This window comes from Vanacampus margaritifer, chromosome 12 (genome assembly GCF_051991255.1).
Source record: "Vanacampus margaritifer isolate UIUO_Vmar chromosome 12, RoL_Vmar_1.0, whole genome shotgun sequence".
NCBI classification, from domain to species: Eukaryota; Metazoa; Chordata; class Actinopteri; order Syngnathiformes; family Syngnathidae; genus Vanacampus; species Vanacampus margaritifer.
Window position 1 is genome coordinate 12,006,521 of NC_135443.1, and position 69,214 is coordinate 12,075,734.

At 37.9% G+C, this 69,214-nt stretch overlaps 1 protein-coding gene and 1 long non-coding RNA gene across 3 annotated transcripts; one reads left to right on the forward strand and one right to left on the reverse strand.

Annotated features, from left to right (window-relative positions):
- Positions 1–1,304: 1,304 nt before the first annotated feature.
- Positions 1,305–44,990, forward strand: plpp4 (phospholipid phosphatase 4). 2 transcript variants are annotated; one of them, XM_077582820.1, is made up of 7 exons: positions 1,305–1,712; positions 18,399–18,507; positions 25,434–25,524; positions 27,896–27,959; positions 29,240–29,364; positions 38,930–39,100; positions 41,428–44,990. In XM_077582820.1, the coding sequence occupies exons 1-7, from the start codon at positions 1,624–1,626 to the stop codon at positions 41,634–41,636; spliced, it is 858 nt and encodes a 285-aa protein (XP_077438946.1). In that variant the 5' UTR covers positions 1,305–1,623; the 3' UTR covers positions 41,637–44,990. The 2 variants fall into 2 exon arrangements, with proteins under 2 accessions (XP_077438946.1, XP_077438947.1); XM_077582821.1 differs by having other exon boundaries at positions 27,899–27,959.
- Positions 28,474–51,966, reverse strand: LOC144061903 (uncharacterized). The gene is made up of 3 exons (XR_013296314.1): positions 51,840–51,966; positions 48,771–48,929; positions 28,474–29,390 (listed from the first exon to the last, which is right to left on the reverse strand). It is a non-coding gene; the product is annotated as an uncharacterized LOC144061903 (long non-coding RNA).
- Between the last annotated feature and the right edge of the window lie 17,248 nt (positions 51,967–69,214).

The following is a 69,214-nucleotide window of genomic DNA, read 5'->3' on the forward strand; positions in this document are numbered from 1 at the left end:
CTAAGTTAGGCCTTATAGAAATGTGTTTTTTCACAACAAGTCTGCAAACGCGAATGGTAATACACACCAGTGTTGGCAGGGGTGGCAGGAAAACAAGTTTTATGGAGCATCAAATATTCATGTGTGTCCACAAAGTGCTGGCCAGGGCTCATGGCCTGCAGGTAAACTGGCAGTGTACCTTCAACAAGGTCTGCCTTTGCAGACCCTGAGGTAATAAAAAGTCTGCATACTGGGCTGGGCAGACCCAACAGGCAACATGACACTTTTGAAAATAATAATGTAACATCATGTTTCATACTGTGTACTGTATAGGAATAGTGGAATGTTTAAATTCGATGACACGTTCATCAGTCCTAAATCTGTAAAAAATGAAAATAGAACTAATCTTCATCATACCTTAAATAACTATTTCTAGTAAAGTAGTATTAGTAGCAGTAAAAGTAGTAGTAGTAATAGTAGTAGTAGTAATAGTAGTAGTAATAGTAGTAGTAGTAGTAGTAGTAGTAGTAGTGGTAGTAGTAGTATTAGTAGTAGTCGTCGTAGTAGTAATTGTAGTAGTAGTACAGGTCAACAATAGTCCAGTAATAAAAGCAAATGTTGGCTTGGATCACCATTTCCTAGCGCAGCACCGCTCCCTCAGGTGATGGAACAAATTTCACAATCAATGATACTTTGCTTGACTCATTGATCCATTTTCAACAGTAAGAAGATAATATTTTAGTGTGATAACTTCGCAATTTTTTATGAACAATTAATACCTTTAAAAACATTTTTTTCCACTTGCTGTCGACTGGAGATGACATCACCTGTGCTGAGGAAATAGATAGCGACCAATCATGGCACAGTTTGCTGAACAAGCCCAGAAAAAAGGTGAGCCGTGATTGGTTGTTACCTATTTCCTCAGATCAGGTGATATCATCTTCAGTCAACAGCAAGTAGAAAATGTGTTTTTAAATGTATTAATTGTACATGAAAAATAATGAAATTAATTTTGGTCAAAGTATTAACTTTTTACTGCTAAAAATGGGTCAATGAGTCAAGTATCCCTTTTAACCTTTAAAGATATTTTCTCGATACAGCTCATGAATTAATACAGTAAAGGAAAATGAGTTTCCTGTATTGACACAATGCATCATTGGATACACAGTTTTTGAGTGAGCATGCATATGAATAATATAGGGGAGAATTAAATAGAAAATTGAGCGAGATAGAGAGAGAGAGAGAGAGAGAGAGAGAGAGAGAGAGAGAGAGATGCTGACTTTCAGTTTGCACGGTCTCCTCACTTTCACTCCTCCTCCCCAACTCCGTGTGAGTCAGCTTCATATCGAGTGGAGGAAGAAGAGTTGAACTTGACAAAGTGGGAGCTGTCACTATCACAGTTTGAATTAAAAGAATCCCTCGAGATGATATAAAGTGACCAGTCGGCGGCGGTTAAGAGGACGAAGAAAGGCGAAGACAAGCAAAGAAGGCACCAGGTGTCGCGATGGAAGCGCGCAGCGTGTGATTGGGAGAGCTGCTCTTTTTTTCTTTTCTTCAACCCCAGGTGGATTGTAAAAGTAAACAGTGAAACGTGGACCTAGAACTACCTTTTGTTCGTCACACTTGACGGGTTGAGGCAGCACCATGAACGTGTCATCGCCAGACAGAAGGAAAACCGTGCGCGACCTGGCTTTGGAGATTGGTATCCGAGTTTTGCTCTTCGGAGTTTTTGTGTGAGTAAAGTCGACATACTCTTCACATTGTTTGATCATGACAACGGATGTATATGATTTATGGTTGTACTCAAGTAGTTGAAGGCGTCAACTGCATGTTTTAAGACTCCCCTTTGCTGTAGGGATATCATTTTGCCACCAGGGGGCGCTTTATATCACTTCAGGACCTTGGACAGAAAACATAAACCAACAGGTTGCAACAACAATTCCGGATTTGTACTGGATATAATTTACATCCAAATACGCACAATTCTCTTGAAATATATCTAATATTCTCCTAAAGTAAATCATACTCTTATGGAAACTAGCAGGATGGAGAAGCTTTCAAATGAAGCTGAATACTTTTTGAGAAATCTGACCTCATGTTATAAACATATTCAAGAAATGGAAGAGGTGACCCAAACATGACATATGATGGGAGGGGGTCCCAAATGAAATTCTGCTTAGGGCCTGCTTTGGTCTGGCACTGGTGGGAAGGCTAGCTTGGAATATGACATATTATATGTGGCGTTAATTTATTTTCTTTATCTTTTCTTCTTAGCACATCTTTGTGCGGTTCTCAGCTCAGGCCTACCTGTGTGGCATTTGCATGTTCTTCCTGTGCTTGTGTAGGATTTCTCTAGGTTCTCCCACTTCTTGCCAAATTCAAAAAATAATTGAAAAGTAAAAACTGCCCCGCTGTTTCTATCCAGTACGTGTCCTGTGATTGTCTGGCGACCTGACCAAGGTGTAATCTGCCTCTAGTGTGGAATGTGGATTCTATGGAATGATTAAAGGCACAAAAAAAAGGCTCTCGCTGAAAGTCAAGCATAACCCTAAGTCAAAAATAATAATAATAGAAAGACCTCAGGTCATGATAATGTAAAACAGTCCAAAATAAGCTCCTCTGATATTGAATTTGTGGCTGCACTGCCTAAATGACTTGTGTATATTGTCATTAAAACATGTCCTTGGGCTAGGTGATCTGTCTCTCTACTAAAAGGATTACACAGCCAAGAGCCTTATGCGGCACACTCATAGTGTCTTGAGTAATGGAACATGTCAGAGGGAATTCATTCTGCTATTACACTCAAGTGTCGCAATGAGCCTGTTATATGTTCCCTCTGCGTGATTCACATTGGTGTCTGATGTGCTGCTGTGTAATCGTGCTTTCAAGCCATATGAAGTCAGCATGATCATAATCATCAAGAAGAGCTACCTGAAATCTGTCTCAAGGGCGCAGCTAAGAAGTTCTTGATTGCTGTAATGAATTGAGGTTTGTGCCACGTTTTCTCTCCTCAGTGCCAAGTAGGAAAAGTGTGTCAAGGAATGCTGCCAGATAACTTGTTCTCTATTGTTAAAGTTAAACTGACTGTGACACCTTGTATTTATTTTTCATTTTAAACAAAGCAGCCCAGTTTCTTTCCAATATACTCTTCCTTCTTTGTATTGTCAGTCTGGGTGCCTTTTGGCACCATGCTGTCTCACAAATCAATCTTGGCTCTACTCCATACATCATTATACCAGTAAGTACACGCATGGAAAATGTTTCCTTGTCATGTGTCTGGCCCCTCACATTTATTGCATGGAAAAGGTCATCATCCCCAAATTTAATCCTGGTTAGTTTACTGCAGTGCACAGTATGCTGGCATCAGCCAAAAAAACATACAATATGGAATGGTCTTTCTTTGACTTATACAATACATCCGATACCCTAAGTATGCAAGTGTGAATGGTTGTTCATCTACCATATTTTTCGGACTAAAAGTCACACTTTTTGTCATTGGTTGGCTGTTCCTGCGACTTTTACTCCAGTGTGACTTATACATGAAAAAATATACCTAATATAATTTCACAGACAGCCACAAGAAGGCACTCTAGACTTATACAATATTATACCGTATTTTTTCGCACTATAAGGCACTTCGGATTATAAGGCGCACCTTCAATGAATGGCCTATTTAAAAACTTTTTCCATATGTAAGGTGCACCGCATTATAATGCGCATAGAATAGAAGCTACTGTAGTGGCTGGGGTTGCGTTAAGCATCCACTAGATGGCGCTTACTTAACCAATATTGATCCATGTATAAGGCGCATCGGATTATAAGGCGCACTGTCGGTTTTTGAGAAAATTAAAGGCTTTTAGGTGCACCTTATAGTGCGGAAAATGCGGTACTTAGTATGATTTATACCATGTTTTATTTCTACCTAATTATGCATTTTTGGTTAGTGGGACTTATGCTCCGGAGCGACTTATAGTCTGGAAAATACGGTATGTGTACCCTGCCTACTGCTTGAAGACAGATGGGATAGGCTGCACTCCAGCACGTCCGCGACCCTTGTGCGGATAAGCGGTGTGGATAATGGATTGACGGATGATGAAATTGCATGTTCCTTTCTTGTTTTTGACATATTTATATTATGTGTCTATCGTCTATGGCTAGTTTTAGCATTGACTTTGTAAATTCCTGCTTCAATTCAATGTTTAATTCTGGAGGGTAACATTATGGTGTATTTTCCTATGTGCATTTACAGTATACAAATTATTTGTGAAATGACAGAGGCAAGGAATTCCGGGTTATTTTGAGGCAGGTTCACCAAGACATTTTGTCATTTGCTCGAAACTTGCAACTTGCCAGAGCGGGTCACATACGACCCTGACGGCTGCCTGAGATTTTCATTTGGGGCTTACTTTTGGCCCCTAAATCCGTTCTGAACTCTGCGTCTTTAGAACTCTTTGGCTTCAAATAGATTACACTGTTGTTGTCTTCTTTTAAAAGTCTTCTAAAAGTTCACTTGTATCGAATGGCTTTTACTTAGCTGCGGCTATTACCGCTTTGTTTAGCTGCTCATTTTATCTATTGACAATTCTGCTTATGTCACAATTTAAGTCAAAATGACGATTAACTCGGCGAAAAGAAGCTCTTCGCTCATTAAAAAGCACTGGATTTTGGATTATTGTATTATTATTGTATTATTTGTCTACTTTACAGGTGTAGATTTTTTTTTGTTCATATTTTAGTGCTGATTGTATAGTACTTTAACTTTGTATTATTATGATTGTGATTATTATTACTAGTACTACTGTCATTGCATATTTAAACTTGAATAGCAGTCATCGGAGCCAAGGTTAAGAGTGACAAATGAAGCAATGTAGTATTCTAAAGTTCCTTAATTATGAAACAACTTCCTGGATCATGAAGGATTATGTGCCCTGTCATTAAAATTCTCTGGTTATATTGACAGCTTAGTTGCTCGTGCAGTGCATATTAATTTCACTATCCCATGCCCTACCACTGGAGACGGCTTATGTATTTTTTTTGCTCCCTCTATAATATTGTTTTACTCACCACCCAGAACCTTTAGTACACAGTTTACTTTTTTAAAGCTCTATAATAATAAAAAATATTGATCTTAATATTATTGGATGTATTAATAAAGGCAGAATTTCCATGCATTGTTTGCCACTGGTTAGCATAGTTGTAAATAAATAGTCTAAAATACTGTAAACAACAACAAAAGCAGGTCAGGCCTTCGTAGGTCAGAGTGCAGCCGTTTTATTGCTTTTGTTGGCAAAGGAGAACTCTGCTAATTGAGGTCAGGACACTCAAGGCTTTAATTCAGTACAGAAAAAATAAACTCCTTGCCAATTTTTGTTGGGGCTTCTGTTTGCTGTATGATAATTTCCTAGATGCGCCATTAAATAACCTTTACCCACCGGACCAAGATTTTACTGTAAATCTAATAAGTGGCTGAAGACTTTGTATGTACAAGCTTAATTTGAGTTCCAGCCATTGATCAAAATAGTCCAACTGATAGCTCGGCTTGTGAAGTTGTGATATACTCCCATTACTTCCTTGCTGACCCTGTGCACCAGTCTTAACAATATATTCCTCCTGCTCCATCTTGGTTGACCTCAGAGACAACCAGGTTTCTTCTACGTGGTTATTTTAGACCACATGGTCGGTGGGTCACACCAATCAAGACCCGTCTGCCCTGTTTGGACTCTGCCCACTTCTTCCTGGTGCTGCAACCTACTCACTGCCTTCTGCACTTTGACTTCGGCCCTCCATTTCCTTCAAGTTGTCACTGTGTATTACTCATTGAACTGTCGGGGGAGTCCACTTAACCCCATCACCACCCTGGCCTTCTCCTGCTTGAAGTCAAGGGTAATGGATTTCAGGGGCAGACGGAGCAAATTCCACCCAAATGGGCCATTTGTCGAGAAGCAAAGTGTGAGATGTTGCCATTTTGTGGATGATGGCTTTTTTGAATCCATCTTGTGAACCACTGATGAGATAACTTCAGACAGCTTAGATAGGAGGTGAAGTTAAAGACACTTTGCAGTTTCCGAATAGCGTTCTCTCTCTTCCTCTTTTTTATTTTACCATTTCCTTGTCAGAAGAGTCTGGATTTGTGTAGCCTTCCCACACTGGTGGAGATAGATTGTTGTACAATGCGGGGGAATGTCCTCTCCTCCAATGGTAAAGATCACATGCTCATTCCATTCACCTTTTTGCAGCTGGACTTCCGGTTTGTAATTGCCGATAGATACCACAAGATGGCAACAAAGCACACTGTTATTGCCTTGCCGTGCACACAAAAAGAAAATCCCTCGCAAATAGGTGAGTTTTTCAGCAAATTAAAGATGATAGGCAAAAAAAAAACCTGTGAATAGAATAGGCAAATGAGCGAATGCCCCATCTATATGGAGATTCACTGTACTGTGCAAGTTGTCTTAATGTCGTGGCTGGTTCCTGGACACCAACAGTGATATTCTTTTCCAGTTCTTGAAGTTCCAGGGCCATCTGTACCCCAAGAGCAATGACTTCTCACACATTATTCAGATTACAGTTTGGTCAGAAAGGATTTTCCATTTAGGAGAATATCAAATTTTATTTGCCATTGCTTCCTCTTGGCTTCAGGCGATGCACTGACCGTAGTGACAAGCACTATGTTTGTTGCTCATTTGGCCCCGTCTTGCCAAACTGCAAATTCAGTGCAGTTGTCACAACTTGCTAAGCACCCCAGGAGTCAAACACATCTTTAGAGTAATGACAGTAAAATCGTTCCATCCAAATGGAAATCAATCTCCTATCTGAAATGTGTCCATAATTATCTAATATAAAAAGTTGAGATTTACATTCCTTGCAATCTGCAGGGGGAAAAAACAAGAGTTTAAAAAGATCCAAACAAGCAATATCTTGTCCGTGTTTAAAGTTCCACATCTTTCAGTTCATGATTGATGGTCCAATAAAAACTTAAATATGCAGTCACAGATGCGGCTTCTAATAAACACCAACATTTTGAGGACACAGGAGTACACATTGAGAAAAGAAATGGGGCAGATAAAATAGAAGATGCTTGTAGTTCGGGTGATCTAATGGATTTTATATCATATAGATTAAGACTTGGGGAATGACAGCAGCAAATAAAGGTTGCACCAACCCTTCTGAGAGCTTATATCAGGGCAATCTCAAAGCTCCTACATGGAGTAATTGTCTGGTGAAGAGAGCTGCTGTTTTGAGGGCCGATGTTCACATTAAAATCGAATCGATCCATCTTTGCTAAAGCTAACAGCAAGGCTGACAGAAGCAGAATTTATTGCTTCTTATTGCACAGATTAGAAAGATGGAGCCAGACCTTTGCCACATACATTATTATTGCTCATGTAATGTTAATGTAAATGTGATTTCAGCAATGCCAGAACAAAATGTATGTCTTATGAACTACAACTTTATAAGACAAGCTACAAGCCAAAGACAAGACACTTGCATACTAACAACTATCTTCCGTTCTCTAAGAATTTACAGCACAGAAGAAAAATGCCTCAATTTTCATGTTGCTCTCAGGTACACATTATACTGCCCCTAAAATTATTTCAGTGTTATGTAATTCTGACATCTGGCATCTGAGACCCTAAATTGGAGGTCATCCAATCTGTTGGCCTCATTAGTTTAGTAGGAAGAAAACTCGAGATGGCTGCATACATAAATTTACGACAGAAAACAATCATCTTGCAGATGAGACCTTCCCCAGGAGGGTTTACTTATTGATCCTTGAGTGAAACACCTATTGAATTTATGATAATGTTACATAACTTTAATTAGTTCAACCAGAAGATTACCATCGGGAAGGAATACAGCATAAGATTGCAAGGGCAAGAATTACAGTTTTAATTAAATTGCATTTGTTAGCAATCTCAATGGTGTTTGTTGGATGAAAATACACGGAAAATTGCAGTGCATTAGTGTCTCTTTAATGTGTGTGTTTTGGGGTTTTGGTTATTCCCATTCAAATTTCTCTTCTGAAACTTGACTGTGGTACTGTGATAGTTAGTAAAAAAATAAAAATAAATAAAAAATTGACATTTCATAGGACAGAGACGATTGTATGGGTTCTTCCTGTGCATATGCCAAAAATAAAAGTATCCAGTCACCCATCATTCATATTCGTAGCATATTGTTAAATTAATACCTCTCTGATTGTGTCAATCAAAAGTTAGCAAGAATTCTTGATACAGCTCTTGTATAGGATATTATTAGATGGCCCATGCCTATTGAGTGTGTATCCAATAATGTTGTTGTATTATTTATGAAGATCTCCCTGGTATTCTCATTCTAAATTATTCAGTCTCCATCTTTATGAGAGCTGTTAAAAGAAGAATCAAACCGTTAATAGAAAGTACATTTACACAACTAATATGATTTTATGAGACTTCACTTACAGTTAGATCACTCAGAAGACATTTTGAAAGCATGATATTCTCCCAAATTGCTTTAAATATATATTTAATGCATTTACTTTTACCTCAGTAAAATTCATGACAGTAAAAACGGATATCTTTTGAAGTATTCATGGCTACCGGTATGTGAAAAAATACATTAGCATGGAGACTTTAATCTTGTTCCAATTTATGATGAATCCAGTTGCACTTACAGGACATTCAGCCCTATAATTAGATTTGTCCTCTTCCCGTCCAAACTGTTAAGACGTTCATGTTCATAGCTCTTTTATTCTCAGCGTACTTGAAAGATGCTTGCTGGTTTTGTAATCCTTCTTAAAGAAGTCCTTGACTGAGCGCCTTTCGACGAGTTCCTCTGCAATGTACCCTCTGCATAAATTAGGTGAATTTGAGGGGAAGTCACTGAATACGATAACAATGGTTGTGTGTGTCAAAAGTAGAAATCTATATTTACCAAGTGCTGTAGTTTGGACACTTACACAACCTAAGGTAATGAGTTTTGATACAAGAGTGTCATAAAAAGTGGGCTTTAATGATAATAATGCTATAATGCTAAGGTATTAAACATTAATGTTCTCTATGTTGATTATTGTTTTCATTGGTATAAAACTGTTTTTAAAAATCACGTGTGTATGCATTGGCTCAGGATTTTTTTTTTTATACCACGCACCGGGGTTCTGCTGTTGATTTATTATGACTTTTGATTATAGTGACTCAAGATTTTGTCGTGGGAAATGGACTGCTCACCAGTTCAAATAATATGTTGGTGTGCATATGGGGTATGTTGGTAGGAGTCAGTTGTTATTTTTAGGGTTGTTTCATTTTAGCAATGATTTCACTTGTTTGGATGGTGCAGGGTAATACTTTGACTTGTCTGAAAAGCAATATGTAAACCAACAACAACGCATTTTCCATGACTACAGGATGTCATCACACATTTTTTTAAGATACAAAAAGGTTTTTGTTCTTGTTAATAACTGAATCTTTACATTTTTTTCCCAACTTCATCAAAAGGAAGGCTATAATTTCCACGTAAGGGTATAATAGCCTATCAGCGGGTTTTACAGATGTGCTAACATTGATATTCACGGTTTGAGACCATTACATTTGACCATGAACAAGATATTTTTATGTAGATTGTGTAATGATTTGCAACTGGTCAAAACCCGAAGCATATATGGAGGGTTGTAGTAGTAATTCAATAAAGATTTTATTTAAAAAAAAAAATGTAAAAACAGTTGTACACATAGCCCCCAAAGAAGAAAAAACACAGCAGCAAAAGGAAAAGACTAAAGTAAAATTGTGGTTTAAATTGAGGAAGAATGGAGGAGGGTTGTCAAAACCTAAGATAATGGAAAGTAGGAACATGATGAAACATGTTCAAGGAGATTAGCAGAAAAACACAAGAGAAACAATATAGTAATCAGCAGCAACAAAAGGGACGATCTTGAGTCTTTCTGGTGTGGGTGCAAACCTTCGGACTGGGGGTCCTATGTGCCCACGCAAGTCTAGCGCAATGCGTAGCCTAACTGTGCGCAGGGGTTGTATTTTCTTTCCTTTGGTATTTTTCTTGACTAGCGCAAATAGAATTGGACGTTTTGCGCCTTTGCGGGATGGAAGGCAGCCAACTCCCGGCCAATTGACGAAGCTCCACTGATTGTCTTTAAAATCAGGTTGGGGTGAGGCACACACAGTGGTTGACATTGTGGAAGTACTCCAATTTTTTTATTTTTTTTTAGTGAAAACCAACTACAGGCCGTTAGATCATGCACTATATTTCCTGTTCTCTCCCCAGTTACATCTGGTCGATATGAGAAGGACATTATCAAGATCTTGGAGGTGACACATTTCCTGGCAGGGTAGTTGTCATCCTCACATCAGAAATATCATTCTTATTTTCTCCTTCTTCCGTTCTCTGCTAGACACACACGTACCTTTTTTTTTTCTCATTAGATCGCTGTCATTTTTGTCTTACTCTCTTATCCATCACCTTGCTTGATGCTCTTATCTGTACAAATTGAGATGTGGAGTTGATGAAAAAGGCACCCTCCAATTACATATTACCTTGGCTCACAACTTCCTCTATATATAACAAGCAAGTTCATATTCCCCTTTTTTTTTTTTTTTTTTTTTACCTCTGAACCTTTATACAGTGTGTGTTTGACCAGACTCCTTAAGTCATGGAAATGTAAAATTCCTTTGCCCGATTTCAGATCCTAATGATGAACGTATAAACCCTTGACCGTTGAAAACATCAAACTAGAAATTAAGAACTGTAGGAGAGGGCAGGAAAAGAAAGTGTAGGGATTCAAATTATATCACAAATGGTTCACTTTGCAAACAAGCAGACAGCAACAGGACCATCTTTTTAAATAAAGGTGTGGCCGAGTAAGGGAGTGTTGAGTTGTTTTGCTTGTATTACAACATCAGCCTTGCTATGCGGAGATAATGTAATAGACGAAGCTCAAATTTAATAAATTATTATTATTATTATTATTATTACAGTGGTATCTCAGAGTTTGAACATAATTCGTTCCTGCGAAGTGTTCAAAGTCCGAATTGTTCAACCAATTTTTTTCCCATAGGAAATAATGTAAATGCAATTAATCCGTTCCCAAGTTACAAACAGACAATTCCTATTTTAATTTATATTCATGTTTTTTACATTCACAGTACAGTACAGTATTTAAACAATAAAAAATACTTTATTGTGTGATGGCATCAGTGGATGATAAATGCTATGTTAACGCTATCTTTAGTTCAGTGCTGAGTTTGTGCATTTTACATTGGGCATATTTTTAGACTGCTAAGCGGTCCTTGCATCCATTAACGTCAGGCACGTTGTTGAACAGCTAAGGGGGGTTTTTGTGCCAGTATTTACAAAAGTAGTCACGGTAGTTACAACGGCGCGATAATCTCCTTCCTAATTCCACTGTGGTTTGTAGCAGTGTATGTTTCTCTTTGCTGCCACAGGCATTGTCTTTCTTTGGGCCCATGGCGAAGAAAATTGTTGTGGAAAAATGCTTTTGTCTTTGCTTGGGTCTTCAAACTCCGAAAATGAGTGCAAACTCCGAGGCATTTTTGACTCAGATTTTTTGGTTGAATTTACATGTACAATATCTCAAGCTTTTTGTTCTGGCTGCAGAACTCTGGGTATTTCCTAACAGGATTTTTAACCCTTTTGAATATTTTCATCACGTCAACATTTATTGAGGACATCTCTGGAGCAATACTGGGAGAAAAAAAACAGTAATTGTATTACATAAAAGCCTTCGATACATGATATATAAATGCACAAAGTTACCTAGCAAGTCAACCGGCCTATGATAAGATCAGCAGCACGGTTGCAAAACAGATGGTTGCACAGGATGCGCAATTACAAAAAAATTACTCACATTGGGATCATTTATGGCTTTGTATGACTAAAATAAAAGTAATACTCTAACTGTAACAATCTACTGTAAACTATATAGCCCACTAAAATAATCCAGAACTATCATGATTGATATCCTGACATACTGTACTGTTAACATGCAAGGTAAGCACATACCAGAAGAGACTAAAGCTCATTTTAGAGTAAAAAGTAAAACAAATTAAACACAGAGTTTAGCAGAGTGTGTGATGTGCGTGTGAGGGAAAAAGTTATTAGTCTCTGATGCTGCTAATGGCCATTTTAAACACTTGACCTGGGATATGGTCGATGAAATCTTGAGCGAACAAAAAGGACAAATCAAAAATTTCTCTCATGCTGCTGTCAGTGTTGACATTTGCCAGAATGAACAATGAGCAAGAACGCATTGATAAATGTCAGCCGGCTGTGTGTCAGTCACATGTTTGGTGTCACATCAGAGTCAGAAATTGTTGCTCACTGTTGGGAAAATTCCCATGTCCCCTTTTTTTCAAAAATCACATTGATGGAGTGCAATTGGTAAATTAAATACTTTTCAGGGTGCACAATTTAAATAAATCAATACAAAGGCCTAGTAATTACTTCTTAAGCTTGTTAGTAGGGACTAGTAACGATGTCCAAACATCACAATACGATATTATCACGATATGAAGGTTGCAATACGATAATTGTTGGCGATATAAAAAAAGTCACAATATTGTATTAAAAAAAAAAAAATGCTCATACTAAAAGAAGCCACAATACATATATATGTATATATGAATATATATATTTTTAAAAAATTCTATTTTTTTCTAAATGTGTCTTTTACATTAGATATGATGTGCAAGGTTGGTCTGTGCTTATAGCATTGATGCGTTAACAGCATCTATAGGTATGCGAAGGCATGGATGCGTATGTGCGTATTACTTTGATGAAATGACAGAAGTTTCCTCTGTTGTGTGAGTTTCAGTAAAGATTGGTTGCTTAACGCACAGATATAAAGAGATGCTGCTGTGACTTCAAATTAAAATGCCTTAGAATGTCAAGTCAATAGTTATGAAGTCACAAAATTAATACTGAAGATGAGCATATTACATGTCAATATAGCAGCTCTGCGGTGTCAAAAAAGATATTGGATTTGAATGTAATTATGCGTGTGACATTCTATTTAAGTAGTGCCACATTCTGCGTAAAGTAAAAAAAATTGATTTAAGCAAAACCTTGTCTGTACCTTCTTGCAGCAGTGTTGAAGTAGGCTGCGGATTTACCATTAACCTACTGTGACTTTCTTCCATGACTAATTGCAAATCTTTCCTTTGTACTTTTACAATGGGATCGTTTTATCACGCCTGCTTTCTTAGGAGAAAAAAGTGCTATGAACATACATACTGTAGGGTGTTTTAAAATGCCATCAAAAAATGATGAATAATCTCCATTAAAGTAAGTTTGACTTTGTCATTTAATGTTACAATCAGAATGCCAAAAAGTGAGAACAAATTTAGATAAACACCCAAGCAGTAGTAGTGTGCAAACATATATTTACTTTGATATTCATACTTTTCACACATTTTACCCAAGAAGACTGTAGAATGGGAGATGGGGTGGGTGATGTAATAACTGACAGGGCCCCTTGAAAAAAGCATTTTCAATTTATGGCATTGGCCTGGAGGGGGCCCAAGTCAGATTATTTTTGCCCGTCCGTTTATGTGATTGGGATTGTTCAGGCATGAAATTTTACAAAATAACTGATAACCAGGTTCACTTCTGGGTGTGTGTTATCTCTAATTTGATTACCTTGGAAATCTCTGAACAGCGCCGTGCATTACGATGAAATAACTGGGGTTGTAAGCAGAGAGTGACAGGAAGCAGCCAGAAAGCTAATAGAAAGGTGAAAATATTTGCCAAACTCTGTTCCAGCGAGAGAAGCCATTTCCATCTCTGATGAAACAGATGGTCAGATCAGTTAATTTGCTTCCCAAACACAGATTTTCCACCAAGGTGTAATTAAATGTGTTGTGTAATTGTGAACATGGCAACAGAGTGTAACAAAGATTAATTTACAGTACAAAAGGTAAGCATGTTGCAAGACGCTTTCTCGGTTGACTTTTGGGCCATTGTGCATTGCGCCGTTTTCTCATTGCACTTGTTGATTAACACTAGCACAGACAGATTTTTAATAAGAGCTTCCTACCCCTGCTTTCAATATAATTATTTTTTTTTTCAAACAAAAGCGCTCAGCTTCTAATGTGTTGTGAATTATCTTTAATAGATGGTGACATAAGCACAGCCTTATGGATTACAACATTCTCAGACATTAAGACGGAAATAACCCCTTTTACACTTACATCTGTTTTCATCAAACTCAAATCCATTTCCTTAATTTGGTCAGTTGTGGACACTGTAGAATAACTCGTGTGGCCAAAAAAAAAAGTCTGCTGCTCTCAGTATAATGCAGCACAGCTCCACAATTACGCAAACTGTAACCACAATTAACGCTTGTCCGACAGTGTAAATTTAGACTGTGCATGACTATCTTTGTAAAAGGCATTGTTATACCAGTATTAAACAATATTGGATACCAGGGTTCTTAAAGGGGTCTGTAACCTGCAGACCTTAGTCCCTCACTTGTGGATATCTAAAAACAAAAAAGTGGATTTTTTTTTCATATTTATTTTTATCTTTTAGATAAAGTTTCTTCAAATGATTTACTGATTTCGATTAAAGAATATATTTTTAAAAAATGCCAGAGATGAAAATATTTTTTAAATTACATAAAAATGTCCAAAAAGGAAGACGAAAAGCAGAAATGACCATAAAATGTCCATGAAATTGCCAAAAATGTTAGAGAATTGAATTAAAAGGCAGAAAACGTTCAAAAAGTAACCATAAAATGTCCTAAAATCAATAAATAAAAAGTTAGAATTGATTTGCAAGAAAATGCAAAAAGAAAACGTTCAAAATTAACTGTAAAATATCCACACACAAAAAAATGCAAAAATGACCATAAAATGTTCGCTAAATTACCAAAAATGTCAGATCATGGGTAGCAAAAAAAGGCAGATTTTTTTTTCAAAAAAAAACGCCATAACATGCCCAAAAAGGAAGCAACGCAGAAAAGTACCATATGTCTATAAAATTACCAAAAATGGCTGACATTTGACAGAAAGGCACACAAGTCTAAACATGTATGACAAACGAAATATGAAAAGTCCCCCCCTACCCCTCAAATAAATAAAATCCAAAAAGGGAAGATGAAAGGTAGAAGAAAATGAATCTCAACATATTGTAGACTGCATTTTCCTGTTCTGGTGCATCAGCTGTGGGAGGGGATGGAGATCTTGAGAAATAATCCTGCTGTATTGTCAAGTATTGAGCGGATTTGAAAATGAGCTAATGAGGATAAACTGACCCATTTGCAGGGCTGTAATGAAGATGAACAGGAAATGCTGGGCTGTTTTTGGGTGTGAAAAGGTCAGATGAACTGAATCCGCCTGCTATGGAAATCAATTGAAATTCATGCTGAAATATCGTACGAGTTGGCGTAACTGCCGTCCACTATATCAGTTTCTAAATTCCTTTCGTTCAGCTGGCTTGTGATGTGGCGAACGCATTTCTGGTGTTGCCATGGCGATAGCCAACCTCTTTAATGGTATATAGGCCTAATAATGGTCGACCAGGCTGGAAATCATTTGATCTATTAGGATCACAGTTGGTGCACAATGACAGTTTTTCACACTAAAAGGATCGAACTGTTAATTTACCAACAGTTCATATGCCAGTACCGTCTGCTGTGACATTCTTGCAAGCTTAGCGGCAGAAAATGTTTAGTCAATTTCTGAATTGTAAAATTTCAGGGTCACTCGATTTTACTGCTTCCAATGTATCCACAGACAAAAGCCTGCATCTGAAAGCTTTCCAAACAACTTCACAATTTTTCTTTCAAACTTTTAACTACAAGATCTATGATGTTATGGAGCCCGTAGAAGCCATTAGGCTTTCCTCTGTATACAGCGCAAACAAAAGTTGATATAACAGGACAAAGTGCTCCCCAGGTAGCCAGCAGGCAGAGATGAGTTAAGGCCTGTTGGTGTTTATGGCCATCTTGGGGGCCCATCTCTCAACTTTGTGAGGATGTTGGGTATCACTCTAGCACTGATCAGAGACGATCTTTTTTTTCGTTTGTTGCTGGGCCACATTTCAACATTTTTGTCAGTTTCTACAAGGCTGCTACACTTTCTCGTTTCTTGTTATCTCTGTGTATTTACAATTATTTCTCAGCTTGGGCCAGGCTGGTGGCCTATGCTTTATGTCATTACCAATTGAAGCGCCATCATTATCTTTACTAATGCGATCAATGTTAGCCTTCTGCCACATTGCGGGATAAAGCATGTGTTAGCTGTAAATGATGCACACCCTTCTGCTTTCAAGGCAGCCTGTAATTAGAATAAAAGGGTGAATTAATTTCCACTAAGGATGAGCACTATAATAGGACTCGAGGATGAAATGGATGCAAGAAGTCATTAAAGTGTGTGTGAAGTGTATTCAAGTCCTTATTTTAAAGTTTGTAGTAAGGGAAGAGAAAATGAGGCTTGATCTAAAATTGAATCTCCAGCCAAGGGAAATCCTTTGAGGCTATGGATTTGTTGGAGGGTATTGGGTACAAATTCTCAGAAAGAAGGATGAATATTAGAACCTGCCTGAAACGCAATTTAATTTAGCACGAATGAAAATAATAATCTTCACCTAACAGTCCACAGCTGTGAAATATGTGACTTTTATTGCAAACCGCAGACATGTCAAAAGCTGAATGAATGCCATCCTAAATTTTACAACTCACTACAACTATACACTCACTGGCCCCAGCATTACTTAGGCACTAATGAGATTCAACGTAAAAGCTACCTTGTGCTTTTCCAGGGTCTATTAGTTGCTTTGCGTGCTTAATGCCTTCCGTTTCCTCTTTAGAAATTAAAATGTGTACTCTATATGGTTTAAATCCGGAGATTGACACAGCCAGTCTAAAGCCTTCCACCGCTTGCTTACTTCCTGATGAATCTATTTGTTGTTGATGAAGACACACCCAGTTTGGTTCCAACTTTCTTTAAATTGGCAGACAAAATGTTTTTTATCACCAACTTCTGAGTTCATTCTGCCACCCCATTATGTTGTTTTTAATCAATGAAGATTAATGAGCCTGTCCCAGAAGAGGCCATGCTAGCCGAAGTCATGACATTATCAATCATTCAAACTTAATTTATTTATTATCATACCAAAAAATAAAAACCAAAGTGCTTTACAAAGTTAAAAGGGAAGTCATGTCAAAAATGCTCTTTACAGTGTAAAAGTGTATGCGTTCTATGTCCCATATGTCTAAACCCAGCATTCTGGTTAGTATTGCATTTGTGGAATATGATTTCTTTTTCCATCTCAGGGGACGGCCATTTTGCTGTCGCCTGAAAATGACATCACTGTTTTTCAGGGCTCAGATAATGACCGATCATGGACTATCAGTTTTCTGAGTTTGGTTCTCAAGCTGTGACGTGATTGGTTGTGATCGGTCTGTCAATGAGCCGTCTACTTTAAATACAGACAACAGACAGCAGAACCATGGCCACTGCCCACAACTCCCAGTATCGAGGGTTCCCTTTGGGGGAACACTGAAACAAAACCAGTTTTCAGCAAAAATAAGACTAGTTCTAACTGTTCACGTCCTTTTGGAGGGGTGTTTATATCACTTACTTGCAGTTTAAACAATAACAGTGTTTTGCAGGATTTTCCATGTTGGTTACCTTTTTGAGCTATGGGTGCAAAAATAATCTTACTTCTGTTATTTTACAACCGCAATACAAAACATACGGTATCCTTATAATGCCTCTCTTTACGTGTCAATCAAAACTGAGCAACTTTATCTTCTTAATGATTGAATCCAGTCTTTTTGTCTGGATAGACATCAAGATTGGTATTTCCCCTTTGATCTACCTATTTCATCAGTCTTTACAGTTATTTCCTGTGTTCAAACATGAAGCCAGGCAAAGAGGAGTTTTTATCTCTTTAGCTGCCTTTGGGGAGCCGGTCTCAAACTCATTAAGACGCTACCTACTGAATTTAAGATAAGCCTTATAGAATGACAGGTGGGCTGAAGTCGCTATTTAATAACCTGGAGGGTGTATGTGTGTGTGTGTGTGTGTGTGTGTGTGGGAGGGAGAGATACTCTGTGGTCCGTATCTGTGTTTTTAATTCTTGCACTTAAACAGCATTCCCTCCCACTAACGTCTGAACAAAGGTGCTGTAGAGAGCACAATCTTGAAAATGGAGTAATTAATGAAGCATACTGTGTGCCACTAATGGAGTGACAGAACAACATAATTGCTTGACTTGTGTTTGCGAGGATAGCTGCTAACCGACCTTTTTGTACACTTTTTGATATGTCATACTGGATGTTTTTACAGGGTGGGCGTTTTTTCAAGTGAGGTTCCACTTTATATATATATATATATATATATATATATATATATCACATTGTATGCACAATATTAAAATGATTAAAGTATGTTTAATCTTTGCTGCAGATTTACTGAATTCCTGGAGCCTTTTGAACGAGTCATCCAACCTGAGGAGATTTGGCTGTACAAGAATCCGCTGGTTGAGTCCGATCATATTCCCAAAAGGGTCATGTTCGTAAGTACCTACTGTATCATTAAGCATTCCCTTTTATGGCCAACTTGATAGCAGCCATATAACTGATCATTATTTCCATGTAGCTGAACCATTTTCTTCGTTTAATTCTTACTAATTTGTGCAGCAGCAAAATCCTTCATTTAGGATGATTAATACTATGAATTCTCATCTTTGAGAGGTTAAGATGAGGCTGGTTGGAGCTGATTAATATTGGAGGATGTTAGAAAACTGTGCTTATTACCCTTCCATTGTGAATAAGGAGAGCTTTGGCTTAGACGGCCGTAACCAGCACTGTTCATACTCAATGTTGAACAAATGCAATGATATCCATTGGATTTAACACTTTATATACAGGTTCTTGCCAATTTTAGGACCAGCTATTATTTTAATAGTAATACACTACTGTAGTTGAGTTTTGGAAATAAAGATGTGATTTGTCTGTCACAGGTTATTATGCACTTATATTGGCCGAAAAGAAATATGTCACACAAATGGATAAAAAAAAATGTAATCAACTTAAACAGCGGTATAAGCGAACACGCGGCTAGTCAAGCAGTAGCTTCACTTATTGCATTCTTTGTCTTCCTCTTCCTGCGAACTAAACCCACCAAGGCCTTTTTCTTCACTGTCAGAATACAACAGCCCCAGAACTCCTTCGTTACACCCTTTCTCAGCCTGTCTTTCGTTGGCGCGGTCACTTTTGTCACAAGGCAAATTCGCTCAGTGATGAGGGTGTAGTCCGCCGTTTGTCAGTCAGCGGGGACAGACCCTGAACAGAATAAGCGGCACTGACAATGGATATTGTCTCAATTAACCTCAATGGGTCCTTGCTTATAACAAGCTGTACATTCAGAATTTATACTCACTAGTTCAAGAACAGTCATTTTTTTATTATTATTATTTTTTACACATTTCCTCAAATAGTAACCAGTGGTCGATTAAAAGCAGATCATTTTGTTCTGTGTCTCCCAAATGGCGGCGAAAGTTATGAGCTGCTTTGCTGCCTTAAAACACACACACACAAATACTTCCCAACTACAACATAGGGTAGTACACCCAAGAGCTGGGTCAAAAAGTTTTACTTTTCAGTTTGAAAAGTCTGAGTTAATTATATAGTGGTATGTTTATTGTTGTGGTTGTGCTTTGTTGTAGAACTAAGCTGCATCATACTACAGCTGTATTTTGTTATTAGTTTCTGTCTTCTCTCTCCCCCATAACACAAATTATAAGTGTTAAGTTATAATAGTATATTAAATGTATTTTTAATAATATTGTGTAACACAATAACCAAATAATACAAAAGTCTTTTCCACTGAGTTTTTGGGAAATAAGGCTTTTTTTTTTTCAAAATTTGCTGAAATGTTATGGGAGGAACCCTGAACTCACGCACCTTTTGTTGTAATGGAACTTGTATTTGATAACATTCTGTCTTTTCAAAACACCGTTCACAATTTGCACATGTCGACATGTTGCCATGGAAGCCACCATTCTATGACCCAAGCACCCTTGAAATTTCATCCATCCATCCATTTTCTTAACCGCTTAGTCCTCACAAGGGTCGCGGCCTTGAAATTTCAATGCGTAGGAAATCCAATTATAAGGTTTTCATAAGCGTCAACACTTCCAATGAATACAATGAAGACTTGTTTTTAATACATGCTTTGGCCGCCTGATACTGGAGTCTAAAATGGCCCCTGGCCATTATTTAAGGAATGGTATACTGAACTATAGTTTGGAACAGCGAGGGGATGAGAAAGACTGGTCAGGGTACTAGCATGATAGAAACTTGCAGGCCAAGTGGGAATGGAAGGAAATTAGTTTAGGAGAAAAAAGATCATGATTACAGTGCAGCCCCTGGTTAAAAACACACACCTTTATTCTGTGCTTTAATTTTAAGGACAATGCATTAAAATTCACAGCATGACTATCCTGGTAGTTTTTAATTATTAACCATATCAGTGGTCCCCAACCACAGTTAATTGATTTCTCTCTCTCTTTCTCTTTCTCTCTCTCTCTCTCTTTATATATATATCTCTCTAATATATGTAATCATCCATTGCCCCCCCCCCCCCTGGAAATTAGTTTCTGATTGGGAAAATGCGCTAATTAATTAGCCTCTCGCCAATATGCTTATTTGATTTCTTGAGAAATACAAAGAACAGCATGTGCCAGATGGTAGATTGGACTTCAACCACCTCACATGGAAACAGCACAGAGCATATACAGTTGGTGATTCCCAGCCAGTGTGCCATGAGAGAGCGCTTTTGGTGTGCCGCAGGAATTTATCACATTTCTCTTAATTGGCCCAAAAAAATGAAGCTATAACAAATAATGAATTTGTTCATCTATCAATGTCAGCGACTTATATAGCCAGAAAGAGCAAATCATAATCTTCTATAAGATGCTAGGTTTTTCTAACTTAAAATATGTGCATTTGGGCTCAGCAAACTTTGTGAATCACTGCAGCAAACTACATAAAAACATGAGGAGAACTATCTGAGAGGTAAATGAGGGGAGAAACAATTGATCAGCAGGAGATGGCACTTTCGGAGGATTGGAGGGAGCAACAGAGAGCAGTGCTGACACTTCTGCTGTTGTGCAGTCACTGGCAGAATTTAGAATTTGGCACTCAGGAGACACAAAGGGATACTTTTCACACCATTGAATAGGAATTCAAAAAAAGAGGTTGAACTTATGTTCATGTCTGACACTATCAAAAAACCCCATAATAACCGTATTCAAAAAAGAACTGCGGGTTACACCAGCTACCTTGTACAATATGTGCTCACTGATTTGTTGAGCAGCATTTCAACACTATCGAGTGAAATAAAGCAGGAAAGTAGTTTTTCTCCCCATCATTCTAGATTGCGCTCCAGATTGCAGCTGTGTAAAAACTAGCTAACCCCTGTTATTCGTGCTGATGGAAGCCTTGTTTTGCGCTTGTTTTGGGAATTTGGTTCATCTCTCTTCGCCATGCTGGTTGCAGCATACTGAGTGCATCTGACAATTTGGTGGGGATTTGCATAGTAGAAGGGATGAAGACACACCGTGTGAAAAAACATTCCATGGGATGAGCAAGCATTTGGTTTCCTGGAATTTAAATAAATTGGTGGAATTACAAATTCCATATGAGGACTGCAGACGACAAGGGGGTTTAAAATCTTCTCATCCCAGAGCTCTTTTCTTCCCATGTGTGGAAATCGCTTTGACTTTGCTCATTTTTTGATGCTGTAATGAATCCACTGCGATTTGGCATCATTCAAAAGCTTTCTAAGAAATAAAAAAAAAAGTAAATTAAGAACATTATTGTACCTGGTCTGCAGTAGAAGCACTGATGTGATTCCAGCAAAGACAAAGAAATCCAAGGCCCAGCTAGAGGAAGTTGGTTCATATTCTTCAGCATCAGCGCGGTTTGATGCAAAACCCTCCCCACATTTAGCATGTCAGCAAACTCTTGGAGGTTTTCACCATAGCAGTGGATGTTGCGGTCAGTCTTCGGAAAGACAGATTGGCTTTACGTCGGCTCTGGCAGTAGCCAAGGACATGCGCACGCATAGACATAAAAAGCCAATGATAAAGAATGTGAAGCGCTTGGAACCGTCTTTAAGGGGCATTCCCCTCTGGATAGCAAAGCACTTCTGCAAGAGATGAAGAATTTCCTTACCAAGGGACATGCTTGGTCTCCAAACCATCATTCACGAGAAGGGTCGCTCAGAGATCTGCCCCAACCTCTGGACTGGTCTTGGAATTACTCTCAATCTTCCTGTCATTGTGGCTCAAACAGAGATGCCTTTTTCAAAAAGCTCAAGTTAATAGAAACCTACTTGAGGTCAACCATGTCTCAGAAACGTTTAACTTGCTTCAGCATCAGAAGAATCAACCACACAGTTAGGGAACAGATATACAAGGATGCAATTTTGCACCAAGGAAGGCCAGAAGGCAACAATTTCTGGATGATTTAAAAGAAAGAAAGCAAACTGGAAAACAAATCCCCCATGTTTTTTTTTTTTCCATTTGTGTATGTTTGTGGGGGAAAAGAGATGTCTTGCGCAGGGTGACGCCCAGCAACACTCAGCCTGGAACACTTCATACATATCAGTCATCTCCAAATGTGTCCAGACAACTGCAATAGTAAGTGGTGTTGGGCACTGTCAGTCATTTTATGCCCCAAGCAGTAGCGGGTTCAAAAGTGACATGTTAGCAAGGTGCTCTTTCTGTTATACAAGCACTGGGACATTTTCAGTGTAGCTTGTGAGGGGGGGAGACTTAATTCATTTACTATCTTCTCTGTTTCCCATACATTGAGGCTTTCAGTTTGCCCTGTCTGGATTTGGTTGACTTATTTTTCAAACTGGCTTGCTTTCTCATGTCATACATGGTTTGAGACACCCTTACTCCTTTCCTAGCCTTTCCATATACCAAATGTGACACTTTTATTATATTTTCAAGGTTACAGAATGTATTAATATATCATTCACAGAACAGCAGGTTTGCTTGAGTACTATTACAATGATTCCCCCAAAAATTTGTTCTGTATTCTGGAGTAAAATAACGTCAGCTGTAACCGTTGAATTAGTTTGTGTACTCGTGATCATCAAAATGATGTTATCCCCATAAAACACGGTTTACAGTAGTGCATTGGGTTATATAGTGACCAAATCCTTACTGTTAGTTGAAACTTTAAAGTGTTTCCATGACAACATAAATCGAGAGCACACTGCTTTATTTACATTACATCCCTCACTTTGTATCTTGTCTCTTTGGGTGTCCTTGCTTGTTTCTGGCCACTCTTCAAAGTAGAATACTAACACATGAAAGTGTCCATTAAGCCTCCAAATGTAATATGAATGTTGGTACCAGCACCATAACTGTAAGTAGGGGTCAAGATGAAAATATGTTTCTTTACGGTGGTCCTAAATGGACCTGCAATAACTGTGACTCAGTATCATTAATATGTTTTGGGCAACTGTGCTGAATGCACTGCCACATGTCATATTTTCTTTAGTGCTGTCAAGCGATTAAAATGTTTTCTATGGGGTGTCAGGCGATTAACTTTTTTAATCGTAATTAATCTTCAATCGTTAAATCAGGATTAATCACAAATGTTAATGTGTTCTAAAATGATTTTTTTTCCCAAGTTTCCTACTCTTGTTAACATAAAAGTGGAAAAAATGTTAAACTAATAGAAATATGGCTGCATCTTTTATTCATTGATACAATAATTTTATAATAATTCATGAAGTTGAGTTAAAATTAAAAGGATGTACTGTACTGTAAAAAATGTGTGGTATTGATTTGTGTTCATTTTTCTGCCACTAGATCTCATAATTGCATTTGTAAGACGTTAGTTACAGCTCAGTGCGTTTTTTCCTTACATATTAAGAGCCATCTAATCTTTAATATGAAGTAACTTGCACATTTTTAAAATTGTAAAATACAACTTGACCCCAGTCTCCACAAATATATGCATTATTATATAAATATATTAAATGTATTACTGTTAATTTTTTATGTGGACATGTCTGCTGCATTGCGACTGGAATCCCCCAGTACAGTCTTTCCAAGTAAGGGGCGGTCATTAATTACGAGTGAAAAAAATTTGTGGTGTTAAAGGAACTTTAAATTAACTCAAAATGAACGCACTAATTTTGACAACCCTGTAGGCTTAATTAATTAATCACGCAATTTTTGTGTAAATAATCACAATTAATCGTGATTAATCTAATTTTCTACATCTGCTTCAACTTTTTTCTTCAAAGCTTGTAACTGATATTTATATGAGTAAAATTTGGCTTTGTAAAGTGCACATATTACCTGAGATTTCTTCAACAAGAGTCAAGTAAAACAGAACGTAATCCTACCTATAGTCCGTGTTTTTGCATCAGTGTCTAAGATTGACTGCAGGTTAAAGGCTATAACATAAAGTCAATAAAACTAAGTTAACTGAGTTACTTTTTTTTATGCTTTAAAAAATTTAATCTCTAGAGTTAGCGCTATTTTTATTATTAGTTCTTTATTAATTTGAAGAATGACAGACTGTATTTTCTCTGAGCTCCTCAATGTCATTTCCTAGCATTTACATCGTTCCCTTTAAAATTAGCACGTGAAAGGCGCAGGTGTGTGTGTGTGTAGTCACCCTCACGAACAAAATCATGCGAGACGCGTGGGGCGGCGTGACATTTTGTGTTAGGTCTGAACCTAGCATCAGGATCTTGCCGGCGCAACTCAGATAACTCCAAATAAATGGAAAAAGATGGATGGGTCTTGTTTTCTTGTAAAACTTAACACTGCCTTGGTCTTTTAATTATTCAACCACATGAGCCTCACTGCAGATGGAATATTAAAAAAAAAAAGTGGTGTAGAGATACTGGTCTGCTGTGTGAGCACTGTCGATGCGCCCCTGAGCAATAAACCTCACTTCCAAGCTGCTCAGGAATCTGACACTGTTGTGTATCCTTGACACTCGTACATCTCTCTTTTACTGTATGACCGTATGGTGCTTTGTTTTGTCTGGATCTGTTTGCATACAATAGAGGTTTCCCCCTTCCTTATATCTTTCTAGGGTTTACCCTACCACTCACTTCAAGCCAGCTGGAATAGGTAGGCATCAGCACGACCCCACTAATAAGTGGAATAGAAATAATGAATAAGAAACTAAAATAACTAAAATTGTTATAATGAGCAGTCAGTTGCCTGCAACAGTTTTCCAGCTCAAGGATGAAGACAAAGCGTAATGTTAAAACCCTTGTAACAATGAAGCGGATTGTTTTTCTGCTTTGTTTGACATGTTGAAAATTAAATCAGTATTGAATACACTGCAGAAGAAGGTTATTCCCTGAGGCAGATGTAATTTCATATTGGTTATCTTAACAAGAAACACGTGACTGATGCCAATGTAATAACTGTTCATCTTGATTTCCTTGTAGGCAATCTCCTTCCTTACTCCCCTGGCAGTGATATTTGTGGTGAAGATAATTCAGAGGACGGACAAGACAGAAATCAAAGAGGCTTGTTTAGGTAGGTGGAGCTAATTTCATGAAATTAGATTCCCCCCCTGTCTAATCTTAAGTATAATGCTTTTAAGAAAACTGTTTCCAACCAGTTGGGGTCCATTTACTTCAGCCAAGGGTCTTGTGGAGACTTACCACAGGTGCATTATTAGTAATTACGGTAAATATAATGAAAGAAAAATAATGATGATATATAAAACATTACGTGATGGGAGAATGGCCCTGTAACGTACAATTACAACATTTTACTGAATATTCTCTTTCTTTCTTTATCTATCTATCTATCTATCTATCTATCTATCTATCTATCTATCTATCCATACTGTGTATATATATTTCACAAGTTCTGAACGTATCATGAACATATGTGGATGTGATTGGATGGTCAAGATCCTGTATATGATTGGATTGGTTTACCCGGTTGTTTGGAGGAGCATGCAGTGAGTTGACAAGAAAGAAAAAATAAATAAATAAATGAATAACATCATCAATTAGTTTAAGACAGCCTGCCAATCATGAGACTCTACTACCAAAAAAAAAAATGCTTCAGCTGCCCAAACCTAATACAGCTGGGAGGGAATGTACTAATTAAAATAACAATGTTTTTTTTGTTCCCGGTTCCAAACGTGAATAATGCCTCCAAATTCTCCCAGGGTGTTTGGCCAGATATTATATAGATTGCTATGAAAATGACTTAATTGATGCCAAGATGAGGTTATAAAAAGTAGACTTTACTGCCTCAGCCAGCAATGGGATATTGTTTATGCACATTGCGCACACACATTAATATCCCAATGTCAATTAGCAAACCGGGCACTATACGACACAAAGCGGCAGACACATGAGCGGATCTCCATATGGGAGATCTGACATCTTCACATTTGCAGTTTAAGGACCCATCGGACACATCCTGTCTCATTTGTGTAGTTTATCCAGATTAGCAAGTTGTTCAGAAACATTTACACTGTGCCCCTCATCACAGCATAGATAGATTTCATTTTTGTTTCATTGCTGGCAACGTGGGGTGAATTCAATTTGCTCACCAGTCAATGGTGAGATTAATCTGTGAGGGATTGTACACTGGCTAATGATTAGCTCCAAAGGTTGCCTTGATAGCTAATTAAGTGGATGTCAGTACTTACACTAAATATCAGCCAACAGCCTTCTCCCAATTACTCATCACCCAAGTTAAAAAGAAACAGCCTGGTCTTCACAAATAGATTCATTTGAACATGGTGGGTTTATTGAGTTGGTATTAATAAATCGTTGGGCATTTGATGGCTGAACATAACTGACTGCTTCAATCCCCCCCCCCCCCCCCTGGTAATTAGAGAGTCCCTCACCAAAAAGGGTTCAGCCCTTTATATACTGTAAGAATCAATCAAAGTGTTTGAAGTTCTGGTCAACGCCGTCATTCAATATTATTGAGTTTTAGTGAACCTATGTAAATAAATCAAAGTAACAATAAATCAAGACAAATAAGTATCTGTTGAAAATCTTGTAAATTATCTTTTGCTATTTGCGTTCTGTCTCCTCACGGGGTTCGCCATTGTGGACTCGACAGGGGAGTTTTTGTGCATACTTCCTGGTATGAAGTCGGAAAAGTCCCACTTCCCAAATTCCGCGAATGCAGCAAAAGTGCGAGCTCTCCAAGAGAAAACATAATCATTTCACTGTCTTTATGTGGACTCACATACACTTTGCAGTTTGCAATAGATGTTTTGGACTGGGGGCTCGAAAAATAGCTTTGTTCCTAGGAATATTCGACATTTTTCCTGGCAGTAGACAGAGCAGGATGAGGAGTGGTTCATTTGATGCCTCAAAACAATGTACTGTATTTTTTAAAGGCTTGAAAAATAGGTTGAAAAGTGTCCCATAATTCTTCACACTTTTGACAAAAGCATCTCACGGACATGGACACCTAGGTTTTAAATTACGCACACACACAAAAAAATCTCCTTTCAATTAAAAAGGGTACCATTGATCAAAGTGATAAATGTGCTCAATGGATGTTAAATGACTGAGCTTCTAAACCATCAGTACGCCATTCATGAAGTGACATTGTTTGGATTTCCAAATGATCTTGTCTTTTTTGGCAAGATGGCAGAGGTCTGATTTAGATGCTTTCACATCTTGTAAATTGTGAGGCGTTTCATCATGTTGTGTGTGTGGCCTTCAAGAAAGGTGTGTGTGTGCGTTAGGATGGGTTTTCAACAACCTTTTGGTTGTGCATTACCTTAGAAAGTGAGTAAGCCTTCATTCATAAGATGGATCATGTTTGACTGTTTCTTGAGCCATACGTGATTGAAATGCTATAGCAGCGTGTCTCTGACCGTACAATGCATGTGCGACTATATTTGCATTTTTCTCTCCTGCAGCAGTGTCGCTGGCTCTTGCCCTGAATGGAGTTTTCACAAACACTATCAAGTTGATTGTTGGAAGGTAAGAAAAATGATATTATACATTTCAAAACAGGCTCTGACAATGGACTTAAGGGGCACAGAATTCACACGGAACTGTGACAAATGTCGTGTAAGCCAACCTACTTTGATAAAGGAGTTCAGTAAGTACACATCCTTATTGTCAGAATTTGGAATTGCAGCCAAAAAAGAAAGCAGGTACATGACAAAGAATGTTTATTATTACATTAAAAAAGCTTTTTTGGGGGGTCATTGGCACAACACCTGTTACGCACTGTGCGCTCTCGGCTTGCCTTTACCTCCGCGTACGTGAAATAATTGATTTGATTTCACTCAATATGGGCTCCAGGAGTGGACCGCAAATTTACTCGGGGGACGAACCAACGATCCCGACTACGCAGTAGGCGCTCTCGCATGCCCTCCAGGCACTCTCGGCCTTTGCCTTTAGCGCCGCATATGTCCAAGAAATGTATTTATTTTCACTCAATATGGGCAAAAAAGGAGGAACACAAAATGTATGCTTTATAATTTTTTATTTTAAATACTACATACTGATATTATTATAATTGCTATTGTTAATCTTTTTTTCTAGCTTCATTTTTTGGGGTGCCCCCCCCCCCCAGGCAGTTGATGCGTGATAAGCATATACCGAGCGCCGTGTCTGAGTGCCTCTCACCCAAAATCAGCTGGGATGAGTTCACCCACAACCTTACTGAAAACAATCACTATAGAAATATTGGACGATAGGCTGAAATGGTCCCCCCCCCAATTTCTCACTTTTTTACTTTTACCCACCTAAGAATCTAGGGGGCTCTAATTAGCGATCCGCCAGGCTTCCTGTTTTGTCTCCCTCTGTTGGTCATTGGTCTGGTTAATTATCATGTTTTTTTTTATGGGTTGTGACTGTAGTGAAGACAAATTCCTTGTCTGTTTTTACACACTTGGCCAATAAAAATTCTGACTCTATAAATTATTGGAGGGAATAATGGCGACATGCTACAGAGCAATCTGCTGACACTACCTTTAAACAAGAAGCAATGCTTTTCCTTCAGCCGTAAGTCACAGTATTAATTTGGAACCTTTCTCTTGGGGTAAGAACAACAGTGGCATAGTTCGAAAAGTGTCGAGCTAGACACACTACCAATTTAGTACAACCGAAAATTGTCTCCTCAGTGTCAGGAATAGTACACAACACAAGACTCACTGCTTACTCACAGTTCACAGAAATTGTTCTGTCCTGCTTGGTAAAAATGCGGCTTAAATGGGCAAAAAAACAGTCTAATGTTTGTGTTTTCCTCCCAGACCGAGGCCTGATTACTTCCAGCGGTGTTTCCCAGATGGACAAGTGAATGCAAAGATGCTGTGCACCGGAGAGCCACACCTGGTCTCAGAAGGTCGCAAGAGTTTTCCCAGCAGTCATTCCTCTTGTAAGTAGCAGTCACATCACTTCTAGCTTGTGAAACACAACAGGAGACAGTAATTCACTTGCTCAATAAGTCACTCAGAATTTAGTAGTATATTTTCACAAGAACATCTAAGGGTTGGTTTTCTAGCTTGTCTGGTAGCATGCTCAAACATATTAGCTCGTAATCTACTGTGCCCGAGCATTCTTCTAAAGTGTTATTTTCCCATCCTCTTCTCAAGCTCTTTTACTTCACAAGGGTGTTTAATAATTCAAGTGGTTTCCTGTTGTCCAGTTGATTAATGTAAAGAGCCTTGCATGCTTTGAATCCTTGCGGCTGGCCATAGAGATCTTAGTGGTTTCCCTACACAAAAGAACTGTGTGGGATCGAGCATGTAAATATTGCATTTTGTGTGTAGAATATAAATGGGTTAATTACACTGAGCATTTCATTTATTGTGCAGCATTCAGAAGATTACAAGGAGCACATGCCTCAATATCTATGTTGTCGCTTTACTTACAATTACATACTGGAGAGAAGCCATACTTTCAACAAGCAATCGTTTCGAGCGAATGATTAAAATTAAAAATGTATTATGAGAAAATGTTTGGGTTCAGATGAAGCATAATTGTGGCAAAGTGAACATCTCTTTGAGTGTGAACTTTGTTCCACATCTAATTAAGAGCATACTGCAGTATATGTTTTTGCAAAGTGGAAAACCCTTGTGAATGCATTTAATTGCCACAAACAGTATTTACTTCCTTAAATCTTCAGTGTAAAGTGTAAAGTAGCAGTGAGGATGGAAATATTTCCAACATGGGATCAAATAATCCATATCTTGTGCTTAGTTATGCAGGGGGTGGTAATAGCTCAGTCTATAAAGACTTGGCTCTACAGATTTGGCTTGAGGGCAGGCACAGTGGTTTTCAATCTGCCAGGGCATTTTCTATGTAGAGTTCTCCATGTTCTCCATTCAGCAACAGGGTGAATTCTGGAGTGCTACAGGCAATATTATCATATTCATATTCTCATATTCAGTCAAATGCTTCAGAACTCATTTGACAGTGCTTCACCGTGCAGATGGACAATAACCCAAAGCGTTCAGTTTACACAACAGTTAGAGTAGAGGCTTGGTAGAGAATCACCAGGGATGAAATCCAGCATTTGGTTATGTCAATGCATTCCAGACTTCAAATTGTAATTAATAGCACAGGATAACATAATATTCAAAAGTACGACATTTGAACATTTGATTAATGATTTTTATTAAATGTTTTACCCTAAAGGTAAAGCAGAGAGACTTGTTTACACTAGCCTTTTACAGGGCATAAGTTCAGCTGTTTTGTTGTTTTATTATGCCAACAGCTGTGAAATGATTATCGCAGTCTCAAAGACAGTTTACAATTTAATACAAACAGGAGTAGATAGAAACAGTTGCAACACCGGCGCTGGGGAAAATACGGGAAGTCGTAAGTCAGAATCCAAGTGACCCAAGACCATTCTTCCATTCTTTGGCATTCTTATATAGTGTTTTATCTCTGTTAAACTGACTGTCATCATAAAAGCAGAAACTGTGAAACAACACAAAATTATGAGTGCCGAGAAGAAGACAGGGTGTATGATTGTGGTGTCCTTGGAAGGGACAAATATGAATATGGTGTCCCTTAGAAGAGAAACATTTTCCATCCTAGCAATCTGCAGTTCACATAAATATTGTTCACTTCATTTCAAATCCATTGCGGTGATATTGAGAACCCAAAAGGTGAGAATAGAATTGTCCCTTTTTTTTTGCACCTGACTGACTGGATGTTAATTGAAAACTCGAAATTATGGGAGTTAATGAGTGTGTCTGTCTCTGCTGTATGTGTCAGCATCTTGAAGAACTTTCAATTGGTCCAAGATCTCGTAAACACCGTTTTCAAGTTAAAAACACTAAAAGCATTGTGGTTTTGGCCATTTAGTTTCACACCAAAAATATTTTCTCCAATTCAAAAACAGTATTTGTAAATAGGTTCCGACATCCTTTCAAGAAAAGGGAGCTGCAGTAGTTCATCTGTAGGGATTTGGTCCTTTGGAAACAGAGGGTCGACTTTTGAAAAATGAAAATTGGCAATCACAGTCATGAAAAAAAAATTATTAGGCCACCTTGTTTTCTTCAATTTCTTGTTCATTTGAATGACTGGTACCACTCACTGCGCATCATGTCACTAATACAGAATGCCGAAAAAACACAGTTTTTGGCATTCACAAAACCAGATCTATTGATGTAAGAACTTAAGTGATTTTGGTCATAATCAAGAAAATGGAAAATAGCTCTTGTATCAGCTCTTGAATTAAACTCTTATGAACTATTTTTGTTGTCATCATTTGCCTTAACAAACGTACCTATTATTGCACCCAAAAATTAAAATGAACCAAAAACTGAAAAAAACAAGGGTGGTCTGAAATTTTTACATGACTGTAAATGTAAGAGGAATGCTAGTGTGCTTTCTGATTACTGTCACAGTGACCTTAAGCAAAGCCAAATAGCAGAAAACAGGGCCGGTTGTTGAGTGTGTGAACTCACTATAATGAGCCTTTAGGCTTTATTCACACAATCCTTTACTGTGGTCTTGACCAAAATAAAGAAAACAATACATGCATTCACATTTGGCCAAGTTTGCTTACCATTCATTTTTATCGCTAAACAAAAGACTGCACAACCTTATTTTTAAATTTTTAAATTTTTATTTTTTTATGTCTGTGACTCCAAACACAAATCTTGTCCAAAGACAAAATATGCATGAAAATGATCTTGTCAATCAGTTTTTTTTTCTTTGCGTTTTCAAAAAGTTACTGGTACAGACATCAAAGTTGACTAAATTAACCTTGTTCACACCGAGCATCTCAAATAACAGAAAGCACTGTAATTTGGCTACAGTTCCAGTATAATACTTGAGCAGCAACATCTTGTCCTCTTCATCTTGTCTTAACTTTTCACGATCTGCTTGCATATTTGGACTGGTCACGTTAAGGCAGTGTTCATACGTTTGGCTCGATTGGAACAAATTCTAGTATAATTGCCTTGCTAGTGCAGTTCAGTCTGGGTGTGAACCATGTCATGTGACCTCTTGTATGCACCAGACAAGCAGACTGAGACCACTTGAAGATGTGGTTTGGGTTTGTTAGCAAATTAACTGTGGTATGGTTCGGTTCACTTGAGCTCAAATATGACTGCTGCATGGACCAAAGACACAGACCAGCATTAAAATGACAGCAGAAAAGCACCAAGAGATCCGAAATATTTAACAAGCATTGGAATCAACAACGTTTTTTTTGAAAAAAGTTTTCCGTGACATCTCAGTTGGTAAAATGGAGGACCTGGCTTCTTGGCTGCAGCTCACCCGTGACGCTAACGAAGACAAGTGGTATGAAAAAGGGATTGATGGATATTTCTTTAGCGTCCAAGACTGATTTGAAATGAATGTTTTTGTTGAAAAATTAAATCAGCTTCTCAGACATCTGCTCTGAGAAATGTCTGCTTTCAAGTGTTGGACATGTTCCAAAAGAAATGACACTGTTAGTCGGACAGCTTTTTCTGTCATATTTACCAGCACTGTGTGCAGAATAAATCCATCTCCACTGCAAGACTAATAACCTTATGATGTTGCACAGTGTGAATGAGTGTAATTGCGAGAACTGCAAGATGGGAACATGAGGGGCACCCATGTGCCAGCATATCTGGACTGACGGGAGAATCCAATCTTCCGTCTGTGTCCATCTTCACCACAACTTTGTTGCAATGTTTTAATATTTTTTAAGCTTTTACTGGGACAAACCAGCTAGACAAGAGACAAACATCTCCAAACTAAAGTGGCATCTTGATTCAACAAAGCATCATCGGTCACTGGTCCGAGGGTGAGATGAAATATGTTGATATATACGCCAACAAAAATCCATTTTAGAGACAGTATGTATTTAAGACTATTAAGCTTTAAGGGTTTTCTGTCATTAGATCGCCCTTAATACTTTGGAGTAAACACATCAAATAAAGAGAAATGTATATTGCAATAAATGCAGTCATAATGCTAGATTGAAAAGAAAGATTTCTTTCCTATTCATATCCCTCTTGTCAAATTAGTCTGTGTAATTTAAACTAGATGTGATCTGTTAATACAGACTGTGTGTCTTTGTACCATCTAAGAGAGACATAACAAAATGAAAAACTGTAAAATGTACATCATAGAAATTAAGGCTACTTTAACAAATTGATATTCAGCTTATGGAGGAGCGATAATAAAGAGTCGGTTCAAGTGGTTGGTTAATATGCGCTGGTGAGGAGTGATGCTCTTCTTGTAATGGAAGGGGTAACAGATCAAATTAGAATATAAATGGAAGGTATGTGTATGTGTGGGTCATACTCCTTAGATCGCTATATTACTGTATTAAAAAAAAAAAAAGGGTTTTAAAATATTATGCAGTGGTGGACAATTCTCAAACCACTACCTTCATCTCCTTTTGCACACTTAATATGTGTTTCCAAAATGATTGCCAACCAATTTAATTGTTATCGTTGCGTGAGTGGGAGGGGAAGTACACTGTTAAACCCACCAGCTGCTCTCAATGGCTACTTTTAGATTGTCAGCACCATTCTGCTAAAAAAAAACTAATGAAAGGAATACTCAGCATATGGCACTGCCAAAATATGGCATTTTGTGACTCTATAAGATCTTACTGTATGTAGTGATGTACAAAATTGGAAAAATCTTTGTTTTTGACATGATAAGTCAAAACCCCAATTTGTAAGTAAAAATTCACATTATTTGATTTGATTGAGCATGCAGGTTAAACATACATAATGAGTTCCCAATTTGTGATTTTTCTATTTCTTTTATTATTAATTTTTGTCTTTGTCAGGCAAAACATTTGGATTGACCTTTTCCCTAAAGAAGCCAAGATGCGTAACTATGGTTGTTTTCTGGATTTTGGCAATATTTAGGCAGAATTTCTTTAACGGTGAACCTTAGAATTTCCACTGTTTATTTCGTGCAGTTGGAATATTGACATGAATATGAGCACATGTGTAAACCCATATAATTGTACACTCCAAAATAAGACAAGTACTTGCACAACATTGCTCTACAATCGTCTCAGACTTGAACCAAAACCACCCATAAATTCTGAAAACGAAATTGGACAACCCATTAAACACTACCACTACCCCCCCAAAAAATTTGCAGAAACTTGTATATGCTTTAGAGAACAATGAATTCCTTTTCCAACAATACCTGTTTTGTGACGATTGACCGAGTAGTTCATGAGCTATAAGGGTTCAAAGGTAGGTGGCCACACCCCTTTTTGCCAAAAATGTCCACATTCGGCGGGCCATAGCTCCCAAATCTCTATTCCATCTGACCTAAAATTTGAGATTTTATGTTACGCCATCACTATCAAAATAATACATCAAGTTTCATTCAAATCTAAATATGCTTGATTAAAGGCACTGGATAATTTGGCATAGAATGACACTGTTAATGTCAAATTTACCCACAATGCTCTATTGTCTGTGATTTCAAAGAAGTTGGTGTGAAGTTAATGTTGATGCATGCAATTGTGAGCAAGAAAAACAATCTTAAAATGCAAAGGTGGTAGGCTTTTAGTGAGTCCCCACACCTTCCTCCTACATTTGCCACACCAGGTGGCTGCAGTGAAGTGGCAAAACATATCCTGCACCGAAACTCTGAACCTCATGAAGAACCTAAAAAGTGTATTCTCCATGAAAAGTCTGAAAATCCTGAACGGTGAAAGGCATATTTTTGTTACTTAAATTAAAGATGAAATTCAACACCACAGGACATTGGGCTGGCACGGGGGTCAGATCCAGCCCAGAAAATCCTTTATTGCCACCCACTGAAAAAAGTTTCTTTGCTAAATTATTGTTCTTCTATTTGTTCTTATTATCATTTTGGCAGAAAAATTCCAACACGACAAGTTGGTCAACAATTCAATTTGTAATCTTAAATTGGTTCAACAATTCGCTTTTTAAAGTGTAGATAATGTCTCTATTTTGATTTATTTAAACATTTAAACACAAAACGATTTTCCTAACGTTTCTGGTTTGTCACCGCTTTCATCTCCACTGGGTGATCTAAGCAACAGTCAAAGGTGCAGAACGTCTTCCTTCACTTGAACGACCCGCTCGTTTGAAGATGAGAAACAATCAGGCTGATGAAGAAAATGGGACTCTCAGACTCCGACATTTGTCTCCAATGCTTACAAAACACTACAGACACTTATGTTCATGCTTTATGGTTATGTACTCCGGTTATGTATTTCTGGACTAAAGTCTTAGAAAAACTCTCCGCTATTTTGGACTGTAGGATACCTTTATCTCCAAACTTGTGTTTGCTAGGTGACCTAACAACAACTGACTTACCACATAAACAATTTCAATCTACACTTGTAGCCCTTACTATCGCTAAAAAAACAATTCTTGTTAACTGGAAAAATAAACAAACTCTGAATATCGACCAATGGTCTAACCTCCTCATAAATCCCATTTTAATGGAAAAAATATCTGCCTCAAATAAAAACCAAATATCAAAATTTATAGAAACATGGTCTACGTATATAGAATTTTTTAACCTAATTCCGGTTACTTAATTCTGTCTGTTAGCGAGAGCCACTACATCGTGATAACTTACATTGATGTTTCTGCATTTGGCAATTTATTATTATATTATATTATTAGTATGGGATTTTTTTTTAATGGGCTTTAGGTGAACTGATGAATACACACACGCTCGCACGCACGCACGCACACACACACACATACTCACCCACATACACAAAAAAAAATATATATATATATATATATGTGTGTATATGTATATATATGTATATATATTTTAAAAAAAAAACATTTATTAATTTTTTTTTAATTGATTTGTTTGTTTGTTTGTTTTTAAAAAAAAAAGGAGAGCAATGATGATGTCAAATCGAATGAACAATACTGAGCTCTCCTGAGAAGAAAAAAAAAAAAAAAAGAGAAACAATCAGGCTGCAAACATCTCCTCACAATTGTATTCAATATTTTTGTCCCAATGGTTTTAGTATCTCTCAAGGCTTCTCAAAGGCATGAAGCAAATACGCTTCAGCGATGTCCCCTTTCTGTCTATCTCTGTCCTTCCATGGCCATCTGCTGCTGCCTTCTTTCTGGTTATTATATACACCTACAGGGATCCCTGAGTAACCTCTGCTCAAAATGAATGAGCAAATTCTAGTATTCTTGGCAACATGGAGACACCATGACGCTTCCCACTAATGTAATATGCATATTCCTATCATTGTAATTCTCCAGATGCTCTTTAAGGTTTTAGCCCTTTTTCCTCCACACTGCCAGCTTTTCCAAGCTTACCCACAAAGCCCCTGATCAGAATCTAATGGGTCCTCTGTGTGAACTGTTTAAACAGGCAAGAGGAAAAACTTGCAGAGACAGTTCGTATTATCAAGATGGCTTAATATCAACATCATTTAGTAGTAAGATAAAGACAAGAAAGACCGTTTATGGACAAAAATATCTCATGGCCATATTTTCTGCACAAAAGAAAGGAAAATAATTAAAAGTTTGCATAAATGGAATAGCTGTGAGTAAGTGATGTTAAAATGTGAGAATTGGAATGCACGTGGGCAGAATTAAAGCTAAGTAAAGTATTGCCTCATCTCCAGGCTAGGATCTCCTCTTGAGTCTTTTCTATTTTGGCGGTCATCCTCCTGAGCTGTTTGACTGATTTCTGTGGAGACAGTTTCATGGTGTGGTGAATTATTTACAGTTCTAGGTGCTCCACGCCTTATATAGATTACGTGTAAAAGACAGAAGAACTCGTCTGCAGAATTGTTCCTTCGATCAGTTTCTGGATTCCTTTACAGCCATCCACATAACTCTTAACAAATCAGAATGCTGTGTTCTGAGTAAATACTATAGAGAACTAATAGTCTCCATCCTGAATACATTTTGTTTGTGAGGTATGGAAATCATTACTCAGTAGAAAGTGCCCAAAATGTACGTTTTAGTGTAAAGTAATCAATCTAGTGTGGGTTGCCAACGCCTGAGGCCAGTCAACTGTTTTGACCACCTAACTCGTGTGCCTGTTGAGCATCCTGGGTCTCTTCCACCACTCCAATATTGGCTTCTTCTTTTTATTTTTGGCCCAACTGACCTGAACAGGTCCACTAAATTAGTATGTAAAAAGTTCATTTTATGCCATAGGCATATTTTACTGAGTCTGGAAGAAGTACTGACATTGATTGGAATTACATTATTTGAGGTGGTAAAAATGAATGACCTATGACCTGATAGCTGGGCGGTTGCAAGGTTGCAGGTCACCACCATGGAGGTAGAAACATTTTCCTCCAAGGCGAGCTGGCTTTTGCCCTGCCATGAGCCGCCTCAGAGCACATTTTGCAAATAGCCGGTGTGTGTATATACGCTAACAATTTTCCACTCTGATCCACTTCAGGGTAGCTCTGCATTTCAGGTTTCTATTCAAAATGTTCTTACTCAAGCAGGTTTATTCGCCAAGCTCAAAATTCTACAACAACAGTTGGCGTCAAAGGTCGTAGTGGTCATTTTTTCATCTCTGTGCCTGTTGTCTCACTGTTTTCTGTTTTTCATCATTCTGCGGGTGAAGCGGCTTTTAGAATAATAAGATTATCTGCAATTTGTAAAAACAAACACATCAATTTTTCATGTTTTTGTTTTACTCACTTTGAAAAAAGCTGTGTTGTCTCCACACAAACACACAAGCCAGAAAAGGTGATTTAATGAGAAATTAAAATGTCAGTTTTAGGGTGGGATGCTGAAGTGTACTAAATTATGCTTCCTATAATTGAGCGAGTGATGAGTGGTAATTGTTGTCCGCCGAATCCTCCTCTGCTAATCCAATGTTGTCCTTTCAAATACTTGACACTTAAACTGATACGCAAATCCGGTCAACTACATAATAGAAATTGTGTACATGTGTTTGTTCTTTCCTGGAACATTCATTTCTCATTCCAGTTCAGCTCCATTAAGCCATTTTAAGCTACCAACATGCTGTGTCATTTACTTGTCTGGTGCTAAACCAAACCCCCCTGACCGCAGCTTTTGGCTATTCCCATTCACACCGTCACAATCCCATCTCTGTTGCACCATTAATAATGCATTTGACACTTACGAATGAAGGTCGACTTCGACTCCTATTCTGTGTCTCATACAGAACACTCATCTAGGAAACAGATGGAACATTCACATACTGTTAGTGTGAAATGTGGCAGCCCTAAAATCTCCTTCCGATTAAGCAAGCCATCTCGATTGACTTCAGATGAGATTTTTGGCTTCTTGCTATACTCTCATCAACTTGTCAATCCATCCATCCATTTCCTATACTGCTTGTCCAGCCTATCCCAGCTGACTAATGGGGTATACCCTGGACTTGTCACCAATATCAACTGCCACATATTGACATTTCTGCGATGGATCCGTTTTAAAAGAAAAACACAATGAGGAAGGAAAGGGGCAACCTGAGGAATTTGAACATTGACCTCTTTGTCTTTGTCTTGTCTTAATTAGTTGCATTCTCAGGGCTTGGATTCACTTCCTTCTACCTTGCGGGGAAGCTGCAGTGCTTTACCGATCAGGGTCGAGGTCGTAGTTGGCGCCTCTGTGCCATGGTGCTGCCCCTCTACAGCGCAATGATGATCGCTTTGTCCAGGACCTGTGACTACAAGCACCACTGGCAAGGTCAGAAACAAAACAAAAACGCCTGGGTAAATAAAATAAAAGAAAACATTTATCAAGGATTAATCATGTTCAGGAAAGGTGGTCATCAACACCAACCTTGCAATTCATCCCCTGACTTGATTATTTATTTCATTAGATTTTTGTTTAATCAAAAACTGAATGAAGTGCCACATTTCATGCAAGACAACTGAGAGTGTGCGTTTGGTTGTGCCACCCTGAAAGTCAATCTGAGCACAGCACTCATCAGTGTATGAAACACAAACAAAAAAATGCGCCTCCATATGTCAAGATGATGCATAGTAGCCCAAGAATTAAAATGACATGAACAAGAACCAAAATCTTCCAAACAGCTTTGTCATATTTATGTGACTGCGTGTATTTTTTAACTGAGCAGCACGGATAATTGCTTCAGTGTAAGTGAGTGAGGATTTGATATAGCACCCTGTAAAAATATTCATTAGTGCTGTCTAGAAAGATGGAAAGATTACATTCCAAATGTATGGGAGAGAAAATGATGAATGAAAAAATCCATGCTCTATTTTGACAGCATTGTCAGGTGGTATTTATCAGTTTTAGTGAGCTGGTGTACGCACCTTGTGTTGACGAGAAAGTTAAGACAAGTAGGGGGTCCGGGTTTCATTTGAAAATATCACCAACACCGACCCGAAGTTGAACATACTTGCAAATACGTTCAAATGTATTTGCCAGTCATAAATGTTTACTGTTTGTAATTTCCATCCCTAATTAATTACAAAACATTTGCCATGCATATTTAAATTACTAAACAAAGAAATGTGGTTCAGATTACATTGTTCAAATATGCTACAGTACCAAATGCGGATGATTCAGCCTCAATGCTAAAACCATTTTAATATTAATTTATTCATGTACTTGATTAATTGAACAATCTGATTTATTTCAGGCACGTAGATCTCAGAAATGGCATGCAAATCCCCTTCTAATTTCAGTAAAAGACTTGTGAGTTCTCCTCATATGGCTTGATTCAACATGAGGTGCATGTTGGTCCTCACAATTTGAATTGTTCATACGTGTCTGCACTTTTACAGGACTCTACGATCCATACGGAATGTGGCATTCCATGCCATTCGATTTTTAACAAGCACATATACCACTAAACACTCCAACTAGCATTAGTACTATTTTAAAAAATAAATTGTGTTACTTTATGTGAAAAGAATTGTCATAAATGTAGCAATTTTGGGGTGAATTACAATTAGCCACACCACTGTCGTCAACACCTAACCTGTGGTAATCCTTCCATTCAGCATTTCAGTATTGAGCCTTTTGAGCCTTGAGGGCTACCATATTTCTTGCTCTTCTTGGACAGTGTGGAAGTGAGCCACATACGTCATATGTAAACATAATGCAGCAGGCAAAAACGACTGTAGGGGCAACCACTTCCACCACTTATGCGATTGAACACAAACACTAAAACTGCCTAATGAACTGAAGACTAGCCACACTTTTAACAGCCAAAGAAGACACATTTCCCCCCTCAAAAAAAACTGCTCACACAGAGTCCCATTGTCACTCGTTTGTTCTCCGCAAATGTTGTCCCCTCCCTCCCAGCAGAGTGTCAGCATATGCAGCAATAGTGCAGCCCATTAAACCTGAGGGGCCTCCGTCTACTCTCAGTGTAAACACAAGCTGGGAAACACCATTAGCCTGGCAGCTGCGGCCTGCTTGATAAATACTAATAGTCCCATCATCCCTTTGCACTTTTTATGTGAGCTGGGTCTTTTGAGGCTTAGCCATGCCTCCCGATCGCCGTCACTGTGAGGCCATCACATTAATTGATAGCATTAGGTCTCGGACTGTTAAATGTATTTGACAGGAGTCAATGAAACATTCATAGCATAAGCTCATGCATTATATAGTTTGTGAATGGTGGGAATTGGCATTTCATTTCAGCCAGGAGGAGAGAGAAATAGAGAGTTTAATAAGAGCTAAGAGCATATAGCATTTGTATAGCGCCGAAGTGTCTCCTTCTGAGTTTGTAGCTAGAGCCACAGGGCTGAGGTCTTTTTATATTCCCCAAGCTTGTGTGATGGGATTTGGATGGATAGTTACAATATGTTACAGAAGCCTTTCCATAGCCACTTGAGACCGCTGCAGCTTATTTGTTTTGCATTCCAGTTCATTTTCATTAACTTTTAAAGAATATGCACACTGAGGCAGTATAACACATTCTAGTATAACACATTCTGTTGCACTGAATTAATTGTTGCTTGTGTCGCAGGTGTTACAGAGCTAAAATTAACAATGGCTACATGCTTAAGAATACACGCCCTTCTGTGACTGTACAGATGCCTTTGTTGGAGGAGTGATCGGGCTATTGTTTGCATACATCAGCTACCGCCAACACTACCCCCCCTTTCTGCACACGGACTGTCACCTTGCCTACGCCAGCCTGGCTGCCAGCGCACACGCATCCCCGCATCATCAGGAGGATCAACGCCCCACTGGCAATGCTACAACCCTACCCCTGGAGGGCTTGACTGAAGCACCACTATGACTAGTGGCCACATCCGAGACTACCCTCAACACCCCCAGCAAGACAATAAACCCACCTCCACATTCCCACTGACGACATGGCTCTTATGTACATTCCAGTGGACAGTAAGACACTCTCCTCCATTCTTTCATTTTTAAGTCTCGGTGTCGACTACCTTCTTTTGCGTGTGTTTTATACCGTTCTTGCTTAGCAGCTGTGAAAGTCTAGATGTTGATATAATATATGATAGGAACGTAAGAATATGAAGGCGTTGTCATTTGAACACTGCTTATTCGCAAATTTATTTGTAAATACTTGGAGGTGTTTTGCAGAGGTGGGCGCGTCAATGAATTTTGGTGCTCCATGGTCGGGACACCCAAACGTCATCGGCAATCCGTCATTATTTCAAGCCGACCCAAACGGTAGTCGTCAATCTGTTATTGTTATTTTAAAGGCGCCTCTGTAATCACAAAATTTAAATATTTAAATATTTTAGGACCATAAATTATTATAGGATCAGGCAATTTCACCCAAACTAGTGAGTGGTGAAATTATTTTAAATAAACAAACTTTATTAAGTGATGTAACCAGCTCAAATTAAGTATTAAAAATAAGATTTTCTTACATTTCGCAGTTCTGAAGGAATTGTTCTTCTTTTTCTTCTTCTCCTTCATCTCCTCCTCCTCCTCCTCCTTTTTTGTCCCCTTTTTTTGTTTCCTTCTTCTTCTTCTCTTAGTTTATTGGCGGATTGCAGCCTTTACTCAGCGTGGCTTGACCCTGCTGTAGTCTATATTTTCCCAGACTATAGGAAGCAATAAAGAGCGTCTACGGCATATAAACAACACTTCACCACAATTTAAGTAGAGAAGAAGAACAAGAACAGTTTTGGGTGATCTTCTTCTCCTCCTCCTCCTCCTCCTCCTCCTTCTTCTTCTTCTTCTTTGTCCCCTTATTTCATTTCCTTCCCCTTCTTCTTTTTTGTTTTCTTCTTCTTCATCTCTTTCTTTTTCTTCTTCTTCTTCTTCTCTTAGTTTATTGGCGGAGTGCAGCCTTTACTCAGCGTGGCTTGTCCCTGCTGTAGTCTATATTCTCCCAGACTATAGGAGGCAATAAAGAGCGTTTACGGCATATAACCAACACTTCACCACAATTGAAGTAGAAACAACAACAATTCAGGCTACAAACATTTAAGTACAAAACACTGTTGTTTACAATATTTTTTGCTCATCTGCCATGTTTTTCCACGTGGACCATGGTAGGTGCGTAGTTTGACATACCTGGACTTCTAATGTCGTCACAGCGAGAAATGAAGCCACCAGCGGCTATCTAACATTGCCTCTTGCTAAACTCGCCTAACTTGAATAGATTGATTTCTCTGTGTTTCATTAAACAATTAAGATCTGTAATCACTCATCCGGAACACCATGAAACCACTTCAATATAACTTCTATCTAAAAGCTATTGGGCATTCACACATGATGAATCATTACCAAACAGTTCACAAGTTGCACTCATTTCAATGACCCAAACATCTTTGACAGCACAACCCACGTTTTTCATTTGTATGTCAATGATGTGATTGTACAAGAGTGCTTTTCTATTGTTCGAGTTAGAGGTGAGTGGGAAGGATTTTCAATTTACCTTTAACCCTTGATGCTGCTTCGGAAACTACAGTGTGTAGTCTCAAATTAAAAAGTAGCTAATTGGACGACAATATTGGTGAGGTCACCATAGCAACACAAGAATGAATGAAGAACCAATAAACTTTGGGGGCAGTGCAGTAAAATCAAACCTACTAATCCAGCATATGAATTATCATTGTTCATTTTCTCTACCATTGCATATTTTTAGACAAATACAATCTTGTATCTCACCTCATTGTTACTGCCTCCCTCCCACATTTCCTCAATTTCCACTCAACCGTGTGTCCTCATCCAACTTTATTTAGGATTCTTGATTTAACTCGTCTCCAGTGGTTTCACATGCACACACGGTTGCTCAGTAATAACTGAAATCAATAAGAGACAGGTGGGAATGGCTGTGTGGAAGTTTGTCTTAACAAAAAGTTCAAGCTGATCCTGCATTAATCCTTATTAAGTGGGGGTCACTGCAACTGCTGCTTAATGAGGGGCATCACCAATACAGTATATGAGGCCCGCAAGGAGTAGAAGAGAACTGCAAAGCAGCATACACACTTTAAAGCCATGAATAAATAACACTCTAGTATTCATATCCAAGCACCAAAACAGCTTCCATGGAACCTCAATAGAACCCCCAGTGTGAAAAGTGTGAGTTTATTTTTGTTTTGTTATACAGTGGTCAATTTCTCTTTAGCGCTTAATTGGAGATTTTACAGTTTTTAGCTAGCTTAGGGTGACCAGACATCCAGTGTTATACGGTACAGTGCTGATTTGCGATTTCGCCAGACCCATGGTTTTGTCCAAGTTTTATGCAGGTGCCTTCCCGGTGTCCCTTTGTTTATTTATTTTTAGTACAGTCAGCAAGCTAATTATTTGGGCCATGTATATGTCAATCACACATAGCGATTCATATGACTAATCTGACCACATCCTTCTTCCATATCTAAGAATCATGGGAAATGTAGTCCTACTAGCCTAACGCCGCAGTCGCTGGTCAGACCCTATGCAGGCTGAGCTTTTCGAATATTTCCAATGTGAGGGAAACGGCACAGCCAGCTTCCAATAGTTGCCGTGACCAAACAAAAAGGTTGGATAATGGTAAAGGCACAACTTGTTTAGTGCTGTTTAACTGTCATTTAGCATTAGCTAAAGCAATAACACAGTGATTAAGTTTATTATAAATAGTTACTGTTGATAATTTATTGCATATTTTATATATTTAGGAAAGTATAGTGTCTTGGTTTTAAATTTTGAAAATCTGGTCACCCTAGTCCGGCTTCAATAAAATAACAGCGCTAGCACTACTACGTTAGCATTAGCCCTGTAAACAAGCCAACGTTAGCCATGGCTGCTACTTTGATAGCATGATTTATTTGTAATCTAGTATTACTTCCGTACATCACTTAATTTATGAGTTTGAAGTTTTATTTTTTGGGGGAGTAAATACATAAAAAAATAAATAAAAAAGAGGAGATAGTTGAGCTGAATCTTCTCAGCTGCCTGAGGTCCCCTCTCTCTGTCTCTCTTTATTTCTGAGTGAGGAGATTCTTTTCGTTTTCCAGAAGTGGATATTCCAAAATAGTCAGCAAAGCTCGCCCTAGGTAACTAGCAAGACCGCGGGTTTGCGCCGATGACCAGAGTATACCCCAGAATGCACGGCAAATCACTGACACCTTGTCGGTCATGTCTTCTGTCTATGTCTAGTTATTCCTTGGTTGAAGTAGTTTCTAAATAATAATAATAATAATAATAATTTAAAAAAAAAAAGCAAACTCGTCTTTCAATAGTGTTTTATACATGTCCATTTTCCATATGTAGCCCTTAAGACTGTCATAGAGAAGGTCATCTTCTGCACTCAAATAACTTTCAAACGCCATTTAGCCTCAATCCCTTTACCTTAAAACTCTTCTATAATCCTGGCTGTGTATGTGCGCGTGTATGTGTGTATGCATGCAAGCGCACAGTTATTAAATCTCACACAAGTGCAACAGCAAGAGACTTGAATATGAATGAATTTATCATGACAGGATGACTTGAGAGTTGACCATGTTGATTTGTAGCTGTGAGCTTTAAAATCCGACTAATGGCATGATATTCCTATTTTGACAATTGGTTTTCGCTGATTTTTTGTATTGTTTAAAAAGAAAACATACTGTAATTTCATTTGTTTTAATTTGGTACCATTGACTGATTTTGCGTTTTGTACAGAGAGGGTTAAGTTCTGCTCTTCCACTTCAATGCTAATTTATGCTACTTGTTCTTTGACATGCTCTTTTTCACCACTTTGCTACCCAGCGGGCTCAAGGGAAATGAGAAGGTAATTGAAGTTCAATGATTATTATATGTTATAATGAAGAAGAAAAAATGTCTGAAGAATATATGTGTAAGATTTAGGAATTGTTGTTCATGGCATGCTAGTTCAGTTTGTAAGGAAAAAAAACACTTTTTCAAAGAAAAAGCATGTCTTGCCTTTACAGCTCACTGTGCTGAAACTTCAATGATGTACGTACAATAAAGAATTGCAGCTATGTGAAATGTGTCCATGAAGAAAAGAAGAAGGCTGCACTGGTGTTTTTAATTGTTTTGTACTCATAGAGCCTCTCCATAGCAGGAGTAAAAAGGATTCGGTGTTTCAGTATGTTTATGTAAACCATTGAAAATAAAGACTTATTATATTTATATTAACCACGTATTTGTCTATTTCCTCTCATTTTTCTTCAATTCAGTTAAAATGGCTAATTGTATTGTTTCATAGGCATCTCTCTCTCAAGAAAAGATTCAAACTCTCGAGGGTGCCTTTGGTCATCTAAATAGAAGACACCCTCAGATTGCCCCAATTAGGTGGCTGCACCTCCTCAAGATGGTGGGTGTGAAAGTGGCAGCCCCGAGCTCTGAACAGGTCCTACCCTCCTCCCTAAGGCAGCCAGCTCGTTGAGGCAAATATAATTCAGCCACTTGTATCTCCATCTCCACAAACTCATTTTCTCAGCCATTACCTCGGCCAAAAGCTCGGGATCATGATCGGGCTGAAGTACGAACTGCCTGATAAATTAGGAGATCAATTCCTCCTGTATGGCTCACTGGACTGCTGATGTTGTACTCATGCACCTGTCTCACCCAGGCTTTCTTTTCGTCACTCAAGACCCTTGGGCAACTCAATTCTACGATGAAAGGTGTGTGTGTGGATGCAGACCAAACCCCCAAATCAACACATTAATTGCTTCTCAGGTATTGACTTTTATAATGTTTTTATCTGAATTTCAAAAGGTGTTATGTGTGATGTTATTTGTAAAGAACACAAAGCCTTTAGCTGATATAATTAAGTCCGTCTCGGGGAGATTTCCGATCTCTTTTCAAAGATGGGTCTGATAATTTATTCCGACAGGAGACATATCTATAGACTGGTATTTTTATGTTAATTAAATGCGTTATACTAATTTTCATCCCTGAAGGGAAATTCAGCTTTCACTCTGGCGCTTGTTATATTAATATGAAATATGACATCACACACAGGTCACACCACACAGCGATTCAAGGATAGATGTCAGAATGGTAGTGTGCAAATGAAACTCTTGCTACGCCAATCCGATTGCGCTACCGTGTTACAAATCAGAGTTTGACATTTTCACAAATCCATTCGATCCGCTTACCGTCTTATTTGCAAGGGAAGAAGTCTGATTAGGAAAGCACGGACTTCCCTTTGTCCAACCAACCTCACAAGCTGAGCCGAGATGTGAAGCGGACGACTTGAAAACCTCACAGGGCAGGTGACTGAGAGGCATCTGCAGCAGATGCCAGCGCTCCCTTAACTGGCTTCTCTCCAATTTACAGTTTAAAATACTGTAGCCTGAATACTGCATAAAAGCAAAGAACTAGACCACAAAAGAAGCGCATACCTCCACCAGTCGCCAGGGAAAATGAAAAAATGGCAGATGGAGAATACTCCTTCCAAGTTTTGCTAATCATGTACACAAAATCAACAGAGAGGTTTGGTTGTTTTGTAATCTTGTTCTCCTAAATGGTGTGAGTGGTATGAATTGTGTTTTTTCTCATCCTCCTCCTCTCTTTCAGCAGGAATAAATACATATTGTACCCATTACATACAAAAGCTCAAATATTTAGATACATCAACATTTTTACAAGTCACCAACCCCTTTGAAGCGGAGAGCTACTTCTTGGAAACTGATTAACCCCTAGGCGTTATTGTGACCATTTTTTGGCTTTTTGTTGGTTCTGACCAAGCCATTTCAAAATAAAACACTGCCCACGGACGGGTTAACGTGATTAATGCAGTCAATATTTACTCAAAAAAAAAAAAAGGAAAAATACGGCAGGTTCTTATTTGTGCTCATTTTTACCGAATTTGCTGTCTGTTGTAAAGTTAAACAAATACTAAAGGACAAAATCTTGGCAAACAGTCAAATGTTCAAATGATCGTATACAGGGTGACAGAAAAACGGAAACTTTTTAACAATCCAATAAAACCAAGAGTGATGGAAGAAAAATATTTTCTTCATAGTAATTGAAACCTTAAAACATGCCATTTACAATCAAACAATGAGATGTCAACGAGGAATCTCAACAGATTTCAACGGATTCGTATACAGGACGTAATTGAAAAAAAAAAGAAAAATTCCAACATTGTTTCTTAAATGGCATGTTTTGAGGTTTCAATTACTATGATTAAAATATTTTTCTTCCATCACTCTTGGTTTTTATAGGATTGTTAAAAAAAAGTTCCCGTTATTTGTATCACCCTGTATGTAAGCAAGTCTTAAGGGAGCAAAAAAAAAAAAAAAAGGAAGTTATTTTATTTGCTTGATTTTTCTTTTAATTAATCATCTAATTTAGCGGTTATCAGAACTTTAGTCATCCAAATATCAGAATCATTATCAGATTAAAGAAAGCCATATCGGCCGGGCTATAGTGGTATTCGTTTATATGAATGATTTCTCGCAATATTTAGGAAGTGGATCAATATGCAACATTTGATTTCTATAAATATCTGTCAATGTGCACATTTTCAAATGATCACTACTACAACATTCTTGGGGAATCACAATTGTCCCATCAGTGATGAGCTATTTTTAGAACAAGCTCTGGGGGCTACCTGGTGCCTGGGGTTCCACGTTGATGATCCCTGTTCTAAAGTAACTAAATCAACATAAACTGACTGCCAATTACCAGTCAGTATTCATATCATATTAATCATTCTTTAACAGTTATTTTGATGCAACTATTGGAAGAGCCTATTGGTAGATTTTAATAATAAATGCCTTCTGTTCACTTGCAATTTATTCTTACTTTAAAAAATTAACTCTGGCATTAAAAAAAGAAAAGTAAGGAAAGATAAAGGAGTTTCCGTATTGGATCATAATTAAAATAGCAGTCAAGGAATATATTAGACTTCTACAGGCTTGTTGCTGATACTTGGAGAATTAGACTTTGAAAGTAGATACAATTTTTACCGATATGGATAAGCTGTCCTCTGAATATGTCAGAACGCATTACTCACTTATTAGTGGATTTTCATTCAATCCTGTCTCAGCGAACAGGTAGATTGGACCAAGGTGGAACATCATTCCAAGCGTAAAGTTCCCCCACCTGTCACATGCCAAGTAGGAGCTCATCTGTATACAACTGGGCTTTGCAACTGGAGGGCATTTGAGTCCCACTGTGGACAAAAAAAAAAAAAAAAGGTATTGAGTTGTTGAAGAACAAGCTTACAGTCAAGCTACCCTTGAGAAAGGGCAGCTCAAGTGGCCGGAATCTCTCCTTGCTCTGTGTGGTGTGGAACACACAAAAAAGGCAGAATTAAAATTCCCTTGTGGGATTATAAGTAGTTTTCATCTTTTTTATCTCACATTTTTATATGGAGGACCAAAACTGCCAAAATTCAAAATAAATAAATGACTAAATAAATAAATGACTAAAAGTGACAATAAAAACTTCATATATATATATATATATATATATATATATATAAACAAATACATTTGTATTTAATTTTTGAATTATATTTTTTCATTCATTTTTTAATCACTTTTAGTCATTTATTTATTTTGAATTTCGGCAGTTTTGGTCCATACTGTCAGGAAGAAATGTTAAACAAATTATATATAAAAAATATAATAAAAAAAAAAAGTAATACAAATGTTATTTAATTTGTATTTCCATTTATATTTATTTATTTTTATTAATTTTTCGAATTATATTTTTTATATCCGTTTTTATTTTCACATTTAGTCATTTAGTTATTGATATATTTTCAATTGGGCAATTCTAGTCCTCCATAGTTTTACAGTCCACTTACAGTACTGTATTTAAAAGCAAAGTCACACTAGTCGAAGATCCTTGTTGGATCGATTCCACAGTGTCTTTGTTGAAAATTCCGTTTCAATGACATTATGCATGACAATAACAGTGCAACACACAGCTCGGCATGAATCACCACCTAAATGTAATCTGACATTAATAATAGATCAATAGCAACAAGCAGACAGCTGTAGATGTACCTCTTATGCTCCTGTCAATTCCGCCGAGTGCTGTGCTACATCGCAACTCTCTTTCTGTCATGTCTGCCTCATTAATGCACAAACTGCAAACCTGCCAAAGTGCCAAATCCACCACAAACCCTCAAGGGTGGGTCTTGGCGTGTTGTTGTTGTGTGAGTGTGACACAAACTTTCTTAAATGCAAATTTATGAATGCAATACACTCTTGTTTTTCGCAGTCATAAGATCTTTCAGAAGTTTATTCGTTTACATTGTTTGTTAAATGTTAGCAAAGGACAAACATTATTGGCTTAGTGGAGGCTTTTCAAGATTTGTGTGTCCAACAAAGACTGGGAAACCTGGCTTATAAAAGTTGAAAGCCTAATTCTATCAACAAGCCATTCTTGTGAATGAATGAAGTTGTGCATCTATAATAAGTTTTGGGGGGAAATGATCATATTCTATGCTTAAATTTCCTCCAAGCTGCACCGGCCCTGCAGCCGCCGTGAGTACATTACAAAGTCAAAAAGGGTGATATTGTCCCGCAACTTCAACAAGATTTGATAAAAGGGGAGATTGAAAATACCAAGCAAGTTTTTTGTAATACTTTTAACTTTATTGGAAAAGTTTGGGGAAGGCCAGTTCAGAGCATTCAACACTTGAAGAGCATTCAAGCAACAAATTTTCCCTCATGAGATCGTAGGGAGAAAGTTGCACCCGTCTACTAGTGTGTGTGTGTGTGTGTGTGTGTGTGTTTTGAGGGTAATTGCTCGCAGCAACACATTGTTAAGAATAAATAAAAATAAAAAGAACTACGAACAGGTTCATTTCTAATTTTGAAATATAAACTCAAATTTGTGAACTGAACTTTGAGCTATTTCAGGTAGAAAACGAACTTACTATGAAATCATGGACAGTCGTGGTTTAAAATAGAAAATGATGAATAAAGCACAGACCAGAAAACGAAAATAATTTTACTTCTTCTTTTTATTCTTCATGGTGCAGGTGATGTTCTGCCTCCCCTGACAGCACCTCCCATGCAAGTTCTTTTTCAGATCAAACAACAATGACATCTCACTACTTGTAAGTGGAATAAAATATATACCACAGGTCCACACTCTAAAACTTTTTCCCATTTCCACTTCTTGTGTAAGTAATACCTTGGGTGTCCAAATCTGTTTGTCTTCACTGTGCTATTAAAACTGTGTAGTCAAAACTTTGTAAACAGATAAAATGTTATGATGCCACTGACACACACCGGTGGATCTTTAGAATGCAGCTATAATCACTCCGTTTATGGACATGATACCGTATGTGTCTTATACCCGCTGCCTTAAAATCCATTAAGGGTGCAAAAGTGATGTTGACTATGAATAATAAATAGCAGATTCGGTCTCAATGTGCAGTTTCATGGGGGAGTGCTACCGAGTGGGGAGAGGGGGTTATCTCAACTCTGCAAGCTCCCAATACTGTGACTGATGATGCTTGAAGTGGCTGCCTTTTATGCACATGTAAAGCTAGAGTCGGCCATACAGAATGTGTGCATCTTGCGACACCATTCAGAGTTGTGCATAATCAAAGTCTGAGCTGAAATTCCGAAAACTGTTTCTTTGATACTCAAGCTTATGTAAAGTTTCAGATGACAGCCTGTATATTATAACTTCTTTAACAATGTTTTTTTTTTTTATGTGAAAAGGCAACAAAACCAAAAAAACAACAAAAAAGAGACCCCCCCCCCACACCCCCCACTGTGTTTTGTTGTATTTGTTTGATTTTTTGGAGTACAACACTGGATGAATATTTTAATACTACACACTAGCGTAGTATGAAATCTCCAATCATCTACCATCAGAGTTGTTTTTTTACACCATCTCAGTGTAAAAAAATGTAACACGTTCAGAAAGTGTTGTTTTAACTATATTTGGTGTGGAATTATATCAACACTTTTGAAGTGTTAAATTGAACACTGTAGGTGTTGTATTAACACTGCTAATTTGCTGTGTACCAGGCCAATTGATATTAGACCTCGGTCACAAATGACGGCATCATTTCTGACACGATAGAAAATTGTGCTATGAATTGCTCGCTCACCTTCATCTTCTCTCCCCTGCAACAGGCAATCCTGAAGCACAGCTGTACTATTAGATCTTCTAAATGTGACACGTGATAATATACAAACAATTGAATTGCACTGGATTTAATTTAGCTGAAATAGTACAGTTTGTCATGATTAGTATCAGCTGTGCTGTTTCCGTTGCAGTTGCTGGGGAGACAGCTGGTGGGCGGAGCCCGCCACACTCACCTGCAGCCCGTTAGCTCATCAGGCCAGGTTAAAAGCCTGAGAGAAACAGCAAGGAGTGTCGGGATGGTCCTCCGTGACACTACTCACTTGACCCGACTGGTAAACGCTTATCAGAGAACCAGCTGCTGATCTCCATGACTTACCTTTTTTGCCGCCACTGTGCGTGCTTTTGAGTTTGTTTGTGATCCGCCTGTGCGCGTGAGTTTGTGTTTGCTTTTGTCCGCCTGTGTGCGTGGTTTTGAGTTTGTTTGCTATCCGCCTGTCGCGTGTGAGTTTGTGTTTACTTTTGTCCGCCTGTGTGCGTGATTTTGTGTTTTCGTTTATTACTACATTAAATCGAAGTTATCCGCATCCTTGCCGTGGCTCGCCTTCTTCTCTGCATCTGGGTCCTCCCTTCTCAAGCCGTGACAGAGTTACATTGAAAATGAGTCCCTTTATGAAAAACACACTACCATAAAAACCCTAAATTTATTTATATTTCTATATAGTTTAGATTCCGTCGTTCCATATGTTGTCACACATCAATTTTAAATATCAACCCCGCACCATTACTGTGCACTATCCTCTCAATTTCATATATACAGTAGCTCGCCAGGTGGTTGGAAGCTATGAGCGAAAAGCCCCCAATTCAATCTGTTCCAGATGAATGACTCAGAGAACATAAATCCCAGGATAACCCTTCCTCCTATTTACCAATACATGGATTGTTGATATATTGTTGACATTTCTCAGAGTGTGCGCAGTCTCGCATTTTCAAATGTCTCTCTGTTCACCTGCCCACGAAAGACCACGGAATCCTTGCATACAACCAGCTTCTATGCAAACCTCTGAAGTGTCACAAATATGACCTTTCACCCTTGTGCCTGTGCTGACCTGTTTCTGTAGCATGGCTGTAACATACAATCTTCACATTGCCTGGTGCCAAAAACATCAAAAATGAATTTTTCACATGCGTCGGCATGTTTAAAATAAAAACTGAAGCTCATGTTTAACTCATTCACTGCCATAAATTAATTTGAGCTATTTATATTAGTTTAACGTTTTTTTATACTTGTGTTAAGAGTAAGAAAACCTAGAATTTTTTTTATTGTACATTTAGAACACATATAAAATTTGTGATTAATCGCGAGTTAACTAGTGAAGTCGTGGTTAATTACAATTAAAAATTGTAATCACCTGACGCCCCTGATTTTTATAATCATTATTAAAAAAAAATTCAAGAAAAGAAAAGATGATTAAAAATTAGAAGTGCAATTAATCGCCTGCCTTGACTAGTTAACTCACGATTAATCACAAATTTTATATCTGCTGTTCGCAATGTAATTTTTTTTCTAGGTTTTCATATTCTTGTTAACAAAAGTAAAAAAAAAAACTAATAGAAATAGTTTAAATGATTTTTTTTTTTACGTCTATAGCCGTCAATGGCAGTGAATGAGTTAATACAGTATGCCGAGATTAAATTTAGCAGTGCCTGAGCACAACTAAAGACGATCCAAATATTGTATATTAAGGGAAGTAAATTTAAATGATTTGAATATGTCAGAAGTCGCCTTTTCCATTTCCCCCTTAATCGATGCAAAATATAATACTTAAAGTATTCATAATCTCACACAAGCACATACAGTAAGATATCGGCCATCCCTGTGCAACTCTTTTAAGCCAGGTTTCTGCCACTCTTGATTGCAAATGTTATTCAGGCCAGCTGTGGTCCACCCCTCGTTCTCTGCTTGGCCTCTCCTGGGTCGGGCCAAGCAGCGATGCCAATACCCATCAGCGCCGAACATCAATCACCGCGTGCCCCAGATCGCATTGCATCTCCCGCTGCACAAGCCCTTCACAATACTTCTGTCCTCTAGCTTGAGAAATATGTCACGCAATTGAACGTGTTTGTTCTTTGTTCCCGCAGATAAGGTCAAATGAAACCTTTACTCAAAATGTGGTATAGGCCCGTCATGCGTGGTGAGACTGTAATGTAACTCTGGAAGTGTGATATAGTCTAATTTGTTGTTTGGATGTTTCAAAATAAAGATGTCAGACTTTTATTTTTTATTTTTGTTTTCTGAGGAGGGTTTTATTACAGTAGCTCCCAGTCAGCTGTAAAATTCTGCAACTGGCCTGTAAATCACAGAATGGTTTGGCCCCTGAATACATTAACAAAATGCTAATTGAATATAAACCCACAATTACTGGAGCCCGGGTTTCAAAGCAAACATGGTGAAGCAGCTTGTAAGTTGCCAACAGAAGTAATATCAGCCCCAGGTGAAAATTATTTTAAGAACAATTAAAATAAGGGAAAAAAAGCCATTTTCTTGATACCTTTTTTCAAGGTCTTTTAACTTAAGCGATACCAGGTGTGTCAAACTCATTTTTGTTACAGGTCACTTTGTAGTTACGGCCTCCCTCAGAGGGCTGTAATGACAATGAAACCAAGTCAATGTTTAATCGTCTCATTTTATAATTACAGATACACAACAAATTAATGGATTACTGGTGCGGAAATCAAAACTCAAGGATAATAGTTGGTTTGATTATTGTTAAAGAAAAAAAAATCTTTATATGATAATTTGACATACTGGTACAAAAAAAAATATGGGAATTTCATTTACTTGTTTGCTTTGTGTTTTAAATCATGTCAATGTATGTTCTTTTAGTAGTTTTTTTAAGCTACTGTTGCTCTGTTAGCTTTGTGAATATCTTCAGCCGTTCTGTTTGTAAATGCTTTTAGGTGTGTATGCTTTTGGGTGTGTACGACGGCCACATATTTTATTTAAAAAGCCTGATAACGATCCTGCTGATTGGAATCAGCTTGTGTTGGAAGAGGGAAACCTCTCAAACCTGCAGGACAGCGGCCCTCCAGGACCGGAGTTTGACACCTATGCTCTAGTGTATGACGAGTAAAGTTTAAAATAAGAATGAATCCGTCTCCATCCTGATTTTCATTTTATAAACAGTGTCCCATAAACCACCAACGAATCCTCACATTAGACTATAGCTACGCTACATGTATTTCTCGTATGTTTCTGAGTTTTTCTCGCACATTTGCCACTTGCGATTTTTTTTCTCTGAAAATTGCCACTGCCCTCTAAAAAATATATATATTTATACGTGGCCCTAATACACCGTCGCAGGTATGTGAAGCACATTGAGTTGAAATGTGCCATATAAATAAAGTCGCCTTGCCCAAGGTAACAATTAAGCCCATAACAGGAAATTCAAGGATTCCTGGATTTCACTTTCCTTTCTTTTCTTTGATCCTTCCTCGGGTCTCCTGACAACCTCACGACTCTAGCTGAAGTATTCTGAAGTATTCGGTGAACGGTATGGGATTTTTAATAGTTTTTTTGGTGAATTAATGAGTACACACTCACACGCACGTATACATGCACACAGACATACCCGCACATGCACATACTCACGCACATATCAAAAAAAGAAAAAGAGAAAAAAGAGAGAGAGAGCAATGACGATGACATGTCGAATCTGTAAGATTACCGAATGAACAATACTGAGCTCTCTCAAAAAAAACAAAAAGAAGAAGAAAAATAAAGAAATTCAAGGATTCCAAAGTTAGCACCAGTTTGTGTAAATAAAGTGATTGCTGTAGGCCAATGTCAGCCCCTGGTCAGGGTTGTGTGGTGGAGCTGGACCCGAACACAGCTGAGTTTTGGCAAAAGTCAAGCAACACCCTGGACTGGATGCCAGTCAATCACAGGGTGCATACAGGGACCGAGAACGACCTCGCAATCACACCCTCACTGTCACTTCATTTGGATGGAACCCAGTCTGCTTCCATGCGAGTGCGTGACCAAAGAAACGTGGATAACTGCAAAAACACTCATATTGGACCGCTTGTACTTGTTGGCGTTTGCTGTTCAACTGGCACAGAAAGCTCAAGTTTAATTGACTATTTTCAGCAAATGAATTATAATGTGATTCATCCACAAAGTTGCTTTTATATGTTTTGTGCAGTGGCTCAAACAAACATCTTAACAAGCCAATTCCTCCCACAAATTGGCATGAAATTCTTGTCTCAGATGTCTCAAAAGGTTGCAGTGCCAGATTTCACTCTTCTTGGATTTGTTTTTGTATTCGATCCCAATATTTCCAAGTTTCACTTTGGCGCTGTTGTCGATTAATTACATACCAAATAAAGCCTGTTTCAAGTTCAACGCAACAATTGTATTCCATCAGCGTCACGTTTACTGTTGTACTATTGAGGCATTTGTTGCACAAAGACCATTTATTTTGTGCTTAACCTTTACGGCTACTGTAGCGAATCTAACTTTGACATCACAGTTGCAGGTAACAACCAATCACAGCTCAGCTTCAGAAAACAAGTGAGCTGCGATTGGTCGTTGCCTGAGCCCTGAGCAACTGTGATGTCATCTTCAGTCGACAGCAAGTAGCAAAATGGCCGCCCCCCAGCTTCAGAAAACAAGTGAGCTGCGATTGGTCGTTGCCTGAGCCCTGAGCAACTGTGATGTCATCTTCAGTCGACAGCAAGTAGCAAAATGGCCGCCCCCCTGAGATGGATAAAAACGGCTGGATTTTGCTGCATAACTCATATTCCACAAATGTGATATTAATCAGAATGTCATGATTAGACTAGTAAGGTCACATATAACATATTATTGTCAAAAAAAAAACTTTAAAAGCAAAGTGGTAAAAAACAAAAGGGAGATAAAATACACATCTGTATCAAACTCAGACTAGACCAAGTTGATGTTCTTATATTTCATCTTTTAAAATTAATAGTGGCTCACTAACTACAATGCACTGCCTAACATTTTGCACATTTACATGAACATGACCATACATATATAATAAATTAAAAATTTCAGTTAAAAAAAAATTGTTAGTGTCATTCCACTTTTCATTACTCCAAGTCATAGTAAAGGTACTCACATCCTCTTTCTTAATACTTGATTATTTCATTACATCTTGCAATTGTGATGAAAATGTATTTTATTTTAACCAAATATTGTTCCAAAACACAAAACCGATCAGAGCAGGCAACTGGGCTCGAGAACATCGGCGAATGCTTGATAGCCCGCCGCCGCAACTCCCAGGGCAGCCTCCCCCGTCGCTGCCTGAGCGGACTTCATCATCCAATTTGCAGAGCATAATTTGCAGTCGGCTAACAAACTGTTGTCAAACTGTTCTCCGTATCCACATGGTTGTCATGGCTCCTACCCACAGGATACACGTACGTATGTCAGGCTGGCAAAGTGTTATTGTGGTGCATTGTCACGAATCCGAGTATGAGAGCGAACATGCAGTATCAGGACCGGTACTCATTTTGAGGCACTATTATGATTATTTGAAATGCTGTGAAACTAAATGTTGTAGTAGTAATTTCCATTTATCTGATGACAAGTCACATCCTAAAACGTGTACAAGTTATAGAATGAGTTGGGTTGGGGAATGAAATAAACAATAAAATTGTTGTCTTTCAGGAACCTTTCCAGCATGCAGTATTAATTCTGTGATCAGAATGCTGGGGCAGGACTAGTCAAGGTTCACAGTCAAGCCCAGCGCTGGCGCCAACAATTTTTTTTTCATACCCGTCGGTGTACATTCCTAATCTTTTCATTCCGGTACAAGACGGATTACCTGTCTTCTTATATGTTGAATAAACCTCTGTGTGTTTACTCTTTCTTTCTCCCTCAAGCTCATCTTCTTCTGAGAATTGTTGTTCGTAATCACTTCGTTGCAGCTGGTACAGCAATATTTTGATATTCCATTTCATTCTGGCCATGAAAATTATCACCCAACACCCAAGTGTATGTTTTTCATTCTGGTTCATTTACTTTGTTTAACTAAAATAATGAATACTTTGTTTTGCACATTTCATACATTGATACTTCATAGAACAGGCAATAAAAGACAACAAATCCCTCCCAACCGCCAGCAGTCTCTGATTACACCATGCCTTGTGTCTGTCCCGTAAATACATTTATAGTCTAAAAAGATGATTATAAGACTTGGCTTAGAACAGGGTGGAGTGAATGTAACCTTGTACAGCTCAGCACGGACTGTATTTGCGCCAATTTGGTGGGGAACAATTCGGGCTCTTATTTTTATAGGCAGCGCATCTGCGGCGGGGCGCAAACATCAGCGGATCTTGATTTTTGGCTGACTGAGGCCCCGTCCACGCGAAAGTCAGTCTCAATGCATCCTCACATGTTTCTTACCATTTGGGCCGTTCGTCCACTAATGGCGCGGTTTCGGAGCTTGAAACCGATCACTTTTGAAACTCCAGAGTGGAAAGATTCCTCCTTAGCTTGCTTATGCTTTTGCAGCCAAATATTTAGCTTCATTATTCCCATGTTCAACAAGCGGTGTTGTACTTGAATCACTCGCCATTGTCACTTCTCCTGTGTTCGTCTTTTTCATGTTGTTTTGATACATGCAAAGCCATGTTTGTTCTGAAGATTGCAATAAAGTTAGAAAAAAAAAGTGTCCGTCTTCTTCGCTGATTCTTCTTCTACGCTTTCCGTTAACTCCCTGTGGCTGCGCTACAGCGCCGCTCCAGACTTGGCATATATATTACAGCTATTGGACACAAACAAGTCTTGTGTGTACGAGATTTGTTTGAGGAGCGAATCCAGCTTTGCTTCCGTCTGGACGGGGCCTGAGAGTGTTTACCGATTTTTTTGAAATGTTTTTTTTTAGTTAGATTTGAGTTGTCATGTTTTTCCTTGTGTCTCTTTTTCATTGTCTTGTCTCGTTAAGTTTTATCATGTCCACCTGTGCCTGTCAACTAGTTCCCCTTGTGTCATCCAATCAGCTTCTTCTGTCACATGTGTGTTGTCCGGGTGTCTCCTGTCTCATCAATTTGTTTATATTTAGTTCCCTGCTTTGGTTCAGTCCTTGTTGCTTCATTGTCCGTGTCAAAATGTTGCTGCTGTTTGTATCTCAACCTTGTCAAGCTTAATTTCTGTAGTGTTTTTTATTGTAATTTGACTCTTATTGTTTTGGACATTTATTTAGTATTTTTGTCTACCCGAGTACCTTGTTGCCTTTCGTTAAATTAAATTACTTTTTTGACAACATCACTGCCTGGTTTCACCTGATTCCTTGCTATTGGATGCTCGTCCGCACCAAAACTTTACAGACAGCCAGGCGGTGTCTTTTCCGCTATCTGCCTTCATACATAACGTTTTTTTTTCTGTAAACAGATGAGTTTGACACACCCCATATGTGGTTGTTTGTATCATGGTAGATATTTATTTGTAATGCAGTTGTAAGGCAGAATGAGGTGTAAAAAGGGGACAGTGAAAACAAATTAAACAAACAACAAGAACAGTATAAAAACAGTATATCACAATATAGAGATGTTACATTGGTACCTTTTTTTTTTCATTTTGAGGCTGGATGTTGAAAGAGGAATAAAATTATTTGTCCTCTTTGCGTATTCCAAAACTTGAAGACAGATTTAATGTAAGAAAAAACGCCTTTGCAAATTTTTTTTTAATTTAACAGAGATCTCTGGACATCGTAACAGACTCCAATTCATCACTTAACAGGTGGAATTCAGAGCGCCGAATGTGTCTCTTGCGCGTGTAAAATGGCTTCTTATAGTTAAAACCGACCGCCTCTCTTTCATTTGTAGACAAAACATACTCTCTGGGTACTTTTCCATGAGCGATGGCGAAAACAGAGTCAGGTGTGGGCGTATGTTCGAGACAGATTCTGTTCAAGGACTAAATGTGTTTTCGCACAAAACGCTGAGAAGGAATTTTTTAGACTAAATAATGTGTCCCAGCTTAAGGTCAAATTATACCGAGATCAACACCACCTGCTATCCACGTCCACAAAACATTTCGACAAGGTTAACATAAAGAATTAAAATGTTAACAATGTATAACAATGGTTAATAAATGAAATGAAGTATTAAAAATGTTATAATATCTAACAATGTCTAACACAACCACAGGACAAGTGACTGCATCTACACACAAACTCTCCTTTATCGCTTTGTGTGTTCTACGAGCCCTCCGAAAGGCAAAGATGTATCCGCTAATTTTCTTTGTTGTGCTTGACTTGGTGCAGTGGCTGAATTGCTGCTCATTATGTGTGTTGTGGCCACCCTGTGTTGTTGGTCCAGCTTGCTCCTCTATGTATGGGGAAACGGTTCCGCTATTAAGCCTGAGCATTAAGAGTCGCCATTACTGAATGTACCATGGAGACACATAAAAAGCCAAATGGAGCATGACGGCGAGTTTTACCATCACGTTATTCTGCCTCGTGTCTGGATAAACCATCACCACACTTGGTTTAAACCCTTTTTTTTTTAAATCAAGTACATATTTAGTAGCACTGCACGTTTATCTGACACCACTTCAGGTTTTTGGAAAAGTTAATTAAAAAGTTTTAATATTTTATTGGTAAGTCATTGTAATGTAATTGAATAAATGTTTTTTTGGTTGGCAGCTTTATTTCCCAAGTACAGCAACATATACCGAGAAATTGTAGCCGTTAGCAAGGAGCTAGCTTAGGTAGGTCAGCTGCCACAACAGTTGTTCATAGCCTACTATGCAATGCGTTGCAAGGGTAAACTTCAAAATAAAAGCAAACAAGTAAGACATTTATCCCTTAATTGGCTTTTATTTGACGAAAGCAATGAAGGGAAGCAACGTGTTGTTTTTTACTACATTTCCAAACTTAACACACTACTTTATATGTAAAGAGGAAACTGCCATTTTGAATGTTTTCTTCACTTTATCATCCATCAGGCACATTTAAACAGCAGCCATCTAACTGGAAATCATCTGCCTTGGCATCACATTTATTCATTCGAGCTCTTTAAAAATGCAAACTTTCCTGAATGGCAGCGGTTTACAATAAATTATTCACACAAAAAGGCAATTTTGCCGTCATTTAGGGTAACGTAATGGCTTCTACCTGCAGCATCACTTCAGATGAAGAATAATGCTTCTGCTTCTGTTAATTTCTTCTGACAATCTCAGCCCACACTCTATTCTAATGTGCTCTCAAACAATCAACATCTTTTAGAAAGCCAAGCACTCATCGTTTTTGAACTTTTATGTTTTGCACCATGAAAATTCCCTAGCAAATCTAAACGATCTTTTGGTTTAGCTCGTGTCGGGCTAAAAGGGAGAAGGAAAAGCTGTTGACAACCTTCACATAACCACTAGGCTACCTACTTTTTAACTCATTCACTGCCATTGACGGCTATAGACGCCCAAAATTCATTTAAACCATTTCTATTAGTTTAACATTTTTTTCCACTTTTGCTAACAAGAGTATGAAAACCTAGAAAAAAATATTGTAAATTTAGAACAGATATATAATTTGTGATTAATTACAATTAAAAAATTTAATCGCCTGACCTAATGGGCCTAATAAAAAAAAATTATTAAAAAAGGGGCGTTTAATCGTAATTATTCGCATGATAATTTTATATCCCTTATAAATGTACAATAAAAAAATTCTAGGTTTTCATACAAAAATGAAATGAAAAAAATGTTAAACTAATAGAAATAGTTCACATGAATTTCATCTATAGTCGTCAATGGCAGTGAATGAGTTAATAACACATATGTTGCAATGAGAAAAATAATTGCCTCCTTGATTCTGTCAACAACAGCTAAACTATCCTATCGTATGCACTACTTTAGGTAGCGGTACGAACTAGCTGCCCTCATTAGGGAGTTTTACATCAAGTCAGTTTGGCTCTACGGTACATCCCACAGCATTGCTTGCTCTTGTGCATCCCTTACAAGATGTTTTTAAGAGGTAATTACCTTCTCAACATAGAGAATGAAATCCATTTTCCAATCATGTTGACAGAAAAGCAATTCACCAAGCATTAGGTTTTCTGGCAAATGTATGTGCCCTAAAATTTCAAGTAAATACTGTAATTTCCATGCATGGGACTTACTTTGTTATTTTGGAGATGTTTCAAAGCTGCATACAGGAACAGGAACAGTTGTTTTAATAACATGTCTGGCTTTTATCAACATACTCCAAGAGCTATAATTATAGGACACTTAACACACCTGATTTCTTGTTTAGTCACCCCCCATACACACACACACAATTTCTTGACATTAATATATCCTATCTAGCCCCACTAGTCTAAATATGGTATTTTGGTTAATATTATGTTTAGTGGAATATGAGTTAAGCAGCTAAATCCAGCAGTTTTGAGCCATATCAGAAGGCGGCCATTTTGCCACTTGCTGTCAACGGAAGATGACATCATAGTTGCTCAGGTAACAACCAATCACAGCTCAGCTTCAGAAAACAGGTGAGCTGTTATTGGTCATTGCCTGAGCCCTGAGCAACTGTGATGTCATCTTCTGTTGACAGGAAGTGGCAAAATGTCCGTCCCCTCGCATGGATAAAAACGGCTGGATTTTGCTGCATAACTCATATTCCATAAATGTAATATTAATCAGAATGTCATGTTTAGACTAGTGAGGTCAATATAAGATATTATTGTCAAGAAATGTTTGAAAGGCCATCAGCCTGGTTTCATCATGCCCCCCCCACTCCCCCACTCCCCCTCCACCGTGTGTCCTTTATGTGCAACCACCGCTCTTTATTTATGAGGATGACAGGCTAAATGCAAAAACCTCCTGACAGGTCATCGCATCACCTCCATTTTGAATTGAATCCTTCAAAGATAATCTTGAAATCCATCAATTTTGCAACTGCACATCTAGATGGTGACAGTAAATCCGGAAAGACAGTCTTTTCCTTGATTGGTTGAAATTCGCAGTGCATATAGACAACTCATTGGGAGATCTAAATTGGCGGGCGGGATATTGGGAGATCTAAATTTCCATTGTGCTTTTTAGTATAATTACCAAAAGAGTTGAACCATGATGACATCACCTACAATGCACCCTTCTTTCTTCCCTCTAGTCTTCAGAGTGAAATGCATGCTGGGAACATTATCACATTCTGATTTGCTTGTTGCTCATCTTTCCAACCATCCTTCGATCTCTTCCTTTCTTGCCACCCCCGTCACATCTTATGACCAATGAAGCAGATTGATTATTACCCATCAGCACAAAGACTCAGATGTCTTCTCACTATTATTTAACATTGATCACTGCTGTTTGCCCGGGAGCCAAAATCAGGACATACCTTTAATAGTTAGACATGGATGAAATCGCAGCCTTCTAACCACGGTCGCTCCTCCGGCAAATTATAACTCTTAGCTTCCCAAGGGCCAGACGACCTCACTGTCAGTGATGGATTTGGACTAATCTCCCACAGCAAGCGGTGTCATGTCATTCTTCAGTATCACACGCCTGAATGGATATTCTGATTGTACTTTTTTTTTTTTATTGAATGATTCTATCTTCATTATTTATGGGCTATGCTTACGTAAAGTGTTCACTGTTATGTAAACAATGTTTTCCTGTCACCCCGCTGGCCCACATTCACACAATATAAATAGGAGGAAAGATTGTATTCATTTTTTAAGGTTTATTTGGTGTTCACAAAATACTACAATTATTATTTTTTTTAAACACTTAGATATCAAACTGAGATATTGCTTCTACTTCTACTTAGTTTGAAAGATATATGACCTTCAGTGTATCAACTAATGTTATGGGAACCGTGTCATGTTTAATATTGTCCTTCATTAGTGACAATCGTGCCATTTAATGAAGTACAACAAATCTAAAAACAGTTGTGGTCTTTGCAGAGATAATAACGATTGAGACTCATTTTTGTATTTACTGCATGACTGGCACAAGAGAACATAAGAAAGAAGCCTTTTTATTTCAGATTTAAATTGAGAAGGGTTCACTAGGTCAGTTAATTCTGCTTGCCAGGCTTTTGCAGGGTAATGTTGTTCAATCAAAACTGTAATGTATGTAATGGACACACACTGTATCTCAAACACAACATGTTGAAAGGGAAAGTGTGCACGTACACACAGAAGGAAAAGCACAGACGAGAGCTTGGCTGTAACTTTTCAGAGACGGTGAGGTACAGTCGGAGTCCATTTTTACTGCAGGAGGTGTTGAATGGGGTCAAGGCAGTTCGGTTTCTGCTTGTGTTGCCGGGAAGTTGCGATAATGAGCTTCTCGGTTTCCTGTGGCTTCTTTCTTCCTCCAATGCAGATGTCAAAATGCATCTTTCTTCCTTTTCTGCTTCTTGTTGACTTCCCTCTCTCTACCCTCACTTTCATAATCGCTGTCATACGCAGACTTGATCCGGTTTTGGCTTGGGAAATATCAAATAATCCTTTTTGAGTTCATGATGCTTTATTTTCTCGGCAATTAAGTGAAAATAAGTTGATCTGAAGTCATGTAAGTCTGTTTTACGCTCTTATCATCTGAAGTGAGGTGGAATTGGATGAGATGAGACAATATAAGTCTCACGGAAAGAACAGCAATGACCAAAGAGAAAAGTATGAATAGTGTTATTACACACTGTAATAATGCCTGTGGGGAGCAAAATAGTTGGTCAAATTTTGAGTCCGTTTTTCTTATGTACCTTTATTTTGTTTACTCCCAAGTGCTTGGTGCAGTTGTTGTTGATACCTATAGGCATTCACTGAACCCTTCCTTATCGGGAAAAAAAATGGTTTGTTTATTTTTCAAATTCAAGACATAGATATTTATAGAGCACTTTAAAATAACCACTGTTGTTTTTTGTTGTTGCTGTTGTTTTTATAAGATTGGACACAGGGGCAGAAGCTACGATACGTTGCGTTATACATGTGAATTTATAGTGTACATGTTTGTCCGACCACTTTCTATGGTATTTTTTTTGGACGTATATGATCTGACCCATGCATTGCATGGAAAATCCATTAGATGGCAGTATCACCCAGCTGATGGCTTTTCCAGCGGCCTTGCAAGATCACCCCAATTGAGAAAAGAGAGACACCTATACTTATTAATAGATTTTTTAAATTACTAATATGTTTGATATGTCTGTTTATTATTATATTTTCGACAATTATAAATGTATGAATTTTAAAGCATTGTGACCGGATGTATCAAATATGCCACAAATCAAAAGTCATGTGTGGAAGTTGATTTTTAATTTATTTTTTTCTAATTTTTTTAATTAAATGACTCAATGCGGAAACTACCTTATTTCAGTTTTTGGGACTAATAATAATTACTATTTTCAATGGCCACTAATTTCCAATAATTTCTTGAGTAAAACATGCAATTTCATAGTGTGCTCCAAACACTTTCTGTTGGGGTGTTAAAAGAACACACCTACGGTAAAAAGAATTTCACAGCCTTGGAAACTAATTACATTTTACGAAGGTGAGGATTCTCCATTATTTCCATTTCATATCTCTTTTTTACTTGTGTTTTTCTCCAGTAAGATCAGACGTGGTGACATCTGCAAAAGAAAAGAAAAAAAACTGCACTTACTGCGGATGTTGCTTGGATACTTTTATACTTCCCTTGACATTTCATACAAATGCTTGGCCTTTGTTTGGACTCTGTTGATGAAAGTTGCTTCAGTGGATGGGTCATTTCAGACACATTTCTGTTAGAACGTTCCATGCGAAGACGTGTTTTGCAGCCGGAATGAGCGGACACAGCAATTACCATTCTTGTTTATATGTGAACACTATTTAAAAGCATCCATACTAATAACAGCATATGTTCACGGTCTCATAACACATCTATGCTAAATCCGATTTTCCCATAATGCATCACCTCCCCACTGTGAAATTATTAGTCAGTGTGCATAATGACTCTTTTTACTGTTATAAACTAGTAATTTAGATTCCCTTTCATAGCCACAGATGGAATGGAACCAGTGCTGCTGACTACAAAGATGACAATTCCTTTACTTTGCAACTCATTTAGGCTTCATTAATAATGGCTTTGATGTGGCAGACGCTTAATAATTGCCTAGATGATAAAAGCAAACCAAGCTTACATTAACTCATTCTGACATTCACTCCAATAACATAAGTACAATTGTTTGAAATATTGAATAGAGCTCTTAATATTAAACATTAGAATCAAAGGATAGTCCATATGGATAATGCAAAATCATGTTCTCAGCTGCCTCAAACGAAGGTAATCTGTGCCATAGGAAAACAATAAGCAATTTGAATCCTATGACCTCACTGCCTCCATCTTGTTTGTTCTCCGTGCTGTGTGTTTGCTTGGGGAATTCACCTCACATAAAGAGCAAGATGATGGCAGGCATAAATGAGAGCATAGAGACCCCCGGGAGCCGTGGGGGGGGGGGATGGGGGGCATAGCGGGAGTCGTTCAGCATCTGTGATTAGAGAAACATGAAACACATGATGACTGAATTTGTGTGGTAACAATTATGATGACATCTCACATGCAGGGTTGAGATCTTTTCCTTGTTTTTCATACAGTGAGTATGTGATTGGGTCACGTGAAAGAAAACAATTTATACATTTTTGAAATCGCATTTGTAAAGAGGTTTTTTTTTTACTTTCTGAGTTTGAATTTTTTCCCTACTAGTGATTGATGTTATTTATCAATGCTGGGTGTGTAATAATTAGGAAAATAAATAGAAACATGTCTGAATATTTTAGTCAATGATACAGTAATTTCACAAATTTGAGTTTACATAAAAAATATGTACGGTACTGTAAAAAACGAGCGTGACATCATTTTTTTAGGTCATTTTTCTGCCACTAGATGGCATAATTGCATTTTCAAGACATTGGTGACAGCTCAGTGCATTTTCATTTCAAATTAAGAGCTTTCTAATCACATTTTAGTCAATGATACAGTAATTTCACAAATTTGAGTTTAAATAAAAAATATGTACCGTACTGTAAAATACGAGCGTGACATCATTTTTTTTAGGTCATTTTTCTGCCACTAGATGGCATAATTGCATTTTTAAGACATTGGTGACAGCTCAGTGCATTTTCATTTCAAATTAAGAGCTTTCTAATCTTTAACATGAAGTAACTTGTGAAATTCTGCATATTTTTTAAATTGTAAAATACAACTTGACCCCAGTCTCCATATATATAGGCATTATTATTAAATTTATTATTGCAAATTTTGATGCGGATGTGTCTATGTGTGTCGATGTGTATTCTCTAATGCAGTACAGGCTTTCGGAGGAAGGTCCAGTCATTAATCGTGCATTAAAAAAATTGTGACATTAAAAGAACTTTAAATTAACTCAAAATGAATGCACTTATTTTGATACCCCTAGTAATATAAAATATTTACTGTTAAACTATACCAAACTAAGCAAAATGCTTTATCTCTGAAAAATGACATTATAATATTATTTAAAGGGGAAATCACAATAACAACAAAAATCTTTACAATATTACGTAACAACCAATCACGGCTCGGCTTCAGAAAACAGGTGAGTTGTGATTTGTCGTTACCTGAGCCCTGAGCAACTGTGATTTAATTTTCACGTTACAGAAAGTGGTAAGATGGCTGCTACCTGAGAGGGATTAAAAACGGGTGGATTTTGCTACTTATTAGAAGCCACATCCAAAGTTTCTGTGCATTATTTATGAAATGCATGCCGGTCAGTTTAAGTAAAAATGAAAATGGACGAAGATACTAGCTGTTAAATTAGCAGGAATGATAGCAATATCGCATGCAGAAGATGTTCAGAATTTGAGCGCACTTAGAGCTTCTGGGAATTAATTTGCATGACTCAAAGTGTTCATCATTGCTACTCTCCATTCTGAATGCAGAGCTTTCATTACACACTGCCCAGAAGTCCCCACAGGATGACACTGCAATATAAATTGGCAACAAACTGAAGACAAATAAATGACTGATTATTACATTTCATGTCAAATGCCAGTAAATTCTAATGAAACACTACACCAAAATACACCATAAAAAAAGATGAACTAGAGATTTTGAAGGCTTACAATAATTTCCACAAGTATTGAGTATAATACAATAATAATAATAATAATAATAATAATAATAATATAATAGTTTGTGGAAAAACTCTGAGGTTATCATTAGGTTTATCGAAGCAACGATGGTCATGTAGACGTCAAATTCCAATAACTCAGTGTTATGTTTGTATTTGTTTCTCCATCTGTTTGCTAATTAGCAGGCTACTTCTTGGTTCAAAGAAGTAATGAACCGATTTAAGGTGCCATTATGATTCGGAGAGGTGAACGTAGTGTTTAAAAAAAATAAAAATAACAAACAAACATTTGTGTAGTGTCACCATTTTCCAGATCCTCAATGTGGAATATCAGATCAAACCTTCCAGCATGGAGTTCTGTTCGTGCTTATCTTTGAGTACTCCAGTCTCTCCCACGATTAAGAAAAAAAATGCGCATTAGGTTCATTAAAAAACAAAAGTCAGCTAGGATCGGTTTTGTATAATGGCTGCCACTCTGCCTGATGTGCCAATACTTTTGTAAATATAATGTACTTATTACCGAGTAAAGAATTACTATCCATCCTTCTACTGACAACATATTGCATATGCATATTTAATAAATGCCTCAATTAAAGATTAACACATTTTCTAACTTTGATTTTTTTTTTTTAAGAAATATGTTATCATTGAGCCAACACCTGACAGTAAACTTGCAAATTGGATAACTGCAAAGTATTTTGAAATTACCCAAGGCACAAAGCATATTTATCATGTCTGTCACCTTGAATCATGTGATTTTCTCTTGTTTTCATTTTCTGTACCAAAAATCACACTGAATGGGCATGTTATTGTTTTTATGTGAAGCACAATGAAATGATATTCACAACCAATGTCGTGTGATAAATATTCCCAATAAACAGTGCAAGTGTTTTAGATTAATTACTGAACAACTATCCATTCATTTTCTTAACCGCTTTTTCCTCACAAGGGTCACGGGAGTGCTGGAGCCTATCCCAGCTGGCTTCGGGCAGTAGGCGAGAACTGGTTGCCAGCCAATTGCAGGGCACACAGAGACGAACAACCATCCAAAAATACAATCTCACCGAGAGACAATTCAGAGCGCTCAATTAACCTGCTATGCATGTCTTTAGAATGTGGGAGGAGATCAGAGTACCCGGAAAAGACCCACGCAGGTTCACATCCATAAGAATACATTTCTAAAATCAACTCTGTTATTTAAAGTATTTTTCATACTTATTTGTTATTTCAAGTCTCTTGATATAATAACAAATCATAAATGCAGATTGATAACTACAGGTGTCAAAGTCCGGTT

What these genes read in the sequence shown, in the direction of transcription:
- plpp4 (XM_077582820.1), top strand. Translation starts at nt 1,624, where the DNA reads ATGAACGTGTCATCGCCAGACAGAAGGAAAACCGTGCGCGACCTGGCT. An exon ending in TTGCTCTTCGGAGTTTTTGT is followed by an intron (nt 1,713 to 18,398) that starts GTGAGTAAAGTC and finishes TCTTTGCTGCAG; the next exon opens with ATTTACTGAATTCCTGGAGC. An exon ending in TCCCAGCAGTCATTCCTCTT is followed by an intron (nt 29,365 to 38,929) that starts GTAAGTAGCAGT and finishes TGTCTTAATTAG; the next exon opens with TTGCATTCTCAGGGCTTGGA.